This window comes from Aegilops tauschii, chromosome 1, assembly GCF_002575655.3.
Source record: "Aegilops tauschii subsp. strangulata cultivar AL8/78 chromosome 1, Aet v6.0, whole genome shotgun sequence".
NCBI classification, from domain to species: Eukaryota; Viridiplantae; Streptophyta; class Magnoliopsida; order Poales; family Poaceae; genus Aegilops; species Aegilops tauschii.
Genome location: NC_053035.3, coordinates 452,087,888 through 452,159,976, shown reverse-complemented (window position 1 = coordinate 452,159,976; position 72,089 = coordinate 452,087,888). Strand labels below are relative to the sequence as shown.

The following is a 72,089-nucleotide window of genomic DNA, read 5'->3' as shown; positions in this document are numbered from 1 at the left end:
ATGAATTGTGGATTTATGATCAGCTTATCTATGAATATTATTTGAATCTTCTTTGAATTCTTTTATGCATGATTTACTATCTTTGTATTTCTCTTTGAACTATTGGTTTGGTTTGGCCAACTATATTGGTTTTTCTTGCAATGAGAGAGGTGCTTAGCTTTGGGTTCAATCTTGCATGATTTCACCCAATGACAAAGTTGGAGTAGCGAGATACGTATTGCATTGTTGCCATCGAGGATAAAAAGATGGGGTTTTCATCATATTGCTTGAGTTAATTCCTCTACATCATGTCATCTTACTTAAGGCGTTACTCCATTCTTTATGAAGTTAATACTCTAGATGCATGTTGGATAGCGGTCGATGTGTGGAGTAATAGTAGATGCAGGCAGGAGTTGGTCTACTTGACACAGACGTGATGCCTATGTGCATAATCATTGCCTTGGATATCGTCATAACTTTGCGGTTTTCTACCAATTGCTCGAAAGTAATTTGTTCACCCACCGTGTATTTGCCTTCAGGAGAGAAGCCTCTAGTGAAACCTATGGCCCCCGGGTCTATTTTCCATCATATTACTTTCCGATCTATTATTTTGCAATCTTTTATTTTCATATCTATATACCAAAAAACCCAAAAATATTTTATCTTTTGTTTATCTATCTTTATCAGATCTCACTTTTGCAAGTGACCATGAAGGGATTGACAACCCCTTTATCGCGTTGGGTGCAAGTGTTTGATTGTTTGTGCAGGTGTTGGTGATTTGTGCGTTCTTCCACTACTAGGGAAAACCTTATACACGGAAACTTACGAGTAGCGCGGGACAAAAAGAAGCGCTACTACAATTTACCACTAGCGCATGTTATCCAAACGCGCTGCAGCTAAGATCATAGCAGTAGCGCGTCTAACTGTAGAGGCGCTACTACTACAATTCTCCTTACTATTCTCGCCAGGGTACCAATAGTAGTAGCGTGCCTAAGGAAAGTGCGCTGCTACTAAGATTGTTGTAGCAGCGTGTTTCGCGCAGGAAGCGCTACTGCTAAGGAAAGGAAAATAAAATGAAAAACATATAGAAAAGTAAATGAAAATGAAAGAAATAGAAAAAAGGAGAAGGAAAAAACGAAAATGTGAATGAAAATAAATGAAAAAGAAAAATAAAAGAGAAATGCGTAGCAGCAGCGGGCTTTATGGACAGGCGCTATAGCTAATGTAGCAGTAGCGCTTTCCGTGGAACGCGCTGCTGCTACTTTTCACTTAACCAACCGTTTTCTTCTTCCCCAACGCCCACTTCCCCCAAATCCAACACGCGTGCGTCTGCTGTCGCCGCCGTCATCGCCCGGCCGCCGCGCGCTCTCCCGTCGCCCTCCGCACGCCGTCGACGCCGCCCCGACCCCGACCTCGACGCCGCCCCCGACCCCGAACTCGACGCCCCCCTACATCGCCGCCCTCCGCCGTGCGCCCGCTGCCCCGACCCCGTCCCCGACCTCGACGCCGCGTGCCTCTCTCCCTAACTCCGCCGGGGCCCGAGGTGAGCACGCCCTCCTCCTCCTCCCCTACCTATGCCTAGCTAGGGTTCTTAGGGTTAAATTTCAGAGTTCATCTAATTAGTTAGGGTTCATCAAATTAGATGCTAATTATGGCAGTAGTTGTTAAATAGAATTAGTTTTAGAGTTCATCAAATTAGTTAGGGTTAAATTTTAGAGTTCATCAAATTAGTTAGGGTTAAATTTTAGAGTTCATCAAATTAGTTAGGGTTCATTAAATTTTAGAGTTCATCAAATTAGTTAGGGTTAAATTTTAGACTTCATCTAACTAGTTTTTTTTTACCTTTTTTAGTAACTGTTTAATAGAATTAGTAAGAAAATTAATATAACTAGTTGAACTAGTTTATTTTTAGTAAAAACTAGTTTATTTCTATTTATAGTAAGTGCTTAATTGAACTAATTGAGTTAATACAACTATTTTATTTTTAGTACGAAAATTAATAGAACTAGTTTACTTTTTTAGTTAAAGCAATTATTCCTGCATCAACGTCGATGATGCCTGTCCCGCATCCTCGTCGTCGAGTCGGCGGAGGACACCTGCGTCACCAGATGGGCCATGTCCGGGACTGGGCTCCGCCGGGGTGGTACTGGGAGGCGCTACCTACCGGGGGGCGCAGGTTGGTGAGGAGTCAGCCCATCGTTGACCCGAACCTTCTTTGGTGGCGGTCGCGTGGGCCAGTGATGGTCCAGAGGCTCGAGGACCCCGCGGAGGTGGTGTGTCACCGTGTCAGTGAGGAGGACGCGCACGTCCGTCGCTACTTGTTTGCGTTGGAGCACAGGTTCTCCAATACCTGGCAGGTTCTCCAGGGATCTCACTTTAGCTATGATCCTGTGATGGTTCCTTCTCTGTGGGTGTCCACCGCCCGCGCCGATACCCGTCGTGCGCTAGGGTTTTAGTTGTATTAGTGATGTTATATGTATGATACTATTCGGGATGTATTAGTGATAATATTCAACGATTTACGGACGCATGAGATGATTTACTTTTGCTTATTGAATGCATGCTAATTTGAATACTTATTTATTTTATGATTTGGTTTTGCTTATTGAATGCTCATGTAAATATGAGTCCTATAAGATATTTTGAAATGTATATCTTGTGTTGCTCAAATAGGATATGTGCTTACCCAAGTGGCCGGTCATGTTTGCAGGTTACACCTCCGAGTGGCCTCTGTTTTGCCAGAGTGTTGATTCATTTCCGTTTCGGCAAATTTCAGGCGCTCGATATGTCCTATTTTAGCAAAGGTCATGCCGGATTTCCCGTGAATTTTGGCATGACTTGTGCCAGAATATGTAGGAAATATCGAGTGCCCCGGATTTGTGTGTTGAGTATCCTGGTAGTTGCCTTCGATCGATTTTCAATTAATGTTTCAACTATGAACATAGGAAATGTCTGACGACCAAAAGGATTTCGGTATTTGCGAATACTGCGAAGACGAGCGCGGCCTGTGCGACAGGATCTTCCTAGATGATGATAGGCGCTTCAGCATCAAGCTGGACGAGAACTTCGAAGTGGATACAGTAAGTCACAACGACAAGTCTTTTTTCGTAATTAAGCATGACATCTGCTTCATTTGCTTCAACTTATAATTTAAATTTTTTACTATTCTACTAGCGTATCCCCTGCCATGCAAGAGTTTTTGTCTTGGATAAGATAGGTTTCAGTCATATGAAAACTACTATGGAGGTAAAGAGAGTTAACTTGAAGACCGAGCTTGGTTATACTTTCCACGCAAAATTATACAATGCAGACACCTACACCTATTTTGAATGCAAAACTTGGCAAGCACTATGCAAGGCTTATGAATTTGAGCCTGATATGGTTATCACCTTTGATATTCGTCCCGAAGATGATATTGAAGGTAATATCGACATCTGGGTCGATGTGCAGACGCCTCCAGTTATACCATTATGTGAGTTTCTCAACCATATTTATGTCTTCGATATTGTTTATTCCAAAATAGTTGACAACTATTTTCTATTGACAGCTTATTTCCATTCAAGCAAACATGTCCGGTGTTTGGTAGACATGACCGTCCACTGTCCCGGGGCTGAACTAAACTGCGAGGAGATAGGTCATTATGTTTCATGGCTTGAGGATCTTCATACTGCCAAGACAAATCATTTTCCTGGACTTAAAAATCTTAGTACTCAAAACGTGTGACCAATAGTGTTCGTACTGAACTATGGTAACATCTATTTAGGAAAGATGGTAAGATTTTTACTATTTGTCCTCAGTGCATCTTTTGCATACATTATTTTTTAAGCTAAACTTCATTGCTAAGTATGTTACTATATGATGTTCTTCAACAGGGACTCCTGATGAATGTTGTGTGCCTTATTGGATCGAGACTAAAGGTCGCATGAGAATTTTTAGCTTACAGTCAAGATTTCCTACAATGCACTTTAGTGCATTCAGGATTTCTAATAGCGAGGAATGCTTAATAGTGAAAGACTGGAGCAAAATTGTGAACGATCATAGAGAAGTACTAGGGGGCAGCAATCAGAAGCGCAGCCCACGATTAGGAGACAGGTTCATCTGCATGCTCCAACTTGATGAAGCAGGAGTGCTACGCATGTTTTATGTTATTTTTGCTGAGAGAGAGCAGCAGGAGTGATTAGCTAGCTAGAAATGAGTTATGATGATTAAATAGCTAGTGTTGGTGGTAATGACTATGATGATTATTATTAGCTAGTGTTGGTGGTGATTAGATAGCTACCGCAGCTAGTGTTGGTGGTGATTAGCTAGCTAGAATGAGTTTGAAGATGATGATGTGTGCTACACTATGACTATGATGATTAAATAGCTACTGTTGGTGGTACTAACTATGATGATGATTAAATAGCTTGTGTTGGCAGATTAGATTCAAGTGGAGGCAAAATGTGGTGCACATCGAAAGTACTACTAGTCCAAACTAGATCAAGTTTGGATTACTAGTATACTTTTGACATGCACCACATGTTCCCTCCACTTAAACCTAATCCACCTTCATTTAACACACTGTTATGGACATATTGATATAACAACCTCATAAATGGTATTGTACCAAAATTTGTATAACGGCGTATAAATACACTAAAAATTTAAAAAATGAGAAAAAGAACACTAGTAGTGATGGAGAGTAAACACGCTACAACTAGCTATATTAGCAGTAGCGCTGGAATGAACAAACGTTGATGCTATATGTCTTAGCAGCAACGCGCGTAGCACGCGCTACTGCTAAGGAATAGCTGTAGCGCCTTATCAGCAGCGCGTCCTCCCGCGCTACTGATAGGCAAAATACCCGCGCTACTGCTAGGGTTTTCCCTAGTAGTGTTCTCCTACTAGATTGAGACCTTGGTTCTTAACTAAGGGAAATACTTACCTCTACTGTGCTGCATCACCCTTTCCTCTTCAAGAGAAAAATCAACGCAAGCTCAAGAAGTAGCAATGCTTTTTCAATAATGTGAAATTGAAAGGTCAACTTGTAAAAGTGATTTTTTAAATGTGTAACAGTTTACTTCAAAAAAAGTGAAACATCATCTTATTTAAAAATGTGCAATTGAAATATATGTGTTTTTGTGAAACAAGTCAGTGGAAAGTGAAATGTATGTTTTGAAAGTGAAAAATAATATGAAACCAAAATGTTAACTTGTGAAAGTGATTATTTCCAAATGTGTAACAGTTTATTTTAGAAGAGTGAAACATGTTATTTCAAACATGTGCAATTGAAATATATGTGTTTTTTGTGAAACAAGCCCGTGGAAAGTGAAATTAATGTTCTGAAATGTCAACTTGTGAAACTGATCATTTCCAAATGTGAATTGGTTTGTTCTAAAACAGTGATATATGTTCTTTCAAAACTGTGCAATTGAAGTAGATATGATTTATCTAAAACTAGCCGGTGAAAAGTGAAATGTAAGTTCTGAATGTGAAAAACAACACAAAACTGAAATGTGAACTTGTGAAACTGATTGAAATCATTTTATTCACAAGATTTTAAGCGGGTGAAATATGTGAAATGTGTTTCATGATTTTTAGCTTATTTAAAATGTATCCAAAATCGGTCTTGTTTTAAAGGTCTTTGCGACATCAGTTCAAATATATAAAAAGTTTTGAGATTGGAAGTTTGGTTTAAGAGATATGAATGATTTTATGTTAGCAAAGGTGAAATAAATATATGAATTAGTTTGAGAGAGAGAGACGGGAGGGAATGGATAGCACATGCATGTAAGACCCTGTGTCATCTGACCAAAAGCTGACTTTGATGGGACTCGTGTACCTTGTTTGCATGTTGTATAGCTATGTATTCCCGAAAGACAATGCTTCTCTTTTAATACTGCACGGTGCTGCACTAATCTTCAGGCCGCAATGAGCGGCTCAAGATCTGCCGATACATCACGGAACCGTTGAATTTTACTTTTCGGGGGAGGAACTTGAGAGGTCCCCATGAGCTGTGTGTGAAAAGAGCATGTATTCATTCCAGTTCTTTGACCAGGAGAGCCTTCAACCTTTTGTATGCCCACCAAAGACTCAGACACACAATGGAACCAGGAGGCCTGCGGGCTTAGTAACGGTGGATGTTTGGGGACAAAGCTCCTTATTAAGAATGAGAAAGCTCATAGTTATATCATTTAGCAGTAGAGATTACTATTCCCTACAATTAAATAATGAAAGACATGTGCATGATATAGCAAAGCAGGGCAAGAATGCAGCCCACTTTTGTTTTTTACATTTATTCTCATCATAGACAAATTATACAATTACAAAAAAGGTACTGCCATGACACATTACATAAATAATCCCTTTGCAGACCATGGTATGAAAGAACACAAAATTATGACGAGTAAACATGGTCACAGAGTTGATGGCACATGGATTGGCAATGGTGTCTACTTGGCGAAGGAGAACGTCCTCTGTGTCAGGTTCTCTACAGTATTTCATTAAGATTTTCCCCACATTACCTACAGTAAAAAAGGGGACATTCTTAGAGATGTCGTAAAAATGGAACATTACTTATAGATGTAAGATATTGTAAAACAAAGGAAAGAGGAAGGTTAGAGCACTCACGTCACCACTTCTTGGGCAAATACAGGGTTGTTCCCATAAGAAAAAAAAGAAAAAGGTTGAATAATCACTACACCAACAAAAAAGGAAAATAATCTACATTTGATAGAAATTAACATATGAATATAACAACAAAGTTCAGTGAATTGATATGTTGAACCCTTTATTTTCTAGATTTTGGTGCTGATGTTTGCCATGCAGGTCATAACAATGAGGAATGAACAAAGCATCGTTAATGTAAAAGCAGAAAATGATTCGAAATGCCATACCTTCAAAAGATAACTCTGCAATTCTGAAGGTGCTCAACATTGAAGTAGTACTTATGGTGTAGCAGCCTAAATCTCCTTAGTATACTATAGATTAAGAAGTGCTAAATTATCAAATGTATGCATGATCACTTGGGGAAGCCAATTTGCTAATTACATGGAGACAAAGGCGTAACAAACATGATGAAACATTGCAATGGATTATGAATGACCTACACAACCCACTGAGAAACGACATTGAAATAGGCATTGATGACTAATTTTTAAAATATGATTTAAAGAAGTAGTATGCTAAATAACAAAGCATGAGAAATAGGAGATCCTAACATAATGTTCAAAAATGCAAATACAAAAATAGTGTTGGAACTGATAAGCTTTTCTTAGAGGAAAACAAAACATATTTTGTGTTAATAAGGGGATACCTTATCATTTTTATATATATGCCATGATCAACACGTAGAGGCCAATCATTGCCTAACATCCATTGAGAGAACTTGTCAGTGTAGCCAAAATGAATTCAAATATGTAACAATGAGCTAAATCCGTGTTAATAGATGGAAGATATTTTTACCTGAAAAATAAATTTCAGAATCAACAATGAAATATACTGTAGAAATTAGAAAGCTTCCTTGACTGGTAACATACAAAAAACTAAAACCTTGATTACACCATCAATTATAGTGCAGAGATGAAGTAATGTTCTAGGAGAAAGAAACCATTTGATGTCAATGATAGGCTCGATGTGGTGTTAAATGACAAAACATAAATGCACATTAAATATGTAATCCATGTCATCATCTATTGAGATGGCAATATATATCTAAAACTTTGATGGTCCGGTACCGAAACATGAGTGGTATGATACCAAATCCGCTAATTTCTATCTCTGATATTTAAAATGAAAGGTGCAATGTGGCCAAGTCCCTAGGCAACTTCAGGACAAAGAGAACTATTCAATAACAATGGTGAAATTAATAATCATAGTGGTATGCATTAGTAATTATATTATGAAACTACACATGTGTTTTTGAGGTCAATAATGCAAGAGAGAACACATGAGTAATTGTGTGTGACTAGGCGAACATGACACGGTTTTGGAGCAAAGACACAAACACCAACTTTATTTTGGAGATGATGGGAGGGATGCCTCTTTGTGTTTAAAGGGGAAATTTAGCGCAAGAGACAGTGGCGTCGTTGCTTTGGTGGAGCAAGGCGCTGGTGAAGGTCATCCTTAAGGAGGCGGAGTCATCGGTTGTCGAGGGGGCCAGGGTTGAGCACATCAAGGCTACACCATAGCAGCGCGATCCCGATGTGTGTGCTCCTCCTCACGGCCGGCGCGCCTAGATCCGATGGGTTGCGTGCCTGACAAAGCCCACCAACGGAGAAGCTCAATCCTTGTCGGCCCAAGGTGAAATTGGGTGTGTATGTGTGTGTGTGTGTGTGAGAGAGAGAGAGAGAGTGTGTGTGTGTGTGTGAGTAAGAGAGAGAGAGAGAGACAGAGTGTCTATGTGTGGTGGAGGCGGTATTGGTAGAGTTATGGGCCCTGGTACAGATTCTACGGATGCTCCTTAGTTGACAGGTTTCGGTTGGAGATTTAAGGGGGAGCACCACCCCCTAAAATTTACGGTGAGGCAAGATTAAAGTTGGAAGGTTCGGTAAGAAAGTTGTAAATGGTATGTGGTGAAGGATTATTGGCGGAGGGTTGCATATTTTCCTGAGTATGTCTAGCACTTTTAAGGAAATAATCTCATACGTAAATAAATCTAACTTAAATGAGCTTACAAAATAGTTACAGGCAGAACATACACTTCCCAAAATATACTCTAGTTATTCTGACCATGCAATTTCTGACTAAAAGAAGCTTACAAAATCACTGCAACTAAAAACAAAAATTAAACCAGTCTTGCATCACCACATATCCCAGCTATTTAATCAATGTATCTTGAGTGGCTAATTAATCCTAATCCATTTGTTCAAGCTCTGTAACTACAAGTACATCCATGTTTCTCGATGGCATGTGACACAGGTTCTAGACCTGGTCGCCTTGTTCACTAAACACAGTGAGCGCTCGAGGCGTTGTGAAGCAGGCAAAGTCTTAATGGTGTGTGTGGAGTAACTAACCTTATATGTTTGCCTAATGCGCAACACACACCCCGTAGAGGAGTCGGACTAAAGTTTTCACACCCCCTTGCTGTCATAGTTAGTGCTGGCAAGGCCGTCTCATATATAGCTAGTTTTGGGAGAATTTCTTTGATTCAATCTTCATTGTCGGGCATACCAAACTTCATGATGTCCTATTATGGACTGCCTGTAGGGGTGGAAAAAATAATGGACTTCTTTACAACTAGATTATTGTGGTAGGAAGAGCAAATAAAAAATAAACACCACCTAGTGAAATGGTCCAAAGTATTCAGACCAAAAGACCTAGGGGGATTGGCAATTTAGAACTTGACACTGATGAATCAAGATTTGTTGTGTAAATGGTGATAGGAGTTATATAAGAGTGAGGGGCTTTGGGAAACTATTTTGCAAAGAAATACTGCAATAATATATGTATCACTAGGGTCAACCCAAACAAAAAGATTTTCAATTATGGAAAGGGTTGTTGAAATACAAAGAACATTTCTTTTCTTTCTTACAGTGGGGCATGTTAGAAATATTAGATTTTAGGAAGATTGATGGTTTTGGGACAAACCTTCGAAGGATAATTATCCTAGATTGTATAATATATGTTTTAATAAAAATATATCTAGTTGACAATATTAGGTTCAGGGGAACCTCATGGGGTCACTCCTTGGACCTCTGGACACGTATTAAAGAAGCTTGTGATGAGATACAACTTAGTGATCATGAAGATACCATTAGATGGATCTTAACCAAGAATGGAATTTGCACATTTAAATATTATTACAGACAGTTGATTGCTGATAGGAGTGAATGGCCACATAAATTTATATATGTGGAAGACCAAAGTACCTTGTTAAAGTGTTTTTGTGGATGACTCTTAAGAACAAAACCAACCAAAGATAATCCGATCAAAAGGAGTTGGGTGGGGGACAAAGCTTGTCCTTCTTGTGAAAAAGATGAGTCTATCAATCATCCGTTTTGCAATGTTGTATTGCCAGGATGCTCTAGAATGTTATAAAATGCTCTTTTAGATTTTCCAATGTTCTTGAAAATGTGCAACATTCATTCAATTTGTTGATTAAAAAAGTTCATAAAACTGAAAACATTAATTGATGGTGGGAATTTCAGATGTTCTTTGGGCCGTATGGAGATCAAGGAATAATGATGTTTTGTAAATATGAGGATTACTGACCCTATGTCCCAGTTAACATGATTGACAGGTCGCTTAATGATTGGGTCACTTTGCATAAACAACTGGAAAATCAAGAAATACTAACGTGGGGAACAAGAATGTTCGAAATGATAGAAAATGAGATCTTCAGGGCGATAAATGGCTGGTGACTGGGTGTGGCTAGGATCACTATGGGCCGATGACTAAAGTTGGCGATGGTTCTCACTCCAGGCACTCGACTATGATCTTCCTTGTGGTCTCCATAGTATGTCAAAGCATGTGTAGTAGCTTAACTTGAACATGTTGCTCACATCTTCTCATTTATCTAGGTGTCTATTATGCTTTATTGTTAGTTAGTGTGGTACTGTCCCTGGTCGTTCATTTGTGAGTTGTTACACCTGAGGCCCGATGTGCAGTTAGCACATGATGTAACAAGTCCATGCATCATCCTCCCTTGGTAGCTTTTGCTGCTATCTTTGGGTGGTGTTACTAGTTTGTAATAACTATGGTGGTTTCATGTAAATAAAATCAGAGTAGCTATTCTTTTTTCACACACAAAATACCCCTTGCTATGCATAAATGAGCCTTATGGACCTATGGGGTTTATCCTAGGATTTATTGGGAATTAATAAATGGGATCCACCTGGTAATTTCAACACATAGCACAATTGGTGCATTAAACATTCGATAGATGAGAGTAATTCTTAATTGGGGAAAAGAGGTCTTGGGTTTAGTTTCCTTCTCTCTGTAGTTTTTGCTTTTATTTTGTTCTCAATACACCACAGAGTATAGTTTTTCCTCTATGTAATGTATACTTATTGTCATGTCCTCCATTTTACTTGCATAATTGCAATTACATTACAATTAGACCCTTAACTAAAAAATGTCTTTCACAAGGATCACATATCATGGTTTTTTGACATGGTATCGGTTGATTTTTGTCATTATATAGAAGTTATATTCCATTATGATTTACCAGAATACCATTTCAAAAACTCTTGGGGCGGTTGTGCTCACCAGCTCCAAGGGTGAGGCACAACGATAGTAGAGACAAGAGAGAACATCAACATTGTAAAATCATCAATGCGATCCTTGAGCTCTTCATCAATGAAACGACCAACAATAGTGTGATGTGGTTTTCACGGTGAGTGGAAACATTTTAGTCAGGGTCCGAGCAAAATACACATCGGTTGTCTGCTGCCAAAGTGTCCCAAAGCAAGAAGTAGGCATCTTCGTATTGGATAACTTTCCTCACGATACATTTGGACTACTACACGGGTCTCAAACAAATGAATTGTCCAGATAGACCAGGAACCCAAATATATATGTGAAAAATCTAGATTGGCCCAGTATGGCCAACATTCTACTGACTCCTCCCATGCCCATCTACACAATCTACATTTTGCACTGCTCTAGGCCTCACTCACTTAGTCAATCACCTTTGTTGCATTGATCTTCTTTTGGTTTACCAATCTAGCGCAGGGTAAGAGCTTCATATATAGCCACATACTACAGTGTAGTAGTTAATACAAGGCTAGGAGATTGTTGTACCAGTCAAACATTAAAAAAATCACATGATTTGGTGGGATATGTTAGAACATGCACTCAACTACTCAAGTCAAATAGAGTGCATCTATGTTGTAACCTCATTCTCTTTCGGTGGGAGTGGAAACTACACCAACTAACCTGAGCATAGAGCAAACAGTCATAAGCCATGTCTACATGATATATACACAACTATAAACACATATGTTCAGATGTGATCTAGACATTCACCCTAAGCTTGTCACATCAATAATGCAATGGCCGACTAGTTACGATGAAAACCGATATAAACCACATGTAGAATCCCTATGGCTATGTGCTAATTAGTTGTTTAGTTAGAAGGAAAATTAGGTGGGGTCAAATCAACGTGAGCAATATATTTTTCTTTTAGTACATCCTCTTTTGGGATTGGGTTTGACTATCTGATGTCCAATAGGTTCAAAACTATTGATGATCCTAGACATATGGTGTTCACCATGGAGGAACTCACAATGATAATTGCACTTCTCATTTTGCCTGTCGTACATGGTAAGAGACGTAGCAAAAGATTGTTGTATATAATCACTGAATCTTGGTAGTGATTTCCAAACTGTATGAAGTACCGAAGCATGAGAGAATTGAAGCAAGATGGTTTACGGTGCCAAGAAACATAAATGTCATGTAGTAGATTTTAGAGTTCAGAGCTTACGAACAAGCTTGTGAGGCACGTGTTGCTATGGCACATCGGCCAAGGATCGTCCCCATGATCCCCAAAGCATGCCAGCCATCAGCGATAGAGGTAGGCAAGAAAGTGGCAGCGAGAACACGCCTGAGCAAGGGGAGGCACAAAATAGGCACCAAGATAGAGGTCATAATGTTGCACGCCCATGTCGACCTTGCTTACATCACCACGTTGTCATGTTTTGGTTGGGTTGGCAGCAACATGGTGGCCCACTGAGACGAAAGTGCAGATGAAGGTCGGGCAGATGACGTAACATAGGTGAAGGATCACAAAATTAGAAGACATGGCTTCTGAAGGTGAATTATGCAAAATTGCCACGTGGAAGCATGCATTTGTAGACAAAAATAATAATCTGACCTCACTGAAATATGCGAATTTTCGGAAATTCTTTTGGATTTGGATTATCAAAATTCACTTAACTTTAACTGATTTTGATTAAATTTAAGTTTATTTTTAAATGAGTTTGAATCTGGCTCGAAATTTTGGGATTATGAATATTTCGGTACCCACCAAAATTATTGAAATTTCATTGAAATTTTGAACCCAAAAATATGGCCAGATAGGTCCGTCGATGACATGCTTAAAAAACTTGACTCGGATGTTCGTGTTGGTATAGTATTAGGACTAACCTGGCATCCTTGAATAGTTTTAGGATTTGCATTCCTCAATTCACATTCGAGTTATTCCGACCATGTATGTTGCTGCTAACTAAATTAAGAAGCTTACAAAACCACTGCAACAACTTCCCTTAAAAAAACACTGCAACGACCGAAGAAACGATCAACCTTAAAGCCTGCATATCCCAGCTAATCAATCGACGCGTCTCCAACAGTTAATTAATCCTAATACATTTATTCAACTCCTACAAGTTCATCCATGGTTCTCGATGGCTGGATGGATCAGTAGCACTTGTTGGGGTCGCTGGGGCGGAACATGAAGTTGCCGACGGAGTAGAGCGCCTGCAGGCCGTCGCCCTGCTTGACGAAGGACTCGAACTTGAGCGGCAGCCCCTTGCCAGCGGCCGGTTGGTCGGCGAGGCTGCACACCGCCGACGACGAGCTCTCCACGTACACCTTGCACTCTTTGCTGGTGAAGGACGCCATCTGCGACGACTGGATGATGAAGTAGCCGCCCTGGCCTGTCACCCCTCCCACCCTCTTCAGCCGCCGTGGGCCGTGCCGGCACTGCAGGTACACCACCGCGCCTGCACATGCACATATACGCACGCAATGTATCGATCGATGTAAGGACGAAGGAGCACATGCATGCATGCGAATATGCGATGCGTACGTATCGTACGTGGTTGAAGAACGCAGAGGTTGGGATCAGAGTTAACCTTGGAGCGGGGAGGCTTCCATGTCGGCGTTGTAGCCACTGTACCTGCAGGTCCTGCACCAGACCATGCCCTGCACGCCGATGCTGAAGTTCACCGGCGACTGAGGCGGGGGCAGGCCCACGGCGGAGGCGCTGGTGCCAAGTAGAGAGAGGAGCACGGCGGAGAGGGAGAACACAAGAATGCACTTGGCTAGCACAGCCATGGTACAAGGCTATACTAGGCAGACAGAACAGAAGCAGCTATTGGCTAGGACAAGACAAACTAGCTAGGAATGATACGTTGCGAAGACAAGAAGCTAGAGGTTGCAAATTTATAGTAGTACATACTTGTGTGACAGTGCGAGCTTAGTACTAGCTGAGCAATTGCATGATACTATATAATACTTCTTTTTTACATCAAAGTACTCTATTTGCAAGGTGATCACCATATTAATCTTTTAGTACAGAAGTATCAGCAAGCTCCACAGGTGTCTTCCATCCAACCCGCACTCACATTACTTCTAGCTAGTTTTAAATCATGATACTAGTATTCGTGCTTGCTGTTTACGCAATGGATTAATTAGCGGACATCGTCATTTGACCAAGTTGTTGTTTATTTCATGGGCCAAGTTGTGCCGGATGTACTACGAGGTTCGTCGGGGAAACATGCATACATGGTGCAGTCGCATGTGGCTTGGAGCCTTGTTGGAGTGCATCGCAAGCGTGCTACTTTCAAAGCGCTGTCACTTGCTTCCAGGTAACTGAAGCAAGCGTCTAGAGTAATTAATAAGTGATCATCTTAATTCACATACACGTACTGCGTATGTTTCGAAGAGACGGCCGGCAGTTTGCAGTGGTGGAGTACCGCACACCCTAGCACGTACGTTAACCCATCTGAGTACGTATCAGCAAAACGAGGGCCGGCGGGCGCGTTGGGTGGATGAGAGAAGGCATATTGTATATATATCTGGTGTACATATACGTGCACCAGAAACCTTGCAGCATTATACGTAGCGTTCAAGGCATATTGGATCGTCCATCCCGGTCCATCGGGATTCTGGGAATGTATGCTTTCATCTGATTATGTGTTCAGAGTTTCTTCTTCTGCATCGATCGGTTTTGTGGTTCGGGAGTGGGCTTGGCCCTTGCTGAGTTGCTGTATCGGTTTTTCCCAATTAACTGGGCAACAATTTTCTTCTTAATCAATGAAACAGGCAAATCTTTTTGCCTCGTGTTAAAAAAAAGTATCTACTTCTTCTTCGGAGTAATCAAAGGCAGATAATGGCACAAATGCTATGTGCGTGCCCTTGTGATGAGTCTGGTCAGGCCTTGCATCTAAATCCTAAGAATTTTTTCCAAAAAGGAAATCCTAAGATAGAATATCCGGCGAAAACCAAGTTATAATGAAAACTTAAAGTCAACGGAACAGGATTTGAATATCCAGTATCTAACTTGATTTCCACCGAATATTCTCGTAAGTCCCAAGGGGGTAGTTTTCATGGAAACATGATTTGAAGAGGCAACTCGTCAATGGAATCAATTGGTCAAGAAACTGCCAAGATTTTCTAGTGATCATTAGTCAAAGATACCTCTTGTGAATGTTGCTTTCGGTTGTCTTTGGTGACAACAAGTGCTTTCTTTCCCTTTTTTTTAAGATCCAAATTTAAATCAAAATGTCTCTTGAACAAAGTTTACAAATCATGAACCGTGCTCACCGTTGCATTTCTGGCGGCGATATCTTTGAAACTAGATCACATCTTGATAGGTTTGAACAAACCTTTTTAGACGCAACTTGTACTTCCAACGACTACATGCTTGTGCTCCCTAGGATGCCATACTTGTACTTCCCACATCGTAGTGTACCCCAGCAAGATGCAACATGTACTTCCTGTGCAGTGCACCTTTCATATCAGATCGAGAAAAGGGTATAATCAATGTTGTACAAAACTCGGCCCAGAGAGATAAGTGTAGAAACTATGCAACATACATAAATGGAAATTGGAGGAAGACATACATAGAAAAGGAGTTGCGGATTTTCAGAGGATTGCAAAGGCATCATGTGGGATTTGTTCAACTACCACAAAGCAAAGTAGCTCAAAAGCCAATTGAGGGTGCTATGATGACAATCATGAAAACTAACCGAGTGAAGTGGCGTAGAGCTTGTTTCCATTAAATTCCAATTGTGATTCAGTAGATAACAATATTTTTTAATCTTTGAACAACTAGAGAATAGTAAGAGCTAAATATCTACTATCATAAGTATGCTTGAAGTGATTATAAGAAAGGTGATGATTGGGATTTAAAAACAAATATTGAAGTGTGGAGGATGATAACAACATGTTTGCCCAAATATTTCTAGGAAAACTAGATCACATAGTTTGGTAACCGCCACGCCATGTGGAACAATGATGTTCACTACACAACTTCTATTCTTGTAGATTTTGTTGCGCCTCCAAGCATAGAGTTTTGTAGGACATCAACAAATTTCTCTCGAGTGGATGACATAAGGTTTATCAACCCACAGGAGGCATAGGATGAATGTATTCTCCTCTCAAGTAACCCTGCAATAAGATACAAGAGGTCTCTTGTATCCCCAATACACCCAATGGTGCACTAGTTCGCGTAGAGATCAATTTGATGGTAGATAGGTAATATAGATGGTGGTAATATTTTTGTATTTTCTGAAATAACAAGAGCAGCAAGGAAGCAAGATGGACACGCTGAGCTTCTCAATGCTTGGAACAAGGCCTAGGGTCATAGGTTTCACTCATGTCAACTCCCAACATGATAACTTCATTAAAATACATGATACAACCTAACAAAAAGTTCCTTTTTTGTTGGATCAATTCTGGAAGAGATAAGTAGGTATGGCTAGGAACAACTTTAAGTTGGCCTATCTAATCTATATGACATGCCCAATGTCACCTCGGGCAGCCCCAGCAACTATAATAAAGAATCACCTCATGATCTATATCATTCAATCTTTGTCTAATGAATCACCCCAATGTAACTATGGGTGTCTCCAGGGGTTATACTAGATACGAATCATGTAATCTAATTAACTCCTTAAGTATCACATGAACAAGATTCGATCCATAAATGTACTCCTCGCAAGAAGTACGACATACAATTCAACTAATCATCGTGCCCAAGATCATAATCATGGTGGCAAATCATAAGATCAATATAGAGAGATGCTTGACACAGAGCTACTACAACAAACCCTCAACCCCAAAGGGTCTACTCACACATCACTATGAGAGGATGACAAATAAAATTATTGGTGATGGAGATGATGGAGGTGTCCCCGACGAAGTTATAGCGTCACGAAGGAGAGGGGTAAGGGGGATCGTCCTCCTTCTTGTTCCTTGGCCTTCTCCTTTGGTTAGAGGTTTGTTTTCCCCTCTGGTTTTCATGGCTATGGTGACCTAGAGGCGAGAGACTCCCTAAGGTTGGATCTGACTTCGGGGGAGCAGTTTTCTGGATGCTAAAATCTATTGGAAATATGCCCTAAGGAAATAATAACGGTGTTAGGATTTATTTTCATCTTAATAACTAATGTTTACATTCTATGCTATAAATGTTATGGATCTCAAACCTGCGAAAACCAAGAGGTTCAGAGGAAAAATCATATGCACATGTAGACTTATAAACGGTAAAATAAGATTTATAGTCTCGCCTCTAGGACTAGCTTAAGTGTTGCATGATGGTTCCGTTTTCCTAATCATGGGCATGGTTAAGTGTAACGATGATGCTGGCAACTTTGAGGGCATGATGGTAGAAGCACATTGGTGTTTTTAATTGACCTTAGTTGTATGTTATACTAAGAGAAGAAATCATCACAAGTCAATTGTCCATAATGCAGGATAGTTAGAATATGCACAATTCCTAACACCATGAGAGCATCGAGTCACTCCATACTATGGTGCACTATGGGGTTCTTCTAACATCAACCGTAACAGGGTGATCATAATGACAACTAATAGGTTCATCGGAAATGTATGATAAGGGACTGGATGGCTCGAGACTGGGATTTGCTCCTCCCGTGATGGAGATATTCTTAGGGCCCTCCCGGTGTGACGACATCCATGATCTGAAGGAAATATGCCCTAGAGGCAATAATAAAGTTGTTATTTATATTTCCTTATATCATGATAAATGTTTATTATTCATGCTAGAATTGTATTAGCCGGAAACTTAGTACATGTGTGAATACATAGACAAACAGAATGTTCCTAGTATGCCTCTACTTGACTAGCTCGTTAATCAAAGATGGTTAAGTTTCCTAGCCATAGACATGTGTTGTCATTTGATGAACGGGATCACATCATTAGGAGAATGATGTGATGGACAAGACCCATTCGTTAGCTTAGCATTATGATCGTTATAGTTTCATTGCTACTGATTTCTTCATGACTTATACATGTTCCTATGACTATGAGATTATGCAACTCCCGAATACCAAAGGAACACTTTGTGTGCTATCAAACGTCACAACGTAACTGGGTGATTATAAAGATACTCTACAGGTGTCTCTGATGATGTTTGTTGAGTTGGCATAGATCAAGATTAGGATTTGTCACTCCGATTGTTGGAGAGGTATCTCTGGGCCCTCTCGGTAATGCACATCACTATAAGCCTTGCAAGCAATGTGACTAATGAGTTAGTTGCGGGATGATGCATTACAGAACGAGTAAAGAGACTTGCCGCTAAAGAGATTGAACTAGGTATGGTGATACCGACGATCGAATCTCGGGCAAGTAACAAACCGATGACAAAGGGAACAACGTATGTTGATATGCGGTTTGACCGATAAAGATCTATAGAATATGTAGGAGCCAATATGAGCATCCAGGTTCCGCTATTGGTTATTGACCGGAGATGTGTCTCGGTCATGTCTACATAGTTCTCGAACCCGTAGGGTCCGCACGCTTAACGTTCGATGACGATTTGGATTATGAGTTATGTGATTTGATGACCGAAGTTTGTTCGGAGTCCCGGATGAGATCGGGGACATGACGAGGAGTCTCGAAATGGTCGAGAGGTAAAGATCGATATATTGGAAGGCTATATTCGGACATCGGAAAGGTACCGAGTGATTCAGGTATTTTTCGGAGTACCGGAGAGTTACGGGAATTCGCCGGGAGAAGTATTGGGCCTTATTGGGCCATACGGGAATAGAGAAGGCATGCCAAAGGGAAGGAGGCGCCCCCCCCCCATGGGTCCGAATTGGACTAGGGGAAAGGGGGCGGCGCCCCCCTTGCCCTTTCCTACGCCCTCTCTCTTTCCCTCTTTCTTCTCTCCTACTCCGGAAACGAAAAGGGGAATCCTACTAGGACTTGGGAGTCCTAGTAGGACTCTCCACACTTGGCGTGCCCCTTCTAGGCCCGGCCTCCTCCTCCTCCCTTCTTTATATACGTGGGCAAGGGACACCCCAAAGGCACAACAAAGTTTCTCTTAGCCGTGTGCGGTGCCCCCCTCCACAGTTACACACCTCTGTCATATCGTCGTAGTGCTTAGGCGAAGCCCTGCGCCGGTAACTTCATTATCACCGTCACCACGCCGTCATGCTGACGGAACTCTCCCTCGGCCTCAACTGGATCAAAAGTACGAGGGACATCACCGAGCTGAATGTGTCAGATCGCGGAGGTGCCGTGCTATCGGTACTTGATCGGTTGGATCGCGAAGACGTTTGACTACATCAACCGCGTCACTTGACGCTTCCGCTTACGGTCTACGAGGGTACGTGGACAACAGTCTCCCTCTCGTTGCTATGCAACACATAGATCTTGCGTGATTGTAGGAATTTTTTTGAAATTACTGTGTTCCCCAACAGTGGTATCAGAGCCAGGTTTATGCGTAGATGTTATATTCATGAGTAGAACACAAAGAGTTGTGGGCATAATAGTCATACTGCTTACCAGCATGTCATACTTTGATTCGGCGTTATTGTTGGATGAAGCGGCCCGGACCGACATTACGCGTACGCTTACGCGAGACTGGTTCTACCGACGTGCTTTGCACACAGGTGGCTGGCGGGTGTCAGTTTCTCCAACTTTAGCTGAATCGAGTGTGACTACGCCCGGTCCTTGTTGAAGGTTAAAACATCACATACTTGACAAAAAATCATTGTGGTTTTGATGCCTAGGTAAGAACGGTTCTTGCTCAGCCCGTAGCAGCCACGTAAAACTTGCAACAACAAAGTAGAGGACGTCTAACTTGTTTTTGCAGGGCATGTTGTGATGTGATATGGTCAAGACGTGATGAGATATAAATTGTTGTATGAGATGATCATGTTTTGTTAAAGTTATCGTCAACTGGCAGGAGCCTTATGGTTGTCTCTTTATTGCATAAGATGCAAGTGCCATGTAATTGCTTTACTTTATCGCTATGCGATAGCAATATTTGCAAAAGCAATAGCTGGTGACACGACCATGTGACGACACGTTGATAAAAGATCAAGATGATGGAGATCATGTTGTCATGCCGGTAACAATGGAGATCATGACAGTACTTTAGAGATGGAGATCAAAAGCACAAGATGATGATGGCCATATCATGTCACATATTTTGATTGCATGTGATGTTTATCTTTTATACATTTTATTTTGCTTAGTTCGGCGGTAGCTTTATAAGATGATCCCTTACTAAAATTTCAAGGTATAAGTGTTCTTCCTGAGTATGCACCGTTGCGACAGTTCTTCGTGCCGAGACACCACGTGATGATCGGGTGTGATAAGCTCTATGTTCACATACAACGGGTGCAAGCCAGTTTTGCACACGCAGAATACTCGGGTTAAACTTGACGAGCCTAGCATATGCAGATATGGCCTCGGAACACTGAGACCGAAAGGTCGAGCATGAATCATATAATAGATATGATCAACATACTGATGTTCACCATTGAAAACTACTCCATCTCACGTGATGATCGGACATGGTTTAGTTGATATGGATCACGTGATCATTTAGATGACTAGAGGGATGTCTATCTAAGTGGGAGTTCTTAAGTAATTGATTAATTGAACTTTAATTTATCATGAACTTAGTCCTGATAGTATTTGCATAACTATGTTGTAGATCAATAGCTGGCGATGTAGCTCCCCGTTTATTTTTGATATGTTCCTAGAGAAAAATAAGTTGAAAGATGATAGTAGCAATGATGCGGACTTGGTCCGTGATCTGAGGATCATCCTCGTTGCTGCACAGAAGAATTATGTCCTTGATGCACCGCTAGGTGACAAACCTATTGCAGGAGCAGATGCAGACGTTATGAATGTTTGAAAAAGCTCGGTATGATGACTACTTGATAGTTTAAGTGCACCATGCTTTACGGCTTAGAACCGGGACTTCAAAAAATGTTTTGAACGCCACGGAGCATATAAGATGTTCCCAGAGTTGAAATTGGTATTTCATACTCATGCCCATGTCGAGAGGTATGAGGCCTCTGACAGTACTTTGCCTACAAGATGGAGGAGAATAGCTCAACCAGTGAGCATGTGCTCAGATTGTCTGGGTACTACAATTGCTTGAATCAAGTGGGAGTTAATCTTCCAGATAAGATAGTAATTGACAAAGTTCTCTAGTCACTATCAGCAAGTTATTAGAACTTCGTGATGAACTATAATATGCAACGGATGACGAAAGTAATTCCCGAGCTCTTCGCGATGCTGAAATCGGCGAAGGTAGAAATCAGGAAAGAGCATCAAATGTTGATGGTTTACAAGACCACTAGTTTCAAGAAATGGGAAAAGGAATAGAAAGGGAACTTCAAGAAAGAATGACAAACAAGTTGTCACTCCCGTGAAGAAACCCAAAGCTAGACTCAAGCCTGAAACTGAGTGCTTCTACTGCAAAGGAAATGGTCACTGGAAGTGGAACTGCCCCTAGATACTTGGCGGATAAGAAGCATGGCAAAGTGAACAAAGGTATATTTGATATACATGTTACTGATGTGTGCTTTAATAGTGTTTATAGCAACCCCTCGGTATTTGATACTAGTTCAGTTGCTAAGAGTAGTAACTCGAAACAAGAGTTGGGAAATAAACAGAGACTAGTTAAGGGCGAGGTGATGATGTGTTGGAAATGATTCCAAGGATGATAAGATCACCATCGCACACTCCCTTTACCTTCGGGATTAGTGTTGAACCTAAAATAAATGTTATTTGGTGTTTGTGTTGAGCATGAATATGATTAGATCATGTTTATTGCAATACAGTTATTCATTTAAGTCAAAGAATAATTGTTGTTCTGTTTACATGAATAAAACCTTCTATGCTCATACACTCAAAATAAATGGTTTATTGAATCTCGATCGTGTTGATACACATATTCATAATATTGATGCTAAAAGATGCAAAGTTGATAATGATAGTGCAACATATTTGTGGCACTACCGTTTAGGTCATATTGGTGTAAAGCGCATGAAGAAACTCCATGCTGATGGGCTTCTAGAATCACTTGATTATGAATCACTTGATGCTTGCGAACCATGCCTCATGGGCAAGATGACTAAGACTCCCTTCTCCAGAACAATGGAGCGAGCCACTGACTTATTGGAAATAAAACATACCGATGTATGCGGTCCAATGAGTGTTGAGGCTCACGGCGGGTATCATTGTTTTCTGACCTTCACAGATGATTTGAGCAGATATGTGTATATCTACTTGATGAAACACAAGTCTGAAACACTTGAAAAGTTCAAAGATTTTCAGAGTGAAGTAGAGAATCATCGTAACAAGAAAATAAAGTTTCTACGATCTGATCGCAGAGGCAAATATTTGAGTTACGAGTTTGGCCTTCAATTAAGACAATGTGGAATAGTTTCACAAACTCAAGCCACCTGGAACACCACAACATAATGGTGTGTGCGAACGTCATAACCGTACTTTATTGGATATAGTGCAATCTATGGTGTCTCTTACCGATTTACCACTATCATTTTGGGGTTATGCATTAGAGACAACTACATTCACGTTAAATAGGGCACCGTCTAAATCCATTGAGACGACACCGTATGAACTATGTTTTGGCAAGAAACCTAAGCTGTCGTTTCTTAAAGTTTGAGGTTGCAATGCTTATGTGAAAAAGTTTCAACCTGATAAGCTCAAACCCAAATCGAAGAAGTGCGTCTTCATAGGATACCCGAAAGAAAATGTTGGGTACACCTTCTATCACAGATCCGAAGGCAAGATCTTTGTTGCTAAGAATGGATCCTTTCTAGAGAAGGAGTTTCTCTCGAAAGAAGTGAGTGGGAGGAAAGTAGAACTTGATGAGGTAATTGTATCTTCTCCCAAATTGGAAAATAGTTCATCACAGAAATCAGTTCCACTGATGCCTACACCAATTAGTGAGGAAGATTAATGATGATGATCATGAAACTTCAGATCAAGTTACTACCAAACCTCGTAGGTCAACCAGAGTATGGTCCGCACCAGAGTGGTACGGTAATCCTATTCTGGAGGTCATGTTACTTGACCATGACGAACCTATGAACTATGAGGAAGCGATGATGAGCCCAGATTCCACGAAATGGCTTGAGGCCATGAAATCTGAGATAGGATCCATGTATGAGAAAAAGTGTGGACTTTGTTTGACTTGCCCGATGATCGGCAAGCCATAGAAAATAAATGGATCTTCAAGAGGAAGACGGACGCTGATAGTAGTGTTACTATCTACAAAACTAGACTTGTCGAGAAAGGTTTTTGACAAGTTCAAGGTGTTGACTACAATGAGATTTTCTCACTTGTATCGATGCTTAAAAGTCTGTCCGAATCATGTTAGTAATTGCCACATTTTATGAAATTTGGCAAATGGATGTCAAACCTGCATTCCTTAAATGGATTTCTTAAAGAAGAGTTGTATATGATGCAACCAGAAGGTTTTGTCGATCCTAAAGGTGCTAACAAAGTGTGCAAAGCTCCAACGATCCATCTATGGACTGGTGCAAGCATCTCGGAGTTGGAATATATGCTTTGATGAGTTGATCAAAGCATATAGTTTTATACAGACTTGCGGTGATGCCTATATTTACAAAAAAGTGAGTGGGAGCACTACAGCCTTTCTGATAAGTATATGTGAATGACATATTGTTGATAGGAAATGATGTAGAATTTTCTGGAAAGCATAAAGGAGTGTTTGAAAGGAGTTCTTCAAAGAAAGACCTCAGTGAAGCTACTTACATATTGGGCATCAAGATCTATAGAGATAGATCAAGACGCTTGATAAGTTTTTTCAATTAGTACATACCTTGACAAGTTTTTGAAGTAGTTGAAAATAGAACAGTCAAAGAAGGAGTTCTTGCCTGTGTTGCAAGGTGTGAAGTTGAGTAAGACTCAAAGCCCGACCACGGTAGAAGATAGAGAGAGAATGAAAGTCATTCCCTATGCCTCAGTCATAGGTTCTATAAAGTATGCCATGCTATGGACCAGACCTATTGTATACCCTGCCCTGAGTTTGGCAAGGGAGTACAATAGTGATCTAGGAGTAGATCACTGGACATTGGTCAAAATTATCCTTAGAGGACTAAGGAAATATTTCTCAGTTATGGAGGTGACAAAGAGTTCGTCATAAAGAGTTACCTCGATGCAAGCTTTGACACCGATCTGGATGACTCTGAGTCTCGATCTGGATACACATTGAAAGTGGAGCATTTAGCTAGAGTAGCTCCGTGCAGAGCATTGTAGACATAGAAATTTGCAAAATACATACGGATCTGAATGTGGCAGACACATTGACTAGACCTCTCTCACAAGCAAAACATGATCACACCTTAGTACTCTTTGGGTGTTAATCACATGGCGATGTGAACTAGATTATTGACTCTAGTAAACCCTTTGGGTATTGATCACATGGCAATGTGAACTATAGAGTGTTAAATCACATGACGATGTGAACTATTGGTGTTAAATCACATGGCGATGTGAACTAGATTATTGACTCTAGTGCAAGTGGGAGACTGGAGGAAAAATGCCCTAGAGGCAATAATAAAGTTGTTATTTATATTTCCTTATATCATGATAAATGTTTATTATTCATGCTAGAATTGTATTAGCCGGAAACTTAGTACATGTGTGAATACATAGACAAACAGAATGTCCCTAGTATGCCTCTACTTGACTAGCTCGTTAATCAAAGATGGTTAAGTTTCCTAGCCATAGACATGTGTTGTCATTTGATGAACGGGATCACATCATTAGGAGAATGATGTGATGGACAAGACTCATTCGTTAGCTTAGCATTATGATCGTTACAGTTTCATTGGTACTGCTTTCTTCATGACGTATACATGTTCCTATGACTATGAGATTATGCAACTCCCGAATACCAGAGGAACACTTTGTGTGCTATCAAACGTCACAACGTAACTGGGTGATTATAAAGATGCTCTATAGGTGTCTCTGATGATGTTTGTTGAGTTGGCATAGAAGAAGATTAGGATTTGTCACTCCGATTGTCGGAGAGGTATCTCAGGGCCCTCTCGATAATGCACATCACTATAAGCCTTGCAAGCAATGTGACTAATGAGTTAGTTACGGGATGATGCATTACGGAACGAGTAAAGAGACTTGCCGGTAATGAGATTGAACTAGGTATGGTGATACCGACGATCGAATCTCGGGCAAGTAACATACCGATGACAAAGGGAACAATGTATGTTGTTATGCGGTTTGACCGATAAAGATCTTCATAGAATATGTAGGAGCCAATATGAGCATCCAGGTTCCGCTATTGGTTATTGACCGGAGATGTGTCTCAGTCATGTCTACATAGTTCTTGAACCCGTAGGGTCCACACGCTTAACGTTCGATGACGATTTGTATTATGAGTTATGTGATTTGATGGCCGAAGTTTGTTCGGAGTCCCGGATGAGACCGGGGACATGATGAGGAGTCTCGAAATGGTCGAGAGGTAAAGATCGATATATTGGAAGGCTATATTCGAACATCAGAAAGGTTCTGAGTGATTCGGGTATTTTTCGGAGTACCCGAGAGTTACGGGAATTCGCCGGGAGAAGTATTGGGCCTTATTGGGCCATACGGGAATAGAGGAGGCATGCCAAAGGGAAGGAGGCGCGCACCCCACCCATGGGTCCTAATTGGACTAGGGGAAAGGGGGCGGCGCCCCCCCCCCCCTTGCCCTTTCCTACTCCCTCTCTCTTTCCCTCTTTCTTCTCTCCTACCCCGGAAAGGAAAAGGGGAATCCTACTAGGACTTGGGAGTCCTAGTAGGACTCCCCACACTTGGCACGCCCCCTCTAGGGCCGGCCTCCTCCTCCTCCCTCCTTTATATACGTGGGCAAGGGACACCCCAAAGGCACAACAAAGTTTCTCTTAGCCGTGTGCGGTGCCCCCCTTCACAGTTACACACCTCGGTCATATCGTTGTAGTGCTTAGGCGAAGCCCTGCGCCGGTAACTTCATCATCACCGTCACCACGCCGTCGCGCTGACGGAACTCTCCCTCGGCCTCGACTGGATCAAGAGTACGAGGGACGTCACCGAGTTGAACGTGTGCAGATCGCGGAGGTGCCATGCTTTCGGTACTTGATTGGTTGGATCGCGAAGACGTTCGACTACATCAACCGCGTCACTTGACGCTTCCGCTTACGGTCTACGAGGGTACGTGGACAACACTCTCCCGCTCGTTGCTATGCATCACATAGATCTTGCATGATCGTAGGAATTTTTTTGAAATTACTGCGTTCCCCAACATCATCGTCTGGCCAGACACAAGTGACTTGATCACGGGGATGTCGGGACACGAGAACAAGAAAAGAGAACAAAATCGGTAACGAGAAGACTCACATAGTGACACTAGTAGAAAAAGGGCCTTTAGTCCCGGTTCTGGAACCGGGACTAAAGGGTCGTTACTAAAGCCTCCCCCTTTAGTCTCGGTTCTTACACGAACCGGGACTAAAGGCCCTCCACGTGGCCGCTGCCTGGAGGTCCACCTTTAGTCCCGGTTGGTAACACCGACCGGTACTAAAGGAAATTTTATGATTTTTTTTGAATTTTTTTTTTTGGATTTCAAATTTCTGAATTATTTTAACCTCTAATCTCTAATCACCCCTCATCATTCCAAATCATCTAACTTCCCGGACGGTCACCCATCCTCTCACTACTCCAGCCTGAGCACGCTTAACTTTCGGGTTCTATTCTCCCTCGTTTCCAAGTCTGCACTTGTTGTTTTCCTCACAATAGTAAGATGTCAATCCTATTAACCCTCAGGAATTTAGCTTGAGCATGAAGTCACACATTTCACTGTTTGAGTTTGAAACTATTGTTCTAAAAAACAATAATTATTTAGTAACACTAATATTTCTTGAATAAGTAGTTTGACCATAGTTTGACCACAGTTTGATCACAGTTTGACCAGATTTGACCAAAATTCAAAAAAACTGAAATAATTATTTAGTAACACTAATATTTCTTGAATAATTAGTTTGACCACAGTTTGACCAGATTTGACCAAAATTCAAAAAACTGAAATAATTATTTAGTAACACTAATATTCTTGAATAATTATTTAGTAACACTAATACTTCTTGAATAAGTAGTTTGACCATAGTTTGACCAGATTTAACAAAATTCAAAAAATAGAAATTTGAGCATAACATTTTTCCTTTTAGAATTTGAGGATTCTAAAAATTTGCAAACAGGTCGTAGGCTGTCAAAATCGGATGCGGATTTTCGTGCTGAACATTTTGATATATTATACGTTTTTTCTGACATCGTATGCAAAAGTTATAGCCGTTTTACATTTTCCCTACACTTTTTGCAAAACATGTCCAAATTTAAGTTTTTAAATTTTCCTAACTAGGACATGTAGTAACATAACTACATCTGGAAGGATTTTAATTTTTGAAGTTTTTATCATTTTCTTTTGCTTTTTACAAAACTGAAAAGGCGATCCAAGGGGGGGGGGGTAGAGTTTGAAAATGGGACCTTTAGTACCGGTTCGTGCCATGAACCGGTACTAATGCCTCAAACCCCATTAGTACCGGTTGGTGGCTCGAACCGGGACTAAAGGTCTAACCTTTAGTACCGGTTGGTGCCACGAACCGGTACTAATGGGCATCGCACCCTTTAGTCCCGGTTCGTGGCACCAACCGGGACTAAAGGTCCCATTTGAACCGGGACTAATGCCTGTACGGTGCCCTAGCCGCTCGAACCGGGACTAATGCTCACATTAGTCCCAGTTTGTAATGCAACCGGGATTAATGCTCTTTTCTGGCCAAACCAAAGCCCTGTTTTCTACTAGTGTGACAATGTGTTTGACTCACAGGGATGCCGGTACATCTCATCTCGGGTTTTGTAAAGTATCATGAAGCAAAAGTAAAGTTTGTATTCATACCATTCTTCATAGATGATGGGTTGGTTTTCTTGGTTTAAAATTGGCTTGGCTCCATGAGCATCATCGACAACATCATCGGCTTCTTCAACATTCCCTTCTTTTAAGCCTTTGCAAGCAAGGTCCTTGAACAAGTCTGATCGTACAAGCGCAACTGTCTGCCTAGATCGGGTGATATCCCCCTGCCCCATATGCTTGTCCTGATTTCTAATCTTCATAGTACACAATGGTCTACTATTGCGAAATTTGATGAATCTGGTCTTTGCAAGCTGAAATTTCACGATGTTGACCATCATCAGTGAGAACTATGGTGGCACATAAAGACTAGGTCGACTGCGGTTTTCGGGTTTTTTGGGACATGTTATCTTAGTTGTCTTAGTTGTAATCTAATATTTGTGAAGGGTCGTCACCGTGTTAGTGGTTTAGTTACTCTATTATCCGGCTATCCAATCCTCTTGATATAAATAAGCCACATTTGGTTCAAGCAAACCACATGGCACATGTTGTAAGCTATCTAAAAAACCCAACATATCGAAGCAAAACACATGGTAAAAGCAACATAAGTTAAAGTGAAGAACTAGATATATGGTGGATTGGGGTGGTTGTCAGGTCATAGAATAACCGTTCGTAATATCTAGCACACTTCTAAATCAGTTTAATCGTCAGAATTATCACCATCCTCTTCAAGTTTTACTATCTCGTTGATGTCATTTCCATCCTCTTTTTATGTTCCTCTGTTGTCTTCAAGTCATCTTCGTCCTCTTCAAATTCCATGGACCGCGCACAAACCTTCCTCCATGACTTAGTTTGCAACCATCGCCATTATGAAATATTGTAACCTGGTGGATCATGGATCTACAGTTTTCATATTATCATTTAGTCAGATCAAATGATAGTTCTACCGTGCATATGACCCCTTCAAAAATAGGCGTAATGGCCAAAGGCAAATTGGTTCCTCATGTTTTTCAAGACACTATTGAGAAGCTTAATGGGAACGTAGGAAAGCAAAAATAGTTAAATGTCAATATTCAACATGTGCAACTGCCCCTCGTGAATACTTGTGTCCACGGAAAGAGTTCTTGTGCTCGCGAGCTCAAACGCACCCGCTATGATCGGGAAAATTTAAAAATAGTAAAAAGCGGATGTTTTTTGCAACAAACATTGAAGAAGTGCAAATTTCCATCAAAAAATAAACATTCCAAATATTCCGGCAAAAGAAAAGAAAATTTGATCCTCCATAAAGCGTTCAGGTATGATATTTCATCATGAAATTTATATGCGTGTAGAAATATTGTCAATGCTTGTTGCCAACCAAATTCAGTTTTTTTTTGGTTCGTAAAGGACCATTTGAGGCCGAACAGAAACTCTGCCACAATCTAATGCCTCTTATAATATTCTTGAAATAATATTAGTCGTTTAGACAAGATTGTTTTATATGACACGGAGTTAACAAGAAGAACATAGAACTCTCGAAAACCACCTCTTAGTTTGGTACAGTCCTTATTTAATCATGTTTGGAAATCTTACCACACGTGCCATGTGGTCTACATATAGTCTTTTAGAAAAAGTTATATTTATGGCGGCTGCTACGAATAAGTCGGATGATTTCTTGAGAAAATCATCCGCCTAGCCAGCCGTTGAATCTGCCAGCTTGTAGCCGCTCGATCGCTGCAAGGCCACAGCAGCAGCAACCACGCGATGCTTCAACGCAGCGGTTATGGCACCTCGGCAAAGCTCCAATGCAGCTCTCATGGTGCACCGTGCGGCGGCGATTGCTCCAATGTAGCATCGACGACATCCGGCGAAGCTCCATTGCAACACCGGCGGAGCTCCAGCGCAGCACCGACGGCGCCGGCGAAGCTCCATTGCAGCGCCGGCTATGCTTCCGGCGGATTGCCGTTGCTCCATTGCAACACCGGCGGTGCTACCTGACAGCTTCAAGGCAACATCGCCGGAGTTGCGACACCTCTGTCGAACACTCGCCGCGGTCACCGTCGCAACAACGCGCGACGCTCCATTGCAGCTCACAGAGACGGACATGGCGGGCGGTGGTCGGCGTAGAAGCTTCTCTCGATTTGTGGTCTCCGACGCGGCGGTGCTCCATCACAGCATCGGCTGCCTCCATCGCAGCTCCATCCCGTCTCTCTCCTCACTGTGTTTTTGGGCGGCGGGGCTCGCAGCATCCCTCGAACTCGATGGGGAGGAGGGAGAGGGGGAGAGGAGGAGCAAATCTCCGGCCGGCTCCGCTTCCTCCCAGCGGTCTGCATCAGGGGAGTTACCAGAGGGAAAGAGACGAGGGAGAGAGATGCTCGAGAGGAAGATGACTCGCGTGTGGATGAGGATTGATAGGTGGAGAGGATAAGGCTGGGGATGCGGTGGGCCGGCCTCAGAGAGGGGCACGTGTCAATCGGAGGAGCAGGTTTACGTGAGAGAAATCATCCGACTGATTATAAACGTTTTCCTACATTTATATCATATCTAATAATCCCTCTGTAAAATTTTATAAGACGGTTTAGGTCACTATCTAGGACAACATTAGCCAGTACAATGAAAATATAATTGAGCGCACTGCGAGCAATACAAAATAAAATTACAATGCAAAACAATTTTTTCCTCCGCTTATACTCGTCCGCCAGAGAATGAAAATTTCACTGTACCAACAGCAAAGGAAAATGACACCTGCAAACACCTTCGCTATACCAAGCTTTAAAGACCGCAATAGCCGCTCGCCCCTTGAGACGAGATCTATATGTTGCTGACGAAGCATTGGTTGCAACATCATCCCACTTAGTACATGCTTGCTATCCATCGCCACCGGCCCAGAGGGTTGGAGAAACCAGACCATCCCGTAGAACAACATAGAAGAAGATGTCAAAGTCGTCGCACCAATGATCAGCCAATTGCTCTTCTTGAAGGACACACCAACTGCCAACATTTGAAGAGAACTAACAGATCTGAGGACACAAAGTCTCACAGGCCCTTTGTCACCGCCAGATCGGACGTCTTTGAGGTAAGGAGAGACCTTATTGTTGAAAAAATAGGCAAATTCATGATTAATTCCAGCCAATAATTCATGACTAGGACAGTGATTAGCATGCATGGCTCTACCATACTAGGACAGCCATCAGTATTGCATAAGCAGCATTAACCATAATTAGATAAATGATTAAACCACAATAGACATATTGTTTGTTAGTAGCCATGGTTGTTGCAGAAGCGATGTTGTTGACGGCGACATTGGTGAAGACTGGTCGAAGTAGACGACGTTGGTGAAGGCTAGTTGAAGCAGATGATATTGTAGATGCTAGTACGTCACGCCACCTAACGTGGATGGAAGATGACTCGTGGTAACGAACTTGAGCAGTTGCGCGTAGTGCTTCTCAAAAACCTACTTTGTCCTCTCCTGGTGCAGTATCACAAGGACAAGATGTTCCGGAGACCTGCTTTCCCACTCCTCGGTGTCGTGCCATGATAGCGTTCTCAAAGGATTTGGTTTCCAACTTACAGGTCAAGAAAACAATCAACTTGTCTGCCAAGAAACGACAAAAAGGAAGTTACGCTCATGCAAGGTCATAGACCGGATTTCAAGCGTGCGCTTGTGCTCTTTTCTTTTTCTCCTCATATCAATCACTTGGTGGTGTGGGAAGACTCCACTATTTAACTTGGTCTCCCACCTCCTTCACGAGCAAGGTGCTACTAAAGATCACACCTCCATTTGCCATTTATTCATGGGGTTTTCAGATCTACTTTAGGAATTTCACAAAATATACATGGGTCAAAGCCCACTTATCCAACACTTAATTCAACACGACATCGTCACCGCCAAGTCCTATTTGCCGCTTAAGGCGCCGTTTAAAGGCTTAGGCGTACACAACGCACACCCCTCTTGAACTAACGGGCCGACCCATGTAAACAGTATAGTGGCTGGTTATTTTGGGTTTTGGGAAGAAGCACCCGTCCAGGGTTTTCCATTTTTTCTGCTTATCTTTTATATGTTTGCTTTGGTCATTTTTTCATTGGGGTTTTTTCATTTCATTTCCTTCTATTTTTTATTTTTGGTTTTATTTATTTATTTATTTTTCAAATCTGAGAACATTTTTAATTCCTTAACTTCTTTAAAAAAAGTATGAAAAAATTCAAATTCATGACTCTATTCAAGTTCGTAAAATTTGTAAAAGTATGTGATCATTTTTCAAATCCATGAACTTTTTTCAATTCTTGTGAATTTTTTTCAAATCCGTCAAATTTTTATTCATGATCACGAACTTAAAAAAATCAAATGCATGAACATTTTCAAATTCATGAAAGCTTTTCAACATGCGAATTTTTCAAATTCATGATTTTTTTCGAGCGCGAATTTTTCCTGAAAAGTCAACAAGACAACGGTCAAGGTCAATGTGTCAACGATCTTGTCAATGCTCAAGTTTTTTTTTTGAGTAACTGTCAATGCTTAAGTATACGCCGAACCCGAGCGAGCGCGTTGTGATTTTGGCCGGCCACGCGAGGGGCCGCATGAGCAAAAAAACTTAAGGACAGAGAAAACGAGACCGACAAACAGTTATTTCCCCATCTTGCCGCTAACAAGACCATCGAACAGGGAAGAGAAGGGGACCGATGTGGCGGCGGTGGCTAGGGTTGAGGCTAGAGCCCGGAGTGTGAGTGTCAGAGATTGTTGATATTAGATACAATCCCTTAAAATAAGCGGATCGAGTCACTAAAATTTTCTTGTGAGTCATTGAAACGACTTAACATTAACATATGGCACCACTTTCAGAACTTCCCGTTCCTCCCCTATCCCTTGACAGCTAGGGCAAACTCTCCACTCCAAACTTTGCTGGCAAGGCCATGTATTCGCCTCCCCTTTGTCGCCTCCTTGGGACGGTGAGGTTAGAATTTCTCGTCATGTGGCGAGATTTGGTGTTAGGTGTTTCAGATCTTCAAGGGTTCTATGACGATGACTGCGGCCCCAGGAGGCTGGCCCATAGAGATACGTGCACAAACATTTCTTGGCTGTCATTGACAAGGTCAAGCAGGATCAGATAGGGGAGCCAGCGGCGTCGGCGGCTCGTTCTTGCGGCGGTAGTGGTTGTTCGTTGCTCTTGAAATCTCGATGTGACTGTTATTATGTTTGAGGTACTTTATACATCCGGTGAACTTCGATAATAGATCCAAATATTTTTCATAAAAACAAGTCTTAGGCAAATTTTAGCAATGTGTAAGTTTTTTTATCGTAGCAAAACATGAGTATGTTTAGCTAGATTTATTTATCGCCGGACCAAAGATTAACAACCGAGATACTCTACTGTAAAAAAAGTGAAAATAGCCGAGATCCCTCCACTCGCAGTTAATCAATCCCCTTCCATGCTCGCGCCGCCGCCCGCCGCCCTGCCCCGTCTCCCCCACCCCCCGCGGGCTCGACGACTGCTGCTGCTCGGCGCCCTCGACCGTGACTTGAACCGTGCCGAGACTCCGGTCCTCGGCCACCGCTATTGACCTCGACAGGTTTTTGCCCCCTCCCCTCGCCCCTCGATGCCCGACGCCGATGGACTGGAGGGCGCTCGGCGCATTCGCGAAGCTCTCTCAGTACGAGCCCACCGCGTCCTCCTCGCCGCCCTCCGCCCCAACTGTTGATCTCCCACCACTCCTTAGCTGCTGCTTCCAGTTGATGCGTTGCCTGGATCACACCGACCCTGGCCTGGCGGCCAGATGCGCCAGCCGGCTCCGCACCTTCATCCACAACATATCCTCCCGTGACCCCGACATCTCATGAATTTGTAAATTTACCACCCCCCCTAGTTCTTGGTTTGATGAGGGGTCATATGGCATCAACCGTTTGCTTATACTCTCTCCGTCCCGAATTACTTGTCATAGAAATGGAGTTAATTTATTTTTTGAGGGGAAAAACCAAGTTTTATTCATCATAGACCACAGAATGTGGGATACATCGTTGGTCATGGGAGTGGCCAAACCAAATGTGCCGTCCCGGACCAAGAATAAGAGAATACTTGGCTAGTTTATGAGCCTCAACATTAACCCTATGACTTTCAAAAATAAAATTACAGTTGAAAAAAGTTGCTTGGAGCTTGACTTCCTTAATGATCGCTCCATATCTTCCTGCCGAATCGCTCTTTATATCCATGATCACTTGCTTGCAATCTGAAAAGACCACCAAGTTCTGAATATGCATATCCGCCACAAGTGATAGAGCTTCCCTCACAGCGATGGCTTCAAGTGTTGCTGGATCCTGAACACCTATTATCACCAGAGCTGAACTGCCAACGAAGTTGCCGTTGCCATCTCTACAAACAGCTGAAACAGCTCCACCTCTGCCTTGGCGTGTTGCTGCATCCACATGGATTTTATGAAAGCCCGTAGGTGGTCGCCTGGGTCTCGGCGCTCGTCCCTGCACTGGAGGTTCAGTTAGCCTCGTCTCTTCCTTCCCAGAAATCATTCCGAGTTCTTCAATATACCTATTGACAAAGGAGTATGTAGCGTGAGGGCTTTGAAATATGCCTTCGTGAATAGCCTTCCGACGAGCTGTCCAGATCGCCCATAATGTAACTGAAAGTTTGACAAACATTTCATGTGACAAAAGCTCCATCAATGTGAACAGCCAGTTCTTGGCACTGGGCTCCGTGGTTGATATCAATTGTTGTGCCATCTCATCATCAACCAGGGCCCAGATGCATCGTGACATCGTACAATTGACCAGTGAATGTCTCCATGAATCTGGCGAGCCACAGATACCGCAAGCAGGGGAGTCTGTCATGTGCCTATGAGCTCTCACGTCATTTGTGGGTAGCGATTGCTTGGACAAGCGCCACAAGAACATTCTGACCTTTCCAGGTACCTTGATCTTCCACAGGTTTTTCCATGAATTCTCCTCCGCAGCCGTCCTAGAGGGACCGGCGTTGCCTTCGAGCCACGCCTCTCTCCGCTGTTTAATAGTCACCAACATTCTGTATGCCGACTTCACCGTGAAATTACCCTTCTTTTCAAAGTTCCAACTCCAGAAATCTGGAATGTTTCTTGTACAGAGGGGGATCCCAAGAATGATTGGGACATCCATTGGCATGAACACCTCCTCCACTCGTTCCCTGATCCAGCTAGCAGAAGTAGGGTCGATGAGCTCAGCGACAAAAGTAGGGGGGTTTGGAGACACGCTGCCATAAGGATGTAGCATTTCATCACGAGGGAGCCAATTATCTGTCCAGATGTTTGTTGATTGTCCATTCCCTATACGCTTGATCAGGCCAAGTTTCAGAGTATCCCTTCCCTCTATCACGGCCCTCCAGATCTGGCTCGGGTGTGTACCCAGCTCGGCTTCTAGTATGATGCTGTTAGGGAAGTAAACTCCCTTCAATATTCGGCCACTTAGGGAGTCTGGGTTAAGCAAGAGTCGCCATGCCTGGCGAGCTAACATAGCAAGATTAAACAGCTCAAAATCCTTGAAACCTAACCCACCCATACCTTTGGGTTGCGTCATAGAATTCCATGATACCCAATGCGGTTTGCGCTGGCCATCTTTGCTTCCCCACCAGAACTTTCTGATCAACTTATTCAGATGCTCACATAAACCCCTGGGGAGTTTGAAGCACGACATGGAAAAAACAGGGACTGCTTGAGCAACCGATTTTACTAGCACCTCTTTGCCGGCTGATGACAATGCTTTAGCTATCCAGCCCTGTATTTTGCTCTAGAGACGATCTTTGAGATATTTAAAAGCACCATTTTTTGACCCCCCCCCCAATGTCAGATGGCATACCAAGATACTTCTCATTCAAAGTTTCATTCTGTACATTCAGCAAGTTCTTTATGTCTTGCCTCGTACTATCTGGCACCCCCTTGCTGAAGAAGATAGATGATTTTGCATTATTTACTCGCTGCCCCGACGCTTGACAATATTGGTCCAAAACCAGGTTCACCTCATTAGCTCCCTCACCGTTTGCCTTGAAGAACAGCAGGCTGTCATCAGCGAATAGCAAATGGTTCACCGGTGGGGCTGAGGGTGCCACCTGTAGACCTTGCAAGTTGGATGACTCTCTTCTGGATTTTAATAGGCACGACAGGCCCTCTGCTGCTAGCAAGAACAAATATGGAGAGATTGGGTCCCCTTGTCTTATCCCCCTTGATGGTTCAAACTCTTCAAGTTTCTTACCATTGAACATCACAGAAAATTTAACTGTGGTAACCAGACTCATAACGATGTCCACCCACCTATTGGTGAAGCCAAGTTTAAGCATAATCGCCCTCAGATAGGGCCATTCCAGTCTATCATAGGCTTTCATCATATCAAGCTTCAACGCACATGACTGGTGCTTTTTTGCCTTGTTCCTCTTCATAAAGTGTAGGCACTCGTAGGCAGTGATAATGTTATCAGTTATTAACCTTCCTGGGACAAAAGCTGACTGCTCCTCAGATATGATGTCAGGCAAGACTACTTTCAGACGGTTAGCGATCACCTTAGAAGCAATCTTATAAAGAACATTACACAAGCTTATTGGATGAAACTGTGTGAGTAGCGTAGGGTTTTTTACCTTCGGGGTCAGAACTAAGACTGTCTCATTGATAGACTCAGCCGATTCGTTTCCTTCCACAATTTTCAACACCACATTTGTCACCTCATCCTTGCAAATCTCCCAATGCCTCTGGAAGAAGTGAGCTGGAAAACCATCTGGGCCAGGTGCTTTGGTTGGAAACATCTGGAATAAAGCATTTTTGACCTCCTCCTGACTATAAGGTGCATTTAAGGCCAAGTTCATATCTGGAGTTACCTTACGAGGAACTGTCGCTAGCACCTGTTCCATGTTATGAGTACCTTCTGTAGTGTATAACTCCTTATAAAAAGTTGTGGTTATGGTCTCCATCTCATTAGCGTCCTCGGTTAGTTGCCCATCTGGACGTTGTAATGCTTTTATTTGATTCTTTCTTCTGCGCCTACTAGCTCTTAGATGAAAAAATAGGTGTTTTTGTCCCCATGCACTAGCCAGTCGATTCTCGCCCGTTGGCGCCAAAGAATCTCTTCTCTGTGGAAAAGTTCGACAAGCCTATCAGTCACTTTCACCTCTGCATGGCTCGGACCTGCACGTCCTGGAATCTGGCGCATTAACTCGAGCTGCCGCTTTAACTAATCAATTTCCTGCCTGACGCTGCCAAAATGATTGTGTTCCCAGTTTGTCAAGTCAGCAGCCAACCCATGCAGCTTTGCATGGATTGATTCGACCGAATCTCCCGGGATCTGTGCCCATCCATTCTCCACTACTGCATCTAACGCCAGATCCCTTTCCCAGCACAATTCGTATTTAAAAGGGCGTGGGCCCCTTCTGCATGCATGCACGTCGCGCAGCTGCAGTAGGATGGGACTGTGATCCGACGAAGCCGCGCTCTTGTGCCCAACGTTGGCGTTGGGAAAAGCTGAGATAAATGAAGAATTTGCGACTCCTCTGTCAAGCCATACTCTGGTATAGGTCCCTCCCGCTACCTTTTTTTCAAAAGTCCAACTTGTGCCCGTGTATCCAATGTCAGTTAGCCCGCAGGTGTCAAGAGCGTCCCGGAATAAATCCATCTGGGCCTGACTTCTGTTTCCAACCCCGTCATGTTCATGGGCATAGATGACCTCATTGAAATCACCCAATGCTACCCATGGTAACGTGCTTACTCCTGTAATTCCTCGGAGCATATACCATGTTTTATATCTCTGGTTCACCTGTGCCTCACCATAGACAAAAGTTACTCGTATTTGTGACTCAACAAGATCCTCAACAGAAACATCAATGGGGTACTCAGAGTAACCAAGAACTTCAACTTTTATTGAATCCTTCCAAAAAATTCCTAAACCTCTGCTTCTACCAGAACTGCTAACTGCATAGCTGTTATCAAATCCAAGAGTACCTACCAATCTCTCAACACGAGATCCCTCTATTTGAGTTTCTAAGATACATAATATCACTAGTGCAGAACCGGGCTTTAGCCCCGGTTTGTAAGGGCCTTTAGTGCTGGTTCTGCAACCGGCACTAAAGAGTGGAGACTAAAGCCCCCCCCCTTTACTACCGGTTCGGCATGAACCGGCGCTAAAGTGCCACCACGTGGCACGAGCCAGGCCCGGGTGCTGGTAGACCATTAGTACCGGTTGGTAGCACCAACCGGTACTAAATGTTTGGGGGGGTTTTGGTTTTAATTTTTATTTTTCCATTAATTTTGTGTTTTCCATTTAATTCTTTTTTGTTTGCTGGTATTTTACGATACTACATATTGTACACGTTATGCATATATATAAATAGATTTTCTCGTAGAACCGATCATATATATATATATATATATATATATATATATATATATATATATATATAATCAAATGTCTCACAACCATCATTAATTATTCACACATACACATGTATATATATACAATTTCTCCTACATGTTGCCTTGGTGCCTTCGGAGCACGATGACAAGTGGTTCATGGGGGCGGTAGCGGGTAATAGTATTCTCCTTTGGGATCTATGACCTGGTCGAGCAAAAATCCCACTATTTCCTCTTGAAGTGCTCGTATGCGCTCTGTTGGTAGGAGCTGGTCCCGCACCTCTTTGAACTGTTAAGAAGGAGATCAATATGCATGTGTATTAGTTGTGTGACTAGATATCGACAATCATGTAAGATTTGTGAATAGTGTTCTGGCAAACGTACCCAGTCCTGTCTATCAGATCTGCTCCTTTCGGACGCCATCATGCGAATGTTCTCGCAAACGTATTATGCACACACTTCAGTCCCCGGCGCCTGCTTCAGGGCCTTTACGAGAATAGAATTTAATCAGATAATTATTAATCAAGCATGTTAATTAATTAATGGTATTGAAACAAGAATTAAAGAGATGGTAGCTAGCTAGCTAGTACTACTTAATTACTTACCTTGGGTCGATACCAACATAGCTTTTATCGCCATTTTCCTGGAGTCACCTTGATGTACTTTGCCCAAGCCCTGCCCGCCGGCAAAGAAAATTAATAAAGGGGTTATTAAAAATAGTTTATATCAGGAAATGAAGAACTAAATAGGCCGAGATATAGTTAATAATGATTGAAATAACCTGTCGACTATCCCCTTCACGATGCTGTAGTCACTATCTTTTTTAAGTAGTGGTGAGTCCAGTACTTCAACTTTTCCTTCGTCAACTTTAATGTCTAACAAGATCCAATGGAAGCTACATGCGCATACGTTTGCATGTATAAATTAAGCGGGCATGTGCATAACACTAATCAACTATAACCCTAAACCCTATACACTTATTAACACCTAGCTAGTAAGCAAAAACAGAATTTGTAGTACAAGACAGTGTGACTCACTCGAAGTTGTAAGGAAGTAGTATATCTTCATTGCTATTGAGGCGCTTCAGGAACTCTACCATGTTTTTCTCTACATCTTGTCTACACCATTCCAATTTCCATGTGTATTCATTAACGGTATATGGGTCAATGAACCCAATGCCATAGCGTCCAGCTTTTTGCATTTCATACATCTTCATCCTGCATAATACCACAGAAAAGAATATATAGTGAGGATATATAATTACAGGTAATTAATGATCAATCAATGAGCACTAGAGCTAGCTTGAGACTTAAATTACAGAAAGAAATCACTTACAGACAATAGCAACTGACGATAGATTTGTTGAGTGCATCTTGATTGAATAACTGAGATAGTTCTGAATACTCAACGGACAGAGCTTTCTTATTGAAGTAATGATCTTCCTCGACTTGCACCATGAGGGACTCTCGATTGGAAATCTTGGTAATTTTCATGTACCAATCATGCAATTCATACATTCTCGTTGGGAGGTTCTTGACCTCCTCGGGCTCGACCAAAGGTTGGCCCCGGACATATTTCCGTTTTATTTCCCCCTCTCTAAGCGGAGACATGGGCTCGATATCGAGGAGTTGTCCAACAGTGATGTTGAGCATTTCAGCCTGCATTATATGCTCCTCGGTTATTACCACATCGCCCAGCTCGGGAACGTAAACGGTTTGCCCACAATAATATGGGCGCGCTTACTCTCAAGTGTTGTTGGCACAACAAGCGGGGGGGGGGGGTCGATTGCGCCGCCTGTTCTCCCAGTTGGGGAACGGTTTTCCCGCATTTTTTGACAGCTGCTTGTTGGCTCGAGCTCGAGCTCGCTTCTTTCTGCAGTCGTGCTCGATGTGCCTTCCTGATTTAGCGCTCATAGTCTGAGTCAACAGGCTTGGGAGCTGGTGCTCTAGCCATACGAATGAAGTGGTCAATCTTTTCCTCAGGCACTTTCTCCCTCGGGGGCGTTGCCAGTTTCGGTCGAAAATGAGCGTCCACTTCGGCCCGCACTATTGCATCGTTTTGCTCCTCGGTCATGTCGTAAGGCCTCTGAGGAAGAGGAGCGAGGCTGCTTGGACCATATTTATATCGCTTGTCTCCGCCTGTACTTTTTGTACTACCTCGACTCGTACTGCTACGCACCATAGCTGCGGCGTGTCTCTTCTGCGATTGCTTAGGCGGCGGAGACGGCTGACGTGGCTTAGTTGGAGCAGGAGGAGTGGCCTGACGTTGTGCCGGACTTGAAGCAGGAGGTGTGGCCTGACACAGTGTCGGACTTGAAGCAGGAGGTGTGGCCTGACGCTGTGCCGGACTTGAAGCAGGAGGTGTGGCCTGACACGGTGTCAGACTTGAAACAGGAGGAGTGGCCCGACGCTGCGCCGGACTTGAAGCAGGAGTCTGCTCACGCGTTCGTGGACTTGGAGGAGCGGGAGTCTGCTGACACGGTGGCGGACTTCGAGGAGGAGTCGGCAGACGCGGTGTCGGTGGACTTCGAAAGATGATGCAATCCTTTCTCCATAGGATGATACGATGTATGGCCTCTCCCAGTGTGTGCTCGTCATCACCTCCAGGAATGTCAAGATCTAGCCCCGAATATGGGTCCACCACCTCATCAACCAAGACACGAGCATAGCCCGCTGGAATCGGGGCGCAATGGAAGGTTGCTTCGGGGGTAATTGTAAAAGCAATGGCGTCCGCCACCTTCATGGATATGTTCTTCATTTTGAAGTGTAGCTCACAGTTAGTGTTCTCTATGATGTCATCCACAGGGTATGTATCCAGCAGTGCGTCGCCCGGGGCGGAACCAACGCTGCTTCTCGGCATGGATGGGACGGTGCTATCCAATGCTGGATGATCATCCGCTTGCTGCTGCCGCTGCTGAGACCCCCTTTCCTGGCTAAGTGAGTCGATCTGCTGCTGCTGCTGCCGGAATTTGAGTGCCAAGTCCGCGTGCCTTGCTTCTAGGCCTTGAAGGCGTTCCGCGTCCTGCTTCCTCTGCTCCTCCTCCAGCTTCCCCTTCTTCTCCTCCTCCATCTTCTTTCTTGCACGGGTCCTGTAGTCGTCGTTCCATTCCGAAAAGCCCTCATACCAGGGAATAACGCCCTTGCCTCGTGTTCTTCCCGGGTGTTCAGGATTTCCCAGGGCACGCGTAAGCTCGTCGTTCTCTCTGTTGGGCGTGAACACCCCCTTTCGAGCATCTTCTATTGCGTCAAGTAACTTTTGTTCTGCTCCTTTTAGACTTGCCTTCTTCGAAACCAGGCCTGTCTTCGGGTCCAACGCCCCCCATGCGCATAGAACCAAGTTATGCACCTGGGGGGCCAGCTCCTAGTAACCGGAGTGACCCCTGCATCCTCCATCTCTTGCTCAGACTTATCCCACTTAGGCATTGCCACTGCGTAGCCACCTGGACCCAGCCTATGGAACTGCGTCTTTTTTGCGGCATTGGCCTTGTTTTTTCTCGATCGTTCCTTAGATAATTCTGATTCCTTGAATTTCACGAAAGCGGGCCAGTGTTCTCTTTGCTTCTCCAGTGTTCCCTTGAATTCTGGAGTCTTCCTTTCTGCAGTGAGGTAGTTGGCCCATACAGTTTTCTTGTGGGTGTTGAATGCAATTGCCATCTTGTTAAGAGCAGCGTCCTTGACTTTCTGCACATCTGCATCAGTGAAATAATCTGGTAGGGTGAAATGTTCCATCAGAGATTCCCAAAGCTTTTGTTTTGCTCTGTCGTCGACCCAAGTAACATCTGGGCGTTTAGTTTTTGGCTCTTTCCATTCTTGAATGGAGATCGGGAGTTGTTCCTTCACAAGAACTCCGCACTGACGAACGAACTTGTTCGCAATGTTCTTAGGCGTGAGGGGTTCGCCACTAGCTTTGATGGAATCGATGTTGTACTTTACACCCTCCTTCAACTTTTTGCCCGGGCCGCGCTTTGTCCTGCTATCTGTAGAAGCAGATTTGCTCGATCCGGAGGGCTGAAAGAAGAAAGATCGATTCGTTAATATATCTTCAAATAAAAAAACATGTGATGATCACTAGATGCCTGCTTATATAAATATACCTCGCCGGTAGTCTTTGTTATTTCAAGATCAACATTGTATTCGTCATCATAATCATTGTGTGCGTCATCATAATCATAATCATAGTTCATGACTTCATCAGCTCGGTCGTCGAGATCGAATATCTTATCATCACCCTCCCCGGTATTGTTCAGATATTGGGAGCCGTCATTTGCTTCATTCAGATCATCTGGCCTGCTAGGGCTGCGTATGATCTCGAACAGGGCCTCTTCTCCCTCTCTGCCGGTATTGTCCGCCATAGCTTTTATTTAACTAATACAGAAGAAATATAAAACAATTTAGTATTCAAATTACAATGCATGGATGCAATCAATAAGGAAAACCTGAATCATATAGTACATAATATGCATCGTCTGGAATAATATATAATCTCGAATACATCGTCTCGAATAATATATAATCTCGAATACATCACTGGCTAGGTAGCTAATAAAGATCGAATACTATAGAAGAATCTAGGCCACTCGCGGTTCCTGGGGCGCGGGCGGTGGACACCCAAAGACAAGGAACCATCACAGGATCATATCTCCGGTCATCTGCCCAAAGAACCAGCCAGGTATTGGAGAACCTGACGTCCATAGGAGCCATGTAGCGATGGACGTGCTCGTCCTCCTCCCTGACACGACGACGCACCACCTCCGGCGGGGCCGGCTCCCTCTGCACCGAATGTGGCCCACGCGAACGCCACCAAAGGAGATCAGGGTCGACGACGGGACCCGAGGCCGGGTTCCTCACCAAGCGGCGCGCCCCTCCAGGTAGCACCTCCCAGTGCCAGCCCGGCGGAGCCCAATCCCGGACATGGGTCAGCCGGACGTCGTCGCGAACGGGTCGACGGCGAGGATGCGGGCCGGGCATCGTCGAGAACAAATACTATATGCCCGCAAAAAGTAACATTTTTTAAATGATTGGATTGTGATAACTAAAATTCTATATGCAGATTCTAACAATTTGACATTAATCTAATTCATCTAACTAAAACTATTTCTAAAATTTCTAGCATTTCTATATATATAACTAACATTTCTAATATTTCTATAACTAAAAAACAGAAAAATTGCTAACATTTCTATAAATATTTCTATAACTTAAAAACAGAAAAATTTATAACATTTCTATATAACTAACATTTCTAATATTTTTATAACTAAAAAACAGAAAAATTTCTAACATTTCTATAAATATTTCGATAACTAAAAAACAGAAAAATTTATATAACTAAAAAACTAAAAAAAATGTGTGTGTGTGTGGACATGGCGGCCGGGGCAGGAGCTCACCGGCGAGGCGAGGCGACGGGGGGCGGCGACGGGCGGCGACGACGGGGATGGGGACGGGGCGGTGACGACGGGGACGGGGACGGGCCGGGTGGGGATGACGGGACGACGGGGCGCGGCGCGGCGACGACGGGGACGGGGACGGGGCGGCGACGGGGACGGCCAGGGCGGCGACGACAGGGACGGGGCGGCGACGGGGGCGTCGACGAGGGGTGGCGATGGGGGCGACGACGGGGGGCGGCGGGCGACGGGGAAGAGGAGAAGAAGCAGATGAGAAACTGAATTTTTTGAAGTGTTTTCTTATATAGGATGGGCCTTTAGTACCGGTTGGAGCGACCAACCGGTACTAAAGGTCAATTTTGGCCAGGCCAAGCGGCGGGAAGCGCCCACCTTTAGTACCGGGTGGTGGCTTCAATCGGTACTAAAGACCCTCCCTTTAATACCGGTTTGAGCCACCACCCGGCACTAAAGGTGGTGCGCTGGCGCAGGTGCGGTGCGTCATGTTTAGTCCCACCTCGCTAGCCAAGGGGCGTCCGCACTGGTTTATAAGCCCCAGTGCGGTAGCTCTCTCGAGCTCCTCTCCAAAGCAGGCGTACTGGGCCTAAATGTTCTATGCTGCCTGTGGGCCTACTGGGCCTGCATCCTGGCCCAACAACAGGTTGAGTTTCTAGTCGTATGCAGGCCGCTGTGGCGCAGTAGGCGGGCTTTTTTATTTTCTTAATTTTTTTTGCTTTATTTATTTTTGCTTTGTTTATTTTTGAGTTGTTTTTTGCTGTATTTAGAGTTTCTTTGTGAATATTTTTGCTTTAGGTACAAAAACTTACAAACTTTCTATTAGTGCCGGTAGTTTACAAATTTGAATAGTTTATATTTTGAATTATTTGAAATTTGTGTGAATCACTAGTTTGTGAATAACTTAACTTTGAAAATAGATTTTCAGTGATTCTTTTTTCTTATGTTTAATATTAGTGTGTTTTATCATTATATTCAATTTGGTAATGCTTAGGTTATTTAAAAAATGAAATGCCTTTGTAACGGATGAGTTTTCGTCCGAAACCCTGATACTTCGAAAGAGATTGTCCATTTTATACACGAAGTGCATCCAGTTTTTGCGGTAACCCTCTCTACTTTTTTGCACATGCTATGTGGGTGAAATTATGATACCATGCCAACTTTCAACCTTTTCTGAGTTCATTTGAAATGCTTTTCAATTTCAGTGTCATTTAGCTGAAAAAATCAGTAAATGCATGAAAGAATTTGTTTGCACATAAAATTTCTTCGCTTTTCAAATGCCAAAACACATAACTACCCTAACTATTACAGAGATTCCCTCCTGGGTGTGAAACACAGAAGAAAGTGATGATAGTGAAGCCGATCACATCCCAGATCTTTGGGTGTGAAACTTTTTCTTCGCGTATGTCCCTTTGCGCCGTAGCCATGGAAAATCTTCATCATTTAACTGGATGCTCGGGTCAATATTCACTGTGAATGGAGCAATTTCATCAAACTTTTCATAATCTTCTGGCATGTCTGTCTTGTCATCCACTCCCATGATGTTTCTCTTTCCAGAAAGAACTATGTGGCGCTTCGGCTCATCGTATGATGCATTCGCTTCCTTATCTTTTCTTTTTCTCGGCTTGGTAGACATATCCTTCACATAGAAAACCTGTGCCACATCATTAGCTAGGACGAATGGTTCGTCTGCATACGCAAGATTGTTGAGATCCACTGTTGTCATTCCATACTGCGTGTCTTCCGTTACCCCATATCGTGTCATATTGACCCATTTGCACCGAAACAAAGGGACCTTCAAACCACATCCATAGTCAAGTTCCCATATCTCCTCTATGTAACCATAATATGTTTCCTTTCCCATCTTGGTTGTTGCATCAAAGCGGACACCACTGTTTTGGTTGGTGCTCTTCTTATCTTGGGCGATCGTGTAAAATGTATTACCATTTATCTCGTACCCTTTGAAAGTCATTATATTCGAAGATGGTAACTGGGACAGCGAGTACAGGTCATCTTCAATAGAGGCGTCATGCATGGTATGTGTCTGCAACCAGCCGGCGAAACTCCTGGTTTGTTCACGTGTAATCCAGTCATCAGACCGCTCCGGGTGTTTGGAGCGTAGAAAATTCTTGTGTTCGTCCATATACGGAGCCACCAAGGCGGAATTCCGTATAACTGTGTAGTGTGCTTCAGTGAGAGAATGTCCGTCCATACATATTTTTTGATTCCCTCCTAGCGTGCCTTTTCCATCCAGTCTGCCCTTATGCCGCGATTCAGGAACACCAATCGGCTTAAGGTCAGGAATAAAGTCAATACAAAACTCAATGACCTCCTCATTTTCATGGCCCTTGGAGATGCTTCCTTCTGGCCTAGCATGGTTATGAACATATTTCTTTAAGACTCCCATGAACCTCTCAAAGGGGAACATATTGTGTAGAAATACAGGACCCAAAACGTTAATCTCTTCGCATAGGTGAACTAGGACGTGCGTCATGATGTTGAAGAAGGATGGTGGGAACACCAACTCGAAACTGACAAGACATTGCACCAAATCATTCTCTAACCTTGGTATGATTTCTGGATCGATTACCTTCTGAGAGATTGCATTGAGGAATGCACATAGCTTCACAATGGCTAATCGAACGTTATCCGGTAGAAGCCCCCTCAATGCAACCGGAAGCAGTTGCGTCATAATCACGTGGCAGTCATGAGACTTTAGGTTCTGGAACTTTTTCTCTGCCATGTTTATTATTCCCTTTATATTCGACGAGAAGCCAGACGGTACCTTAATACTGAGCAGGCATTCAAAGAAGATTTCCTTCTCTTCTTTGGTAAGAGCGTAGCTGGCATGACCCTGATGTATGCCGTCTTTTCCATGCATACGTTGCTGGTCCTCCCGTGCCTCAGGTGTATCTTTTGTCTTCCCATACATGCCCAAGAAGCCAAGTAGGGTCACGTAAAGATTCTTCGTCACGTGCATCACGTCGATTGCAGAGCGGACCTCTAGATCTTTCCAATAGGGCAGGTCCCAAAATATAGATTTCTTCTTCCACATGGGTGCACGTCCGTCAGCGTCATTCGGAACAGGTTGTCCGCCAGGACCCTTTCCAAAGACTACCTTCAAATCCTTGACAATATCATGTACATCAGCACCAGTACGGTGGCGAGGCTTCGTCCGGTGATCCGCCTCACCTTTGAAATGCTTTCTTTCTTACGGGATGCATGCTCGGAAGAAATCGACGATGACCCAGGTACACATTCTTCCTACAATTGTCCAAATATATACTGTTGGTATCATCCAAACAGTGCGTGCATGCGCGGTATCCCTTGTTTGTCTGTCCTGAAAGGTTACTGAGAGCAGGCCAATCATTGATGGTCACGAACAGCAAGGCTTTTAGGTCAAATTCTTCCCCCATGTGCTCATCCCACGCACGTACACCTGTTCCATTCCACAGCTCTAAGAGTTCTTCAACTAATGGCCTTAGGTACACATCAATGTCGTTGCCGGGTTGCTTAGGGCCTTGGATGAGCACTGGCATCATAATGAACTTCCGCTTCATGCACAACCAAGGAGGAAGGTTATACAAACATAGAGTCATAGGCCAGGTGCTATGGTTGCTGCTCTGCTCCCCAAAAGGATTAATGCCATCTGCGCTTAGACCAAACCATACGTTCCTTGCGTCATCTGCAAACTCCTTCCCGTACTTTCTCTCAATTTTTCTCCACTGCGACCCGTCAGCGGGTACTCTCAACTTTCCGTCTTTCTTACGGTCTTCTCTGTGCCATGGCATCGCCTTGGCATGCTCTTTGTTTTGGAACAAACGTTTCAACCGTAGTATTATAGGAGCATACCACATCACCTTGGCAGGAATCTTCTTCCTGGGGCGCTCGCCCTCGACATCACCAGGGTCATCGCGCCTGATCTTATAGCGCAATGCACCGCATACCGGGCAAGCGTTCAAATCCTCGTACTCACCGCGGTAGAGGATGCAGTCATTAGGGCATGCATGTATCTTCTGCACCTCTAACCCTAGAGGGCAGACAGCCTTCTTTGCTTCGTACGTACTCTCGGGCAATTCGTTGTCCTTTGGAAGCATATTCTTTATCATTACCAGCAACTTTCCAAATCCCTTATCAGATACACCATTCTCTGCCTTCCATTGCAGCAATTCCAGTGTGGTGCCCAACTTTTTCTTGTCAGTTTCGCAATTCGGGTACAACAATTTCTTGTGATCCTCTAACATGCGCTGCAACTTCTTCTTTCTCCAAATCACTTGCGCAGTTTCTCTTTGCATCGGCAATGGCCCGACCTAGATCATCAGCGGGCTCATTTGATGCCTCTTCTTCAGCTTCTTTCCGCATTGCCAGCTCAGCTTCTTTCCCCATTGTTGTATCATCGTATTCAGGGAACCCATGGCCAGGATAGTTGTCATCGTCCTCTTCTTCTTCATTGTCTTCCATCATAACCCCTCTTTCTCCGTGCTTGGTCCAAACATTATAGTGGGGCATGAAACCGGACTTAAACATGTGGACGTGAATGGTTCTTGACGTAGAGTAATTGTGATCATTCTTACAGACTAAACATGGACAAGGAATAAAACCATCCGCCCGCTTGTTTGCCTCAGCCGCAAGCAGAAAAGTTTGCCCGCCATTAATGAACTCGGGAGAGCATCGGTCATCGTACATCCATTGTCCGCTCATCTTCATTACACAACACCGAATAGACCAAATTAATACAAGTTCATACATAAAGTTCATACAAGACTTAAATGCAACAAACAAATAACTCTCTAACTAAAGAATTTAAATGCAACAACAAATGCGATCAAGATCGCAACTAAGGTAACAATTGATCCAACAGCATAATGATACCAAGCCTCACTATCAATGGCATATTTTCTAATCTTTCTAATCTTCAAGCGCATTTTCTCCATCTTGATCTTGTGATCATCGACGACATCGGCAACATGCAACTCCAATTCCATCTTCTCCCCCTCAATTCTTTTCAATTTTTCTTTCAAATACTCGTTTTCTCTTTCAACTAAATTTAACCTCTCGACAATAGGGTCGGTTGGAATTTCTGGTTCACAAACCTCCTAGGCAAAAATATCTATGTCAACTTGATGGGCATAATTTGTCATAAACACGAAATGCAACAACTAGTTTTAAAAGAGAATATACCACATCCGAATCATAACAAGGATGAGAGCCGACGGGGACGGATATCAAAACCATGGCACTATGTATAACAAACAACGTACGGGTAAGATAATTATACGAGTAACTATATATCCAAATCACACAAACATCAATTTGGTAATGTAAAACATTCATGAACAAGAGGCTCACCACAAGGTGGTGCCGGCGACGGAACGGTGCGGGCGATCGACTGTGATTACGACGGAGATTTAGAAGGCACCAAGTAAACCACACCTACATATGCAAACTAAGTGTTAGTTTTAACCACAAATTGCATATAAATCAAATACTAGCACATATAATTTCTACCAAATTACTAAACTCATAAATTAATCACTATACAAAGTATTGCAGGAGCTAATCTAGCAATGAGAGATGAAAGGACAAAGTTGCTAACCTTTGTGATCATTTGAATGGATGGGGGCCTTCAAATCTTGACAAGTTTTGGGCAAAATGTGTGATGAGCTCGAGAGGAAGAGGGGAAGAACAGAGAGGAGAGGGGAAAGGGGAAGAACAGAGCGAGCTCGGGTGGACGAAGGGTTTATGTCGGACGACCTTTAGCACCGGTTCGTGCCATGAACCGGTACTAAAGGTGCTGGAGGGGCCCCGGACTGACAATATCCTGCCACCACTCACTTTAGTACCGGTCCGTGGCACGAACTGGTGCTAAAGGTCGGCCACGAACCGGTACTAATGAAAGCGGCTGGCTAGCCGTTGGAACCGGCACTAATGCACACATTAGTGCCGGCTCAAAAGCAAACCGGCACTAATGTGCTTGACATTTGACCCTTTTTCTACTAGTGTATAGAGGGGGCATACTGCTTCGTTAGATCACGAAGCTCTCGAACTGTCGCGGGTTTGCCAGCCCCACGACAATTCCAACAAAGTATACTCATTGCGCTAGGCGCAACTCCCCTTGGGAGCCCGCCAAACACGCATTTGTTGATTTGTTTGCTGCAGGATTCTTCTCCTTTGCCTTGTCAGGGATCTGTGGTGTTGACTTGTTTCTCTTTGCCTCCTGCTTTGAAGAGGGGCTCTCCGGCATTGTTGGCGGCGGGAGGGCAAGGAGCTTGCTACCCCCCGGAGTTTGGTTGCTATCTGGCACTGACGCTACCGTAGCTTGGGGGGCTACACGCTTTCTGTTTCGATCCACCTCTTCCATCTCCGCATCTACAGATTTGCCCATAGCGGGTTCATCGTCATATGATGGGCGATCTTGATTATTCCCCCTGCCTCGTCCTCTACCTGAACCCGAACGGCCTCTGCCTCGTCCACCACCAGATTCCCTACCTTCACCTGGACCACGCCCTGGTCCTTTGAACCATGCTGCCTGAAGATCTTTGTATACCAGAGCTCCCGGAAGGTGGATTCCATCACCACATTCCTTGTATTTGTGGCCCAAGTGACCACACACAGCGCACCAGTCCGGCAATCTTTCATACTTAACCCTGAAGATCAATCTGACGAACTCCTTCTGCTTCTTGATGACAAGCGAGGCAGCATTCTTCAGGGGCTTTGTGACATCTATCTTGATACGCACTCTGAAGAAGTTACCTTCAAAGTCTTGGGATTTTGGCTCAGCATAGATGAATTCACCCACAGTAGAGGACAGCGATTTTATCTTGCAGAAATAGCCCTCAGGCAAGTCATGGATTTGGATCCATATATCCACTTTGTTCAGCTCAATTGTAGATGGTTTTGTAAAGCCATCATATGGTGCAATCACCATCGTTTTACCCTTGAAGGTCCAGGGCCCCTCCTCCATCACACGTTCCCAGTCGCCGAGGCACGAGAATTGGAGGGTGTAGAGATTCTCTTCTAGTGGACGAAATTTCACCTCTTGTGCAAGATCCCACGCCACGCGCATGTTACGGAAGAACCAATATTGGCTATAGGGCTTATCTGTGTGGACACGGGCCAGCGCCATCCACCTGGTGGCATCCTCTGGTAGCTCATCCTCCTCGATCACCACATCTTCTAGGTCATCCTCCTTCAGATCTAATTCCTTCATCATCGCCTCCATGTCGCTCATGGCCGCAGCCGAGCTTGAAGACGGATCTGCCATCTGTTGTATCTCTCGCCCGAAGAAAGAAACGGTTTCCGCGAGCGGGGGTTCCCTAGCGTCTCCTTCAGACTCGTCGGCCCGCAGCAAAGCCCCGGAGATCGACGGCCGGCGAGGAGGGCAGGGGAGCGAAATTCTCCAAGGCGGCCGCCGTCGCCTGGAGGAGGGGAAACCCTAACGTGAGGGGGTACGTTCCTTCAATTTAATTTTTTGTATATTTTTAGTAGAAATGGAGTTAATGACACTGTTTTGATTACTAGCTAATAAAAGGGGTGTTCTTTTTTTTTTGAGAATCAAAAGGGCCGGCCTATTGCTGTAGCGGCTTGTAGGCGAGCCCTATTAAATATCAGTACGGGCGATACATAGACGTAGCTGAAAATATCATGCATCGGGAGGGCCAGTCCGCGGGCTGGCCGTGGGCCTACAAAAAAATACTGTGAAATAAGGCCGGTGGAAAAGCCCAGGAGGAATGATAAAAAAGGAAAGCCCAGGAGGACGAAATTTGGCCCGCCTCAGCAGAAAAAAAAAAAGGGAGGACGAAATCCCCACTCTCTCTCACGATCCCCGCCGCTGCCTCTCGTCCTCGCCGCCACGCCGCCGATGCTCGACGCCGATGGGGTGGAGGGCGCCCGAAAGCTGGCGCGCGGGGCCTTCGCGAAGCTCTCTCGGTACGAGCCCGCCGCGTCCTCCTCGCCGCCCTCCGCTCCCACGGCTGACCTCCCGCCGCTCCTCAGCTGCTGCTTCCAGTTGCTGCGTCGCCTGGACCACGCCGACCCCGGCCTGGCGGCCAGATGCGCCGGCCTCCTCCGCGCCTTCATCCACAGCATATCCTCCCGCGACCCCGACGCCTCCTTGGCCCCGGCCCTCGAGGTACCCCGCTCAATTTTACCCCCGCACGCATCCTTACTTGCTTCAGCCCACCAAAAATGTAGAGCATGATTGGTTTGGTACAAAAAATTGGCAGGCATTGTGCCAAATATTGGCCACTAGTTGGTTGGTTTCAGAGTTATCTCCCATAAAGTTGGCTTTTTTTTGGGCAAATCTAGGCATTGCCAACATTTTGGCTAGCCAAACATTGGTAGCAAACCAACCATGCTCGTAATGCCCAGGGACGGCTGTAGGAACTTGTTTCACTGAGATGGGCCAATCACTGGTTGCTTGTGATTTTGTCCCCCACCTGTATATATTACTTAGAGATTGCAATCCATCGTTAGAAGCAGAATTACAAGACCAGTGATTTAGAAATTGACTAGGCATCCGGTTCTTGCAGGTGTGCCTTCAGAATTTTGTGGACATAAGCCAACTTAGGAATTGCACCATGCTCAATTATGCCATACAGGAAGTACCAAAGGTGTCTACCATGGCAATATCATGCGAGTATGAGCTCCGTGTCCAGCTGGAGCTCATGTCCCACCATTTCATTTCATCGGTGCAAGATGAGGTGGAATTTGAGCAGTTCTTTAGTGCGCTCTCTTGGTCTGAGAAGGCGACGCAGCGCACTCCAGAACTTGGCTTGGCTGGAGCTATCTCCCTAGTCCGAAAGAGCTACTGGTTTTCTATGCCTGTTATTGCACAAGCTCATTTTGTATTGCTTGCATCCAGATGCGTTGGCAATGGGGATCTGAACCTGCATTTGCAAGTGTTTGAGAATGCCATGCATGCTTATTTGATATACTTGCCAGACTTGGGTGTTTTTCACAGAACTAATGCTGTGAAGAGCCTGTTCAGTCGCTTCGCCAACATGAAACTTCTTAAATCTTGTATCCAAGACGCAACTAATCAGAAGCTAAACTGTCAGATCAATAGGCTGCTTTTGTTCTGCAAGGTGCACTGTGATGATGGCCGGCATGTCAAAGAGAGGAATACCTTTGATATTCTTGTGAGCTTCATTGAGGAGAACCAGCATATCTTTCCGGAACAATCAAGGCAGGAAGCTGTTATTGTTGTGAAGAAAATAGTGTCAAATATCCTGGATTGTGCTAAGCAGAAGGAGACACATGAATCGGATGCTAACGTTTCAGAGGAGATGATCTACCTTGCTGCTGTACTTAGGCTAATGGGTTCCTCTTTTCTAGAGGTTCTTCGCTCTATTAGGGAAATGAGGGCTGCAGGTGACAGGCATCATGAAATTCATATATTACTTCGCATATCTGAAACCATCAGCTTACTTGGGCAATATGAAGCTAATGGACTTAACATACATGACTTATTTGGTATGACTGAGAAGTCTGTTGACAAGGAAAACACCTCAGTGCTGATGCTTTTTCATTTTGCTAGCCTATTTGCCTTATGTTTAAGAATGAGGTTTGGTTTTCTGTGGAAAGCTTGCATTGTCATGATCATGATGGCCATGAATCTTGTGATTGATGAAGATAGAAGTCTGAGTGCATTTCAGTTTCTTATTGCTTCGAAAGAGCTTGCAATCTATTCAATTGACCAAGAGGATAGTTTGAAGGTGTTACACTTTTAGCTGCTTATATAATGTTTTGATCTGATTCCTTTGAACTATCTATATGTTGTTTTATTTTACTTTATTACTTCCACTTTGTTTGAATCGATGACCATGCATGCAGGGTTCTGCCTGTAGAAAATCTTCTACATCAATAGCTTTGCAGTACACTAACATGCATAAACGTTGTATTCAAGATGAGGCGGGGCCTGATTGTGTTGAGGAAAGCAGGTAACCTCTATAACCATATAGCTGTTGGAGGTACACAATGGAGAAGATAATCTTCTAAGCTCTAACAGTTCTTTCACATCGTGTTTTTTTAGCTTACTATAACAAATGTAAATCGTGCATGATTCAATAGGAACCATCTAGTCTATTGCTTAAACCGTGCATGCCTTTCAATGGCTTGCATGCTTCAATACGAATTGATGAGTAGAAAATTAGGAAGGAAATCTAGTTCAAAGGAAAGGCATAGCATCTGCTGCAACCCATCCAAACATATCTTTTGTTTGTAATTGCCATCTTGAAAGTTGTGGCTTAGCATAACTTTAGTAAAAACAAGTTTGTGAAAACCACGAAGGGTAGCAAACAACTAAGCGTCTCTTAACATATTATGCTATTGGTTTCTTACTTGTGGGGCCTCAGCCTGCATCTCTTTTCAATGAACTGAAACGCAAAAGTCCTTTCCGTTTTCTTGAAAAAAAAAGATAATTCTTAGTACTGTGTGCTGGTTTCCTATGCTTGCTTGCAACTGCTTACTGGGCAGCATCTGTGGCTTCACCGGGGGATGGCAAGACGCTGCCCCTAAAGAAAATCTAATTGTAGTTAAATTTGATTTGTACTCTGACTTGTTGCAATTTGGGCAGGGGTAAAACTGTAGACGGAACAGCCTTTTTCGAGTCCATTCTGGGAAACAAGAACTACTCCGAGTGGGGTGATTTGGTGGATTATGTCGAATGTGAAGATGGCATGGATTATGCAAGCTGGCTGACGCAGCACAGGAAATTCAAGGAGTTTAGGGATGCCAAATGGATGAGCAGCAAGCGACCCAGCGCGGACATGTCAGAGATAAAGAGGGAATACGGTGCCAGTAAAAGTAAAAGACTGAAGAAGAAGGCCTCTCGGTGAGTCTTCGTCTGGGTGATTGCATGGATTGGGGCCTGAAGAACAGACCGCGATACCACGGGAGAACAGTGACGCTCACCACGGAGCCTTGTGTATATATAGTTGTTATGGGCTCCTTTTAGGGAAAGACCTAGGGATAGTTTGTTTTTCTGAAGTGCTGATTAGTGGATCGTTTTTAACCGTTAGTATCTGTGCTGTACTCTCCTGAAGCTTGGCATGTATCCGTGTCTGTCTGTTGAAATGTATCTCTGTGCCGTACAAGCTGGATGTTACTGCCCCCACTCTAGATCTGATATTCGTAAGTTGGATTGGTCTTTCTCTTTCTTTTCTTGAGTCGTGTATTAAATTTGAATTTCGAAAGGTGCATTTTCTGCTGCAAATGTTTGGTTCGTATGTTGCATATGTTGCGATGATTGTTTTTACAGATTTTGCTGCAAAGATGGGGATTTTTTTGCAGATACGAAAAAATTGATGCATGGGTGTGCTTGAATTGCTGTTTTTTTTGGAACATTTGACATACCGCGAGAAAATTATTGCCGATGTTCACATTAAATGTTGTGAGGGACTTTTTTTTCTGCAACAAGGGGAAGCACCAGAAACAACAACTCAAGCTACACCGGTGGAAGAGGTGGCCAATCCGCCCTCCGTGCGGTTACGCACCGTCGGATTCCTCCTCTTTCTGACTGTAATCTGCCTCTGCCAAACCCCACTACCAATCTTCCTTTCGGCTGTCCCTCTCGACCGCGCCTGACGGGAGCCGTTGCCGCCATAGCCCAGTGCATCCTCCGCGCCTCTTCCCTCTCCCACGCTCCCATGGGAACTTGGCCGCCGCCACGGGCCAGAATGGCCTCATTTCTCCTGCGCTCCCCCCCTCCCCCTCCCCCCCATTCCCCGTACCACCGCCTCCGCCTCCCATCTCCTCCAGCGTTCCCACGGAGAACAAGATGGCACGAACGCGCAGCCACGCGCTGCATGAGTTGAGTCCAATCGTTTGGGCGAAGAGCACGGCGGGACGCACATCCGGATGTCAAAGGCGAAGGAATGAATCCTCAGTGACTGCCGCTATCACTGACAACCTCTGGCCGGAGAAATAGCGGCAACGGCACCGCCAGTGGTCAGCCCCATTTTTTCCTGTGATGATATTGCACCTCGGCATCATCGCTCAGCGATGTGGTTGCCACTCACCTCAGTCCTCAGGTCGCTCCCCCTCACCTGGATAGGTTTGCAATTTTGATTTTGAAGTTGTTTGCTGATGAAGTTGGGGACCAATTTCGTGGCTATGTCCAATTCTTATGCACCGATAATGGGCGATGGCGGCTTCGACTACTATTTTTTCTTAAAGATATATAGCAGCATTTGTCCATCAGGTCTTTTTCCTTATCTCCATGATACTTGGCGTTACTGATTGTTTGACTAAAGGATTCAGTGGGATTAGTTGGATAAAAGTGGAACTTCTGTTGTGTTCTGATTTCTGAATCATATTCCAGATCAATATTTTGTAGCGGGCCACTTACGACCTATGCACATATATATTTGCAAAATCGTGTAGCATGTTGTGTTCCAATGGAAGGGGTAAGAAAGATAATAGAAGAATACAAATCAGCATACATTAAAAACTTAAAAAATATAATTGAGCTCATGGCCAGTTCAATACTTCTCTTGCGATGGCTAGCTATGTCACCATTTTCTTAATGGTAATTTGTGTTCCTTTTATTCACTAAGGAGTATTCATTTGAGCAGGAAGGGTCAGGCATTTGCATTATGGTCTAGTTGCAGGCAATGTGGAAAAAAAATTGTTGGCATCGCTGTAGTTTAAAATAATTTATTTGCACTAATGTGGAGAGTAGTAGTTCTCCCATGGAATTGCCAGACTGAACTGGATGTACTCACTGCCATTTAATTTATTTATCACGGCAAGTTCTGATCAGCTAGGTCTTTCCAGGGGTTTTATCATGAGGAAGTACACCCATTTCCATATAGTTGGTTTATTAATTTCACTGGTTTTGTTGGTTGTTATTGTTATCAATATTTTCCAGGAATCTGGACATACTCTACTACAAGTTGAAAACAACCACACAGTTCTACATCCTGTGGTCTTCACACAAACAAAAGCAGAGCAGTAATTGTTATCTATTTTCTGTTTTAACTCTTTTCTGTCTCTATGAAAATTGAATATTTCTTAACTTTTATGTATACTTCTGTTGCTCCTTTTTAAATCAGGTGATGTGATTGCTTCCTACAGTTTCAGAATGATTATTTTTCCCAGCCTGCACATGCATATCACCATCTGTGTTTCAGTGATTACCATCGAGCTAATGTTCATTTCACATTATTTGATTGGTTTCCACATGAATTGGCGTCAAATCACTATGTCAATTGTTGTAATTCTTACATGCCCGTGTTCTCGGAAATCACACATGATTGTTCTCTTCATTCAAATATGCTTTGTAACATTGTGTCAGCTTTAATGGTTTGAGGTACATTGTGGTGTGCGTTTTGGTATAGATGATCAAGCGACAACTAACCAATATAGGAGACACCACTCTTCAATAGGTAATAGACGGTGTGTTGATGATGAACTCCTTGCTCTTGTGCTTCAAATGATAGTCTCTCCAACACTCAACTCTCTCTCACAGATTTGGCTATGGTGGAAGAAGGATTTGAGTGGAAAGCAACTTGGGGAAGGCTAGATATCAAGGTTCAAAAGCTTGGAATGGGATCTCTTGATCTCAACACATGAGTAGGTGGTTCTCTCTCTCAGAAAATGAATTATGGAAGTGTAGGCACGTTCTGATGGCTCTCTCTTATGAGGAAGAGGGGGCGAGGGGTATATATAGCCTCCACACAAAATCCAACCGTTGCACACTTTTGACCCATCTTGGTGGCACCGATTGGAAAACTCGGTGGAACCGATCTGTACAAAAATATGAACGTTAAGAATCTTGGTGGCACCGACTGGAACAACTCGGTGGGACCGAGTGCTAGGGCTTAGGGCAAACCTCATCTCGGTGGCACCGATTGCATCATCTCGGTGAAACTAAAGTGAAGCAATAAGGCAACAGAGAATGAGTCAAGCCAACTCAGTGGGACCAATTGCAACATCTCGGTGGGACCGAAGTAATTGCAACAAGTCACAGAGCACTGGCAAGGCCATCTCGGTGGGACTGAGATCCATATCGATGGGACCGAATTGTTAGGGTTTTGGCTATGGCTAAGTCTAGATGAACTCAGTGGCTCCAGATGGGAAATATCGGTGGGGCCAAGTTGGGAATTAGGGTTTGGACATATTTGGATGGAGAAAGTGGCTGAGGGTTTTGGAGCAATATCACTAAGCACTTGAGCAAATAGATCATTAAGCAACACCTCATCCCCTTTTAATGGTATTGGCTTTCCTATGGACTCAATGTGATCTTGGATCACTCAAACAAAAATGTAGAATCTTGTGCTTTTGCCAATCCTTGTCCTTAGCATTTCGAAGGGGTTCCACATCATCTTGTCCTTGCCACGCCAGTGTTGAACTCATCTGAAATATACTATATAAAACTATTAGTCCAACAAAAGATATGTTGACATTAATTACCAAAATCACCTAAGGAGCACTTGTGCTTTCAATCTCCCCCTTTTTGGTAATTGATGACAACATACATCAAAGCTTCAAGTAGATGATATGAAGAGTAGTAAGTAAAGCTTTGGAGAAACATGTAACTTGCATGAGCTCCCCCTACATGCATGCACTCATGTGATGATAGAATTGAACAACATGTGAATGCACAACATGATGGAGTAAGTAATGGGTTACATGTATCTTGGCCATATGCATCAGAGCAAAAGTGAAGAGAGATGTACCTTCATGTTTATGATTCCCTCTTGCAAACAATATGTGCAAAAGCAAGAGATCATCATGCACATGAGTGTGATATATATACTTACCTTGTGGTCCTTGAGCTGACTCTTGCAGAAGCAAACTTGAGAAAAAACGGTTAAGTAACACAAGAAAACTCCAAACAAGAAGGATTTCAAGATCCACAAGAATACCAAGACTGGGATGACATGTAATAGGTAAGTATCACAGAGTGAGTACTTTATCTAAGTATAGACATGTCCCCAAAGAATTAAAGATTTGCAATAAATTCTGAGGGCTTTCCTCTCCCCTGAATCTATCAATGGTAGTAGGTAGGGTGAGATAAAATCAGAGCAAAAAGATATTATAGCAGAGTAGGCTCAGAGCAAATTTTAATGACCAAAATAATGACTGACATATCTTTCCCCTCTTAAAGATATGTGAATTCTCTCCTCTTATGAAAGTGCATCTCTTTTCTTTCCTTAGAAGAGTTAATAAGCTTTGATGTGCTCTCTCTCCCCCTTTGACATCAATTTCCAAGAAGGGTAGTTTTCATGGATATGAGTCAAGTGAGTATGGTCCTTGAGAGATACAACTAAGCATAATGCAGATCAAGATGCAGGCACAGGGAAAGAATCATTGAGTGGAGCTGAAAAATAATAATCAATATAAGATGGCAAAAAGTTTTCTCAGCGGTGAAACCGGTGACGCCGATTTATGCCGATCGGTGACTCTGAGATAAGGTAGTCACAGAGCACATCGGTGAGACCGAGTTAGTCCGTTTCGATGGAACCGATGAACTGTGTACAAGTAGAACTTGTACTTCGGTCTGGCCGATAGGCTTGGATCGGTGGAACCGAGTTCAATGCAGAGGAAATATTTTGTCAACTCAGCTCACTTAGAATAGAAATTTCACAAGGATTTCCAAGGAATTTGATAGAATTTGCAATAAATGAAAAGACACAGAAAATTAGAAGGAATGCAACTAAAAGGGAACACTAGAGAACTTCATCTAGAGGTGGTCGACAACATAGTCACCTATGTTAGAGTATATTGACTTAGGAGTCAAGTGAGATCACTTGATCATAGGTCATACTCATCGTTAAGCTCAAAATGGGCTTGCCATTTTTCATTTAAGCGTCTTGATGTATTCTCATCTTGTTGAGTCGCTTTAGCTCATGACTTGGAGCAAAACTTCTCTAAGATGGAACATACATACCTTGGGTTTGTTGTTGAACATGATCATGTAGTCGAACTCATGGTGGATACTCAATGTTGATGTGGTCCATCAAGAGTTGGGAGCATCCCTTCGATTTTGAAGCTCATCTTCCTACATGGGTTAGTCTTGCAAGGAATAACTCTTATGTACCCAAGTTTGACAAGAGTGTAACTCATCATATAGATATTTTCAAAGGATATGTTGAGTGTAGACTTCTTCCTTGATCTCAACAACCAAAGCATAGATACTTGGTAATGTAGAGATTGCTCATGATGTGAGTGATTTCCAGTCTCATAGATTGAGGCTCATCCAAGTACCTACATGGGTTAGATAACACACAAGGGTGCAAATATATCCAAGACAAATGATCATAAGAGAAATATCAAGGATTGGTCGTATAGGCTCATACCTTGCATGTATCCAAATGGAATTTCTATTCCAAATTTGAGACATCAATGATGTTCAACTCACTCCTCAAGCGACAAAATATCTTTTCACCAAGTGGTTTAGTGAAGATATCCGTCAATTGCTTGTCGGTATGAACATGCTTAAGATTGATATCACCCTTAGCAACATGATCACAAATGAAATGGTGACGAACTTCAATATGCTTAGTTCGAGAATGTTGCATGAGATTGTGTGCAATCTTAATAGCACTTTCATTATCGCAAAGCAATGGAACATGTCTCACATGTATCCCATAATATTTAGGAGTCTGGGTCATCCAAAGTAATTGAGCACAACATGATCCCGCGACAATGTATTCCGCTTCGGCGGTGGATAGGGATACCGAGTTTTGTTTCTTGGAGGACCAAGAGACAAGGGATCTACCAAGAAATTGACATGTACCCGAAGTGGATTTTCTATCAACCTTACCACCGGCATAGTCCGAGTCGGAATAGCCAACAAGATCAAAAGATGACCTCTTAGGGTACCAAATGCCAAAGTTTGGTGTATGAATCAAATATCTCACTATCCTTTTCACGGCCTTAAGATGACATTCTTTAGGAGCAGCTTGATATCGTGCACACATGCACACACTTAGCATAATATCGGGACAAGAGGCACATATATACAATAATGAACCAATCATAGATCGGTAAACCTTTTGGTCAACCGAGCTGCCATCCTTAGTCAAGTTAAGATGTCCACTAGTAGCTTCCGCAAAAAAGATGTCCACTAGTAGGCATGGGTGTTTTCATACCTTTGATTTCTTGCATGTTGAACTTCTTGAAAAGATCCTTGGTATACTTTGTTTGTGAAACAAAGGTACCTTCCTTTGTTTGCTTGATTTGCAAACCAATGGAAAATTTGAGTTCACTCATCATAGACATCCCGAACTTTTCCGACATTAACCTTCCAAAATTTTCACTATAATGAGGGTTAGTAGAACCAAATATGATATCGTCAACATAGATTTGGCACACAAATAATTCTCCGTTAACCGTTTTAGTAAAAAGAGTAGAATCGATTTTCCCAATTTCAGAACCTTTTTCAATAAGAAACGTAGTCAAGCATTTATACCAAGCTCTAGGGGCTTGTTTAAGACCATAAAGAGCTTTGTGAAGTTTCTAGGCATGATTAGGTTTCTTGGGATTGACAAAGCAGGGAGGTTGTTTAACATAAACTTCCTCCTCAATTTCACCATTTAGAAAGCACTTTTAATATCCATTTGGTATAAGTGATATCATGGTGACTAGCATAACAAGTAAAATGTGAATGGACTCAAGTCTAGCGATGGGGGCATATGTCTCACCATAGTCCATACCAACGACTTGAGTGTAGCCTTGAGCAACTAGGCGGGCCTTGTTGCGTACAACTTGTCCATCATCATCTTGCTTATTCCGGAACACCCACTTTGTTCCAATGACATTTTGATCATCGTTGGGCTTCTCAACCAATGTCCATACTTGGTTTCGCTCAAAGTGGTGTAGCTCTTCATGCATAACAGTTATCCAATGCGGATCCTCAAGGGCTTCTTCTACCTTCATAGTTTCAATGCTAGAAATGAATGAGTAATGTTCACAAATGGTAGCCAAACGAGTTCTAGAGCGAGTGATTCTCCCGGTGTTGATGTCGTCGAGGATTTGTTCAACGGGATGATTCTTTGAGACTCTTGCTCTAACTCGCGAGAGCTTTTTCTTGGGTTGTGGTGGAACATCCTCATCATCATCTTCTTCTTCTTCATTCTTCTTGGCGTCGTTGTTTGCTTGTGGATGTGGAGAAGGAGGTCTAGGTGGGTCATCTTGTTGTACTTCCTCATTCCCTTCGTCTTAGCGTGTTCCGCTTGTGGATGCCTCCATGTCAACTCGTGGTTCACCTTGATGTGAAGTTGAGGCTTCCACTTGAATGGACGAAGTACTCTCCTTCACCTCCGTTGGACGGATCTTGCCAATGGACAAATCCTGAATTGCTTCCGAGGGGTCTTTGTCTCCTACATCAATTGGCAGTTGCTCTACTTTCGAGCCGTTAGATTCATCAAACTTTCACATCTACCGTCTCTTCAACCTTTCGGGTGAAATTGTTGTAGACACGGTAAGTGTGAGAGTTTGAGCTGTAACCGAGTAGAAAACCTTCATGAGATTTAGAAGCAAATTTCGAACGACGATTCTTATCAAGAATGTAGCACTTTGAGACAAATACTCGAAAGTATCCAACTTGGGATTTGTTACCAGTGAGTAGCTCGTATGTCGTTTTGCCGAGAAGCTTGTGAAGATATAGTCGATCCATAGCATGACAAGCTGTCTCAACTGCTTCCGCCCAAAAGTGTCTTGGCGTCTTGTATTCGTCAAGCATCGTTCTTGCCATCTCAATAATGTCCGGTTCTTCCTCTCAACAAATCCATTTTGTTGAGGTGTGTACATAGCCGAGAACTCATGTGAAATGCCTTCTTCGTCAAGAAAGGTATCCACATTGGCGTTCTTGAACTCTGTTCCATTATCACTTTGAACCTTCTTGATCTTCACTTCAAATTGATTTTGGGCCTTCTTAGCAAAGTTCTTGAAGATTTGTTGGACCTACGATTTGTCATCAAGAAATAACACCCACGTGAATCTTGAAAAGCATCAACAATGACCAAACCCAAAGAGTTATCACCAAGACTCTTATAAGCATTGGGACCGAAGAGATCCATGTGAAGTAGCTCAAGTGATCTTCTCGTGGTCATGATGTTCTTCATGGGATGACTTCCTCCAACTTGTTTTCCTTCTTGGCAAGCACTACAAAGTCTATCCTTGTCAAATATAACATCTTTAACACCAAGGATATGATCACCTTTAATAAGCTTATCAAGATTTCGCATGCCAACATGACCTAACCTTCTATGCCATAACCAGCCTTTAGAAGATTTAGCAATTAAACATGTACGAGGTTGGGCTCTCTTAGTGAAATCAACAATGTATAAATCACCTCTACGAATACCGATAAATACCATATTATGATTATCTCGACGAAACACTTGGCAATCTACTTCGGTAAATAGAACATTGAAACCAAAATCGGCTAGTCTAGATACGGAAAGAAGATTGTAACCAAGAGATTCAACGAGCATAACATTTTGAATGGACCTATCATTGGATATGGCCACCTTACCAAGGCCAAGTACCTTACCCTTGGAGTTGTCTCCAAAATTCACATACTTGCGTGGACCATCATTTTTGGCAAGCCCACGGAACATGTCTTTATCTCCGGTCATGCGATCGGTACATCCACTATCAAGAGTCTACTCTTTTCCTCCGGATATGTAATTTCGAAGATTCACCATGAGACTAAGATTCCTCATAGTCTTCTCACATTCGATGTCTAATTCTTCATCCTCACCATAATAGCCATGCTCAATATCATCATCATTGTCATGCGTGTAGTCATCACCTACTCCTAGTTCAAGTGATTCGTTAGATTTATGACCATGACAATGTGCAAGTTTGTGAATTCTAATGGTTTCTGTGATGATGCTACTAATGGTTCCAACATCACCCTTAGCATGCATAAGGTCACGGAGCTCAAATAGACATTCATCAAACTTGGGATCACTAGGCTTCATTTTATGAAAAGCAATGGACTTATGAAGAATTTCATCCAGATTTTTCAGAGAGTAATTTGGAAAGTGTTCGTCAAGATAATTCCATATAGTATATCCGCATTCAAAGGTTGGCAAGCAAACAAGCACATTTCTAGGCAATCCTCTAATGATAAGATCCGTAGTCCTAAGATTGTGAACCATGCCAAGATACTCATCGGGGGTAGGATGCAAAGGATCAATGGAAGGCACATAAGGGCTAGGAATATACTTGTTCAAATTATATTCATTGAAAATCTCGAGCATCTCATTTTCCCAAGAACCATAAAACTCCCCATCAAGAATAGGCAGTCTATGTCTAATACTCCTGAACGTAGACTCGTCCATCTTCGTCCAATGGTGGTTAAACCAAAGCAATGGAGACCAAAGCTCGGATACCAATTGAAAGGAACAAGAATAGAGGTCTAGAGGGGGTGGTTAGACCCTTAACAAGTAAAAGTGGCAGTTTTTAGTTTCTTCAAGTTAAAGTTGAGTTTAGCACATGTTAATGGGCACACAATACATTTTACACAAGCATAGCAAGAGTATGAGCAGTGGAAAAAGTAAAGCATGCAAGTGTAGGAATGCAAAGGGATGGGATTGGAGTGTGCAAATGTAATGGAAACACGGAGATTTTTTGGCGTGGTTCCGATAAGTGGTGCTATCGTACGTCCATGTTGATGGAGACTTTGACCCACGAAGGATAACAGCAAGTCCACGGAGGGCTCCACCCATGAAGGGTCCATGAAGAAGCAACCTTGTCTATCCCACCATGGCCATCGGCCACTAAGGACTTGCCTCACTCGGGTAGATCTTCACGAAGTAGGCAATCTCCTTGCCCTTGTAAACTTCTTGGTTCAACTCCACATCATGTTGGAGGCTCCCAAGCGACACCTAACCAATGTAGGAGACACCACTCTCCAAAAGGTAATAGACGGTGTGTTGATGATGAACTCCTTGCTCTTGTGCTTCAAATGATAGTCTCCCCAACACTCAACTCTCTTCACATATTTGGCTATGGTGGAAGAAGGATTTGAGTGGAAAGCAACTTGGGGAAGGCTAGATATCAAGGTTCGATAGCTTGGAATGGGATCTATTGATCTCAACACATGAGTAGGTGGTTCTCTCTCTCTCTCTCGGAAAATGAATGATGGAAGTGTAGTCACGTTTTGATGGCTCTCTCTTATGAGGAAGAGAGAGTGGAGGGGTATATATAGCCTCCACACAAAATCCGAAAGTTACACATTGCTACCTCTTGAGCATGCGTTGGTTTTCCCTTGAAGAGGAAAGGGTGATGCAGCAAAGTAGCTTAAGTATTTCCCTCAGTTTTTGAGAACCAAGGTATCAATCCAGTAGGAGACTATACGCAAATCCCTCGTACCTGCACAAACAATTAAGAACCTTGCAACCAACACGATAAAGGGGTTGTCAATCCCTTCACAGCCACTTGCAAAAGTGAGATCCGATAAAGATAATAAGATAAATATTTTTGGTATTTTTGTTGTATAGATTGAAAAGTAAAGATTGCAAGATAAACGACGATAAAAATAGCTAGTTGACTGGAGATTAATATGATGGAAAATAGACCCAGGGGCCATAGGTTTCACTAGTGGCTTCTCTCAAGATAGCATATTTTACGGTGGGTGAACAAATTACTGTCGAGCAATTGATAGAAAAGTGCATAGTTATGAGAATATCTAGGCATGATCATGTATATAGGCATCACGTCCGTGACAAGTAGACCGAATGATTCTGCATCTACTACTATTACTCCACACATCGACTGCTATCCAGCATGCATCTAGAGTATTAAGTTCATAAGAACAGAGTAACGCATTAAGCAAGATGACATGATGTAGAGGGATAAACTCAAGCAATATGATATAAACCCCATCTTTTTATCCTCGATGGCAACAATACAATACGTGCCTTGCTGCCCCTGCTGTCACTGGGAAAGGACACTGCAAGATTGAACCCAAAGCTAAGCACTTCTCCCATTGCAAGAAAGATCAATCTAGTAGGCCAAACCAAACTGATAATTCGAAGAGACTTGCAAAGATATCAAATCATGCATATAAGAATTCAGAAAAGAACCAAATATTGTTCATAGATAATCTTAATCATAAACCCACAATTCATCGGATCTCGACAAACACGCCGCAAAAAGTATTACATCGAATAGATCTCCAAGAAGATCAAGGAGAACTTTGTATTGAGATCCAAAGAGAGAGAAGAAGCCATCTAGCTAATAACTATGGACCCGAAGGTCTGTGGTAAACTACTCACACATCATCGGAGAGGCTATGGTGTTGATGTAGAAGCCCTCCGTGATTGATTCCCCCTCCGGCGGAGCGCTGGAAAAGGCCCCAAGATGGGATCTCACGGGTACAGAAGGTTGTGGCGGTGGAAATAGGGTTTCGTGGTGCTCCTGGATGTTTTCAGGGTATATGAGTATATATTTGCGAAAGAAGTAGGTCAGTGGAACTACGAGGGGCCCACGAGGGTGGGGGCGCGCATACCCCCTGGGCGCGCCCTCCTGCCTCGTGGCCGCCTCATTGCTTCCTTGACGTCCACTCCAAGTCTCCTGGATTGCGTTTGTTCCAAAAACGATCCTCGCGAAGGTTTCATTCCGTTTGGATTCCGTTTGATATTCCTTTTCTGCGAAACACTGAAATAGGCAAACAAACAACAATTTGCACTGGGCCTTCGGTCAATAGGTTAGTCCCAAAAATAATATAAAAGAGCATATTAAAGCCCATGAAACATCCAAAACAGATAATATAATAGCATGGAACAATCAAAAATTATAGATACGTTGGAGACGTATCAAGCTGTAGGAGATATGCCCTAGAGGCAATAATAAATGCTATTACTTATCTCCATGTTCATAATTATGTTTATGTTCCACGCTATAACTGCTATGGTTCTCGAGTCTGCAATAACACGAGGCTCGGAGGAAGACTCATATGCACGTGTGGAATAATAAACGGTAAGAAGTATTCCTAGTCTGGCCTCTAAGACTAGCTCAAGTGTTGCATGATGATTCTGTTTTCCTGGTCATGGGCATGTCTATGCCAGCAACTTTGAGGGCACAATGTTAAGAGAACATTTGTGTTGAATCGACCCGGATTGATGTTATGCTATGAGATTCGTTCGTCACAAGTTAATGGTACATAACACAGAGATGGTTAACGTTTGCATAATTCCTTAGACCATGAGAGTATCGAGTTTCTTCATACTTGCTTCATGAACTTTGGGGTTTGTTAAACGTCATCCGTAAATGGGTGGCTATTACGGCAGCTTACGGGTTCATGGAAAAGTGTGTCAAGTAACTTGATAGCTCAAGATTGGGATTTGCTCCTCCGACGATGGAGAGATATTCTCGGGCCCTCTCGGTGTTACGGTATCCATCATCGTCTGGCCAGACACAGTGTGATTTGATCACAGGGATGCCGCAACACGGAAACGAGAAAAGAGAACAAAACCGGTAACGAGGTAACTAGCATAGTGGACAAGTTGTTGATCCACGGGGATGCAAGTAAATCTCACCTCGGGTATTTGTAACATATCACGAAGCAACAGGAATAGCACACATCAACTGGAGGTTCACTCGAATATTCATTCGTGTGGATATAGGGGTCAATATGGGTGTCCACGGCTCCGATGTTGATCATTGATCGGAAGGGGTTCCGGGTCATGTCTATACTTCACCGAACCTATAGGGTCACACGCTTAAGGGTCATCTATCAGCTGAATACTAGACAGGGAGTCTGAGAGAAAATCACCGAAAAAGTTTCGGACAACGGAAAAGTTCTGCAGAGAGAGGTCACCGGATGAGTTTCGGTGAAACCGAAATAGTTGTTTCGGGGTATGCCATTAAGTCAAAATGGTTTCGGGACATGCGTGATAATTCTTGGAGGGTGCCAGAATCATTCTGGAAACTTTTTGGAATTTTCAGAAATAAAAACCGGAAATGTTCCGGAGCTGCAGGAACCGGTTCAGATGCTTTTCGCAGATGAAAATCACTAAACTGGAATTGTTCCAGAACGCGTTGAAAATTATTATGGTGGGTACTGGAAATGTTCTAAGCCCACATAAATATTTTCAGTTCGAACGGACGCTGAAAAATGTCGTCGTGAATAGTGAAAGTACTTTTTGGGATATTTTATGGAAAGCCACCTTTTGGGGCTTTGCCCAAAAGATCTAGGGATGACATGGATGGATTGGGAGGCCCTCATGGGGGCCCCCCAAGGGGTGTGGCCGGCCACACTTGGGGCTCCACCTTGGAGCCCCTCTTGTTCCTTGGTTTCACTCTTATGCCCTTGAGGAAGGACTTCATTCATGTGCATTTTGGGTTTATGTGTTAAACTACCCTACCCCTTGGGATTTCCTATAAATAGAGGTGGAGGGGCAGACCTCCACACTCACCCTTTCTCACATACAAGTGGCATGCATGATCTGGCTTCTCTCTCCCTCCCAGCGAAATAGTTTCGTAGAGCCGAAAGGCTGTCTGGGTTCCGGCAGGAACTAGTTCTGGACGGCGAAGCCCTGCTGGATAGATGACACCGTATGTGTGCAACTCTGTAGAGAGGTCGTAGTTTCGATCTTAGTGCCCGAAGGGCTGTCCAAGTGACGGTCCGAGTTCTGTGAGTCCTCCCGAAGGGCTGTCCGAGTGACCATCCGAGTTTCGAAGGTCCTCCCGAAGGGCTGTCCGCAACACCGTCCGGGGGCTTGTTCGACCGCCTCTCGGAGGGCTGTCTGAGGGGCAGATGAGGGTATCCATCATCATCTGGCCAGACACAGTGTGATTTGATCACAGGGATGCCGCAACACGGAAACGAGAAAAGAGAACAAAACCGGTAACGAGGTAACTAGCATAGTGGACAAGTCGTTGATCCACGGGGATGCAAGTAAATCTCACCTCGGGTATTTGTAACATATCACGAAGCAACAGGAATAGCACACGGCAACTGGAGGTTCACTCGAATATTCATTCGTGTGGATATAGGGGTCAATATGGGTGTCCACGGCTCCGATGTTGATCATTGATCGGAAGGGGTTCCGGGTCATGTCTATACTTCACCGAACCTATAGGGTCACACGCTTAAGGGTCATCTATCTGCTGAATACTAGACAGGGAGTCTGAGAGAAAATCACCGAAAAAGTTTCGGACAGCAGAAAAGTTTCGCAGAGAGAGGTCACCGGATGAGTTTCGGTGAAACCGAAATAGTTGTTGCGGGGTATGCCATTAAGTCAAAATGGTTTCGGCACATGCGTGATAATTCTTGGAGGGTGCCAGAATCATTCTGGAAACTTTTTGGAATTTTCAGAAATAAAAACCGGAAATGTTCCGGAGCTGCAGGAACCGGTTCAGATGCTTTTCGCAGATGAAAATCACTAAACTGGAATTGTTCCAGAACACGTTGAAAATTATTATGGTGGATACTGGAAATGTTCTAAGCCCACATAAATATTTTCAGTTCGAACGGACGCTGAAAAATGTCGTTGTGAATAGTGAAAGTACTTTTTGGTATATTTTATGGAAATCCACCTTTTGGGGCTTTGCCCAAAAGATCTAGAGATGACATGGATGGATTGGGAGTCAAGAATTGGGAGGCCTCACGGGGGCCCCCCAAGGGGTGTGGCCGGCCACACTTGGGGCTCCACCTTGGAGCCCCTCTTGTTCCTTGGTTTCACTCTTATGCCCTTGAGGAAGGACTTCATTCATGTGCATTTTGGGTTTTTGTGTTAAACTACCCTACCCCTTGGGATTTCCTATAAATAGAGGTGGAGGGGCAGCCCTCCACACTCACCCTTTCTCACATACAAGTGGCATGCATGATCTGGCTTCTCTCTCCCTCCCAGCGAAATAGTTTCGTAGAGCCGAAAGGTTGTCTGGGTTCCGGTAGGAACTAGTTCTGGACGGTGAAGCCCTGCTGGATAGATGACACCGTATGTGTGCAACTCTGTAGAGAGGTCGTAGTTTCGATCTTAGTGCCCGAAGGGCTGTCCAAGTGATGGTCCGAGTTCTGTGAGTCCTTCCGAAGGGCTGTCCGAGTGACCGTCCGAGTTTCGAAGGTCCTCCCGAAGGGATGTCCGTAACACCGTCCGGGGGGTTGTTCGACCGCCTCCCGGAGGGCTGTCTGAGGGGCAGATGAGGGTATACATCCTCGCGGTTGGGAGGTTGTAAATCCTAGCTGCGGGGATCTGCACCGCCGATCGTCATCAACTCTACTTCCCGCTGCGCTACGAGTAGGTAACGAAAAAGATCAAACCATGTATGCAGTCTCCATAGTGGTCCTGGGCTGGTGCGTAGGTCGGAAAATTTTGTTTTCTATCGCGTTCCCCTATAGTGGTATCAGAGTCGTGCTATTTGTAGATGCAGTTTTCGATCTAGAATACATGGAGATGTATGGGTATTGCATAATATAATTAGGTAGTAGATGAGATCTATTGCTAAAAATTATTTATGCGGGTGACAGATGAAATATGTTACCCAACGTTCTTGTTGCTTCCCTAGGATTTGCGTTTGCTCAATCTTGAGACAGCATGGTGGAATTTGACAAAGTTCTGGCAATTCGTGATCCTGATTGATCATGGAAGTGCTATTAGTTCTTTGGGTTCTGCCGTAGTCAAATGAAAGATGAAATTCGCAGATGAAAGGGCATTGCAGATATGATCTGCACATGGGTCATGCGTATGACGAAGTTTAATATGGGGCTCGAGATTTAATTATCTCGTGTTTCATACACCCCGAGATGTTAATCTAGCAACTTGAATAATCATACTTGATGATAAAACGTTGGTAGCTGCGGTTTTTTTTAGTCAAAACCTTAGAAGCCACGTAAAATAAATTTTTGCATAAACCGATTAGAGGCGTCTAACATGGTTTTGCAGGATGTGCATGTGATGTGGTATAGCAATGCTCATATTCAATTTGATTATGTATGAGATGACTATATGATGTAATTAACATGACCTGCGTGTCATGATTCGGCACAATGGCTGGAGCCATATGATTGTCACTTTAATGACCTGCGTGTCAACCTTAAGTAATGCACTTATTTTATTAGCTATAGAGATAGCAATATTATCTGGTGCATCGACAAGGTGGTGGCAATCTTCGTGAAGGTGAACACCGACGCGAATGCCGAAGACAAAGGAATGAAAGACTTCTCCGTCATAAAGGGCTATACCATATCATGCTATTATGAATTGCCTGAGATGTTTATCCCTTTGATGCACCCTTTTTGATTGCGCGGTAGTCGCTTTTTATTAGGGTGATCTCTCACTAAAATATCAAGTAGTTAGTGTTCTCCCAAGTGTAGCACCGTCACGGCACCTATCTTTTCCGGGTGCGCCATGGATGCATGGGTACGAACGATTAGAGAAGTGTGAGGCGGGTGAGGTCAGACCTCGCAGCAAGATCACTTGGTTGTCTTGACGTTCATGGCAGGATCGTCCTGAGCTCGGAACACATGCATCGAAAGATGAGCAAGAGTCACATAGAGATGTGATCGGCAAGTTGGCCTACCGATTAAAATTCCCGTTATGAGATGATAATTCTATGGCGATGAATTGAAATCTGGATCTTGTATCACTCAAAATTAATTATGAGAGATATTGATTTGAGTGGGAGCGCATTGTTGAATTAACATGTTTAATTCTCAGTGCAATTAATTATGAACACTGTCTAAGTGTTTCTTGCAAAATAGTTGTAGAATAATGGCTCGCGATTCTACTTTCCCTGTTAAAATTGAATAGCTGTTAAATATCTGGTTAAAACTTTACGATTGGTAACGTAATATGAGGATTGTCCTCAAAAGTGCCGAGAAGGACTTTGTCCTATCGCATGCTTTCCGTATCCTCCCGCTAATGCTATGGATCATGTGACTCTCGTTCTTCGATCCAAAAGCTAGAATTCTGTTATGGTCAAGTGGAATATGTTTGCTTCCATGAAACCCAAACTTCGAAAGTTGGGATAGTTATATGATATTCATGGAACTGAAAATTATTTTTAGATACAAACAAAGCAATGTTTGTTTTCAAGTATTAGTAAAAGTGTTTACTATGCATTTGACTGTTGGGAAAGGGATCCAGAAGAACGCCTGTCATATAATGAAAGGTGAATAAAACAACAACTTAAAGAGATAGGAAGTGTCCAAAGGGTGTTAGTATTACTTACACGCCTAGGAAGTCTGGGGCTAACGCCACTCTTAAGTTGGGTGCTTCTTTTGCGAGTAGGAGAAATACTAAAAGTTAAAACTGTTAGAAGTATAAAGGCAGAAAGAAAGATGACTGGAATATCCAGCTCATGTATGAATGTCATACAAGTTTTTGATGTATAGTAGGCTGGTCAAAGATA

At 43.3% G+C, this 72,089-nt stretch overlaps 3 protein-coding genes across 3 annotated transcripts; 1 reads left to right on the top strand and 2 right to left on the bottom strand.

Moving 5' to 3' along the window:
* Positions 1-13,050: 13,050 nt before the first annotated feature.
* On the bottom strand, positions 13,051-14,019 carry LOC109738525 (non-classical arabinogalactan protein 31). Its single transcript, XM_020297617.4, has 2 exons — positions 13,752-14,019; positions 13,051-13,619 (listed from the first exon to the last, which is right to left on the bottom strand). Exons 1-2 carry the CDS (start codon positions 13,951-13,953, stop codon positions 13,315-13,317), a joined length of 507 nt encoding a protein of 168 aa, XP_020153206.1. The 5' UTR covers positions 13,954-14,019; the 3' UTR covers positions 13,051-13,314.
* Positions 14,020-33,989: 19,970 nt separating this feature from the next.
* LOC109738522 (uncharacterized) lies at positions 33,990-36,885 on the bottom strand. The gene is made up of 3 exons (XM_020297614.1): positions 36,616-36,885; positions 35,844-36,552; positions 33,990-35,494 (listed from the first exon to the last, which is right to left on the bottom strand). Exons 1-3 carry the CDS (start codon positions 36,883-36,885, stop codon positions 33,990-33,992), a joined length of 2,484 nt encoding a protein of 827 aa, XP_020153203.1.
* A 14,562-nt stretch (positions 36,886-51,447) lies between these two features.
* Positions 51,448-54,987, top strand: LOC109782386 (uncharacterized). Its single transcript, XM_020341014.4, has 4 exons — positions 51,448-51,903; positions 52,304-53,488; positions 53,607-53,713; positions 54,349-54,987. The coding sequence occupies exons 1-4, from the start codon at positions 51,634-51,636 to the stop codon at positions 54,608-54,610; spliced, it is 1,824 nt and encodes a 607-aa protein (XP_020196603.1). The 5' UTR covers positions 51,448-51,633; the 3' UTR covers positions 54,611-54,987.
* Positions 54,988-72,089: the final 17,102 nt, after the last annotated feature.

Coding starts and splice junctions, on each gene's coding strand:
- LOC109738525 (XM_020297617.4), bottom strand. CDS start 13,953: ATGGCTGTGCTAGCCAAGTGCATTCTTGTGTTCTCCCTCTCCGCCGTG. Junction 13,620..13,751: donor GGAAGCCTCCCCGCTCCAAG/GTTAACTCTGAT, acceptor GTGCATGTGCAG/GCGCGGTGGTGTACCTGCAG.
- LOC109782386 (XM_020341014.4), top strand. CDS start 51,634: ATGCTCGACGCCGATGGGGTGGAGGGCGCCCGAAAGCTGGCGCGCGGG. Junction 51,904..52,303: donor CCTTGGCCCCGGCCCTCGAG/GTACCCCGCTCA, acceptor CGGTTCTTGCAG/GTGTGCCTTCAGAATTTTGT. Junction 53,714..54,348: donor GATTGTGTTGAGGAAAGCAG/GTAACCTCTATA, acceptor CAATTTGGGCAG/GGGTAAAACTGTAGACGGAA.
- LOC109738522 (XM_020297614.1), bottom strand. CDS start 36,885: ATGGAACAGGTGCTAGCGACAGTTCCTCGTAAGGTAACTCCAGATATG. Junction 36,553..36,615: donor TCTTAGTTCTGACCCCGAAG/GTAAAAAACCCT, acceptor GTTCTTTATAAG/ATTGCTTCTAAGGTGATCGC. Junction 35,495..35,843: donor TTTGAATGAGAAGTATCTTG/GTATGCCATCTG, acceptor TTGCTATGTTAG/CTCGCCAGGCATGGCGACTC.